The sequence below is a fragment of the Emys orbicularis genome, chromosome 11 (assembly GCF_028017835.1).
Source record: "Emys orbicularis isolate rEmyOrb1 chromosome 11, rEmyOrb1.hap1, whole genome shotgun sequence".
In the NCBI taxonomy this organism is placed as follows: Eukaryota; Metazoa; Chordata; order Testudines; family Emydidae; genus Emys; species Emys orbicularis.
The window spans coordinates 80,969,846-81,030,793 of record NC_088693.1 but is presented as its reverse complement, the minus strand read 5'-3'; the positions used below and the strand labels follow the sequence as shown (position 1 = coordinate 81,030,793).

Sequence of the window (60,948 nt, the reverse complement as noted above, 5' to 3'; positions counted from 1 at the left end):
TCAGAAACAGTCAAATAAAAAGATTCCCATTCAATTACATTGTGTAATGGCAAACAGCTAAAAGGAGACAAGTTTTTAAAGTGCTTATTTACCAATGGTAGAAGACTAAATAAAATGGGTGAACTAGAGTGCCTCATATTAAATGAGGATATTGATGTAATAGGCACCACAGAAACTTGGTGGAATGAGGATAATCAATGGGATACAGTAATACCAGGGTACAAAATATATCGGAAGGACAGAACAGGTCGTGCTGGTGGTGGAGTGGCATTATATGTGAGAGAAAGCGTAGAATCAAATGAAGTAAAAATCGTAAATGAATCAAATGGTACCATAGAGTCTTTCTGGATAATAATTCCATAAGACTATAGCAGTAGGGATATATTACTGACAACCTGACCAGGATGGTGATAGTGACTGTGAAATGTTCAGGGAGATTAGAGAGGCTATTAAAATAAAAAATTCATTGATAATGGGGGATTTTAATTATCCCCATATTGACTGGGTACATGTCGCCTCAGGACGGGATGCAGAGATAAAGTTTCTTGACCCCTTAAATGACTGCTTCTCGGAGCAGCTGGTCCTGGAACCCACACGACGAGAGGCAATTCTTGATTTAGTCCCAAGTGGAGCACAGGATCTGGTCCAAGAGGTGAATATAGCTGGACCGCTTGGTAATAGTGACCATAATATAATTAAATTTATCACTGTGGTGGGGAAAACACCACAGCAGCCCAACACGGTAGCATTTAATTTCAGAAAGGGGGACTACACAAAAATGAGGAAGTTAGTAAAACAGAAATTAAAAGGTACAGCGCCAAAAGTAAAACCCCTGCAAGCTGCATGGAAACTTTTTAAAGACACCATAATAGAGGCTCAACTTGAATGTATACCCCAAATTAAAAAAACATAGTAAGAGAACCAAAAAAGAGCCACTGTGGCTAAACAACGAAGTAAAAGAAGCAGCAGTGAGAGGCAAAAAGGCATCCTTTAAAAAGTGGTAGTTCACTCTAGTGAGGAAAATAGAAAGGAGCATAAACATTGGCAAATGAAGTATAAAAATACCATTAGGAATGCCAAAAAGAATTTGAGGAACAGTTAGCCAAAGACTCAAAAAGTAATAGCAAAAACAATTTTAAGTACACCAGAAGCAGGAAGCCTGCTAAACAACCAGTGGGGCCACTGGATGATCAAGATTGCCCTTATATAAATCCATGGTACGCCCAAATCTTGAATACTGCATACAGATGTGGTCTCCTCATCTCAAAAAAGATATACTGGCATTAGAAAAGGTTCAGAGAAGGGCAACTAAAATGATTAGGGGTTTGGAATGGGTCCCATATGAGGAGAAATTAAAAAGGCTAGGACTTTTCAGCTTGGAAAAGAGGAGACTAAGGGGGGATATGATAGAGGTATATAAAATCATGAGTGATATGGAGAAAATGAATAAGGAAAAGTTATTTACTTGTTCCCATAATACAAGAACTAGGGGTCACCAAATGAAATTAATGGGCAGCAGGTTTAAAACAAACAAAAGGAAGTTCTTCTTCACACACCGCACAGTCAACCTGTAGAACTCCTTGCCTGACGAGGTTGTGAAGGCTAGGACTATAACAGGGTTATATATTCATAGGTTAAGTCTATTAATGGCTATTAGCCAGGATGGGTAAGGAATGGTGTCCCTAGCCTCTGTTTGTCAGAGTGTGGAGATGGATGGCAGGAGAGAGATCACTTGATCGTTACCTGTTAGGTTCACTCCCTCTGGGACACCTGGCATTGGTCACTGTCGGTAGACAGGATACTGGGCTAGATGGACCTGTGGTCTGACCCAGTATGGCCGTTCTTATGTTCTTATGAGATGCTAAAGGAGCACTCAAGGACGATAAGGCCATTACAGAGAAACTAAATGAATTATTTGCATCGGTCTTCATGGCTGAGGATTTGAGGGAGATTCCCAAACCTGAGCCATTCTTTTTAGGTGACAGATCTGAGGAACTGTCCCAGATTGAGGTATCATTAGAGGAGGTTTGGGAACAAATTGATAAACTAAATAGCAATAAGTCACCATAACCAGATGGGATTCACCCAAGAGTTCTGAAGGAACTCAAATGTGAAATTGCAGAACTACTAAGTGTAGTCTGTAACCTATCATTTAAATCAGCTTCTGTACCAGATGACTGGAGGATAGCTAATGTGATGCCAATTTTTAAAAAAGGGCTCCAGAGGTAATCCTGGCAATTACAGGCCTGTAAACCTGATTCAGTACCGGGCAAACTGGTTGAAACTATAATAAAGAACAAAATTGTCAGACACATAGATGAACATAATTTATTGGAGAAGAGTCAACATGGTTTTAGTAAAGGGAAATCATGCCTCACCAATCTACTAATAAATAATAATAATAATAATTAATGGAGATATCCCATCTCCTAGAACTGGAAGGGACCTTGAAAGGTCATCGAGTCCAGCCCCCTGCCTTCACTAGCAGGACCAAGTACTGATTTTGCCCCAGATCCCCAAGTGGCCCCCTCAAGGATTGAACTCACAACCCTGGGTTTAGCAGGCCAATGCTCAAACCACTGAGCTATCCCTCCCCCCCTAGAATCCTTTGAGGGGGTAAACAAGCATTTGGACAAAGGGGATCCAATGAATATAGTGTACTTTGCTTAAGAGCCTTTGGTGAGGGACCTTGTCAAAGGCTTTCTGAAAATCTAAGTAAGCTGCAATGGGATAAGAGGGAAGGTCCTCTCATGGATTGGTAACTGGTTAAAAGAGAGGAAACAAAGGGTAGGTATAAATGATCCGTTTTCAGAATGGAGAGAGGTAAATATTGGTGCCCCCAGGGCATAGGCACCAACTTTTCCAGGCCCCGGTTGGGTGCTCGCTCCCAGCTCCGCCCCGCCCCCTCCTGCCCCGCCCCATCCCAACCCCTTCCCCAAAGTCCCTGCCCTACTCCGCCCCCTCCCTGCTCCTATTGGACCCCTTCCCCAAATCCTCACCCGGGACCCACCTCTTCCCCGAGCGTGCCGCGTTCCCCCTCCTCTCCTCTCCGTCCCAGCGCTTGCTGCCACAAATCAGCTGTTTTGTGCCGGGAAGCGCTGGGAGGGAGGAAGGAGAAGCGGAGCTGCGGCGCGCTCAGGGGAGGAGGCGGAGCGGAGGTGAGCTGGGGCGGGGCAGGACGGGGAGCTGCCGGTGGGTGCAGAGCACCCACCAATTTTTCCCCTTGTGTACTCCAGCCCCGGAGCACCCATGGAGTCGGCACCTATGTCCCAGGGGTCTCTTCTGGGACCAGTCCTATTCAACATTTTCATAAATGATCTGGAAAAAGGGGTAAACAGTGAGGTGGCAAAATTTGCAGATGATACAAAATTACTCAAGATAGTTAAGACCCAGGCAGACTGTGAAGAGTTACAAAAGGATCTCTCAAAACTGGATGACTGGACAACAAAATGGCAGATGAAGTTTAATATTGATAAATGCAAAGTAATGCACATTGGAAAACATAATCCCAACTACACATATAAAATAATTAGCTGTTACCACTCAAGAAAGAAATCCCAGAGTCATTGTGGATAGTTCTCTGAAAACATCCACTCAATGTGTAGCAGTAGTCAAAAAAGCGAACAGAATACTGGAAATAATCAAGAAAGGGATTGATAATAGGACAGTAAACATCATCTTGCCCCTATATAAATCCATGGTACGCCCACATCTTGAATGCTACGTGTAGATGTGGTCGCCCCATCTCAAAAAAGATATATTGGAATTGGAAAAGGTTCAGAAAAGGGCAACAAAAATGATTAGGGGTATGGAACGGCTTCCGTATGAGGAGAGATTAATAAGACTGGGACTTTTCAGCTTGGAAAAAAGATGGCTAAGGGGAGATATGATTGAGGTCTAAAATCATGACTGGTGTAGAGAAAGTAGATAAGGAAGTATTCTTTACTACTTCTCATAACAGAAGAACTAGGCGTCACCAAATGAAATTAGTAGGCAGCAGGTTTAAAACAAATAAAAGGAAGTATTTCTTCACACAACGCACAGTCAACCTGTGGATCTCCTTGCCAGAGGATGTTGTGAAGGCCAAGATCATAATAGGGTTCAAAAAAGAACTAGATAAGTTCATGGAAGATAGGTCCATCAATGGCTATTAGCCAGGATGGGCAGGGATGGTGCCCCTAGCCTCTGTTTGCAAGAAGCTGGGAATGAGCGACAGGGGATGGATCATTCGATGATTCCCTGTTCTGCTCATTCCCTCTGGGGCACCTGGCACTGGCCACTGTCAGAAGACAGGATACTGGGCTAGATGGACCTTTGGTCTGACCCCGTAGGGCCATTCTTATGTTCTTTAAAGAGCCTAGGGGGAATCGGGGTGTGAAATGGAATAACGCTAATTCAGAAACCTCCCCAATTGCTCTTCTCACCCTGACAGGTTGCAGAATAATGAGCCCAGATCACTCCAGATTGTCCCATCTTCCTAGGGGCTGGGGCAGGGAAATGGCTGTGGTGGATCCAACTCAGGTAGGGGATTTTGGGGGGAGCTGCTGGGGAGGGTTGAGGTAGAGGGGGGAGGGGCAAGAAATACACAAGGTGAGGCAGGGAGGGGGACAGGGTGTGATAAACCTGCTGGGACATGCTCAGCCTAGGGGCTCTTTTATGAACAGGCCCATTGTTGCGGGTGGGGGGTGAACATTCCCCCATTTCTGAAAAAGGAAACAGATCCCCCCTCAGACACGGCTGGGAAAGCAGCAAAATGCTGAAGCCTGAACCCCCTGGGCAGAGACTGCAGTGAAACACAAATGGGAGGTGCTGGGATTCCTGTCCCTGTTCCCTGCACTGAGCTCTGCCTCCCACATCACCCTGTGCCTAGTAGGTGGGTGGGAAATGAGAAGACCCTGCCCTCCTCTGTCTGCTGGGAGGACAAGGAGCTCTCCCCTTCTCTCTGTTCCCTGCAGCCTTCTGGCCACTCTGAGCAGGGTGGGGGTGGGATTCTGCTCCTCTGGCCCTCCCAGAGCTGTCCTGGTGTTGTGCTTCTTCCCCCATGAATAGTGGGGCTGTGGCTGGGGCACCAGGGTCTGAGTGGGGGGCACCTGTTGTTTCAGATGCCGGTGAGCTTCGAGGAGGTGGCTGTGTATTTCACCGCGGGGCAGGGGGCTCTGCTGGACCCTGCTCAGAGAGCCCTCTACAGGGACGTCATGCAGGAGAACTATGAGACTGTGACCTCGCTGGGTAAGGATTCCTGTCCCCTCAGCTGTTTGAAGCCATGGGGCGTGTATTTCTGCATCTGGTCAGGTTCTTCCCTGGTCAGTTAGATTAGAGGGGAATGGATCACATAGTCCACAGCTCCAGTGAGAGAGAGCCACTCACCTCCAATGGGATAGGGGAGTCATAAAATCATAGGACTGGAATGGATCTCAAGAGGTCATCTAATCCAGTCTCCTGTGTGAACGTAATGGGCATGCTAATTCACACCCATACCTCCAGCTCTCATGAGTGCAGAAGCGGTGCGTTATCCTTTCTCAGCAGTTCTCAAACTTCATTGCACCATGACCCCTTCTGACAACAAACGACTACACGGCCCCGGGAGGGCGAACTAAAGCCTGAGACTGAATCCGACCTTCAGCCCAGGGTGGAGGAGCTCGGGCTTTGGCTTGAGCCCTGGATGGGGGGAGCAGGTGGGGAGGCTCAGGTTTTCGCTTCAGCCCCGGACTGGGGGGATTCAGGCTTTGGCTTCAGCCTCGGACCCCCGCAAGTCTGATGCCAGCCCTGGGGACCCCCATTAAAATGGGGTCGCAGCCCACTTTGGGATCCTGACCCAGAATTTGAGAACCGCTGTCTTATCTGCATTAATTCTCACTCACAGACAGTATCTCTGTGCATTGCCCTTCATGGGACTAGCTCCATCTATGGGGAGGGTGTGGGCTCTGGAGGTTTAGACATGGGCAGGGGTTTGTAGTCCATAAGGCCAGTTTGCTATTTTGCTGTATTGCATAATGTGTTTTCTTCAGTGGTTTGATTGATTATATTGTTATTTTATTGGGTTTGGTTTATGCTGAATTCCAGTATGTTACCCATAATAGTTGGCTGTAACACAGGGAACCTTTCCTGTATGATTAGCTAGAGCAAGTTAGTATAAGTGTTTGTAACCTTTGACATAGATAAATGGCCTACCGGTTACCCCTTTTGACTTTGGGGGACTGATGGGGAACCAAACAAAGAACTGAACAGACCAGTAAGCACAAGGTACACCACAGAACATGGAAGTCATGATTTAGGCCAGAGGTAACGGTTTTGGGGATGAGATAATCGATACCAATGCATATGAATACATGTCATAATATGTTAGCCTAAGAGTAAGTGTACCCGAAGATTTATCTGGATGAGGAAATGATATTTGGGCATGGTAGTTTGGGCCCTGATTAGAATGGGGCCAGGACCCTATACGAGGGTAAACAACCATGCAGAGGGGTCATTTTATCCTATATTCTATCAAGCTATCAGCTCAGTATAGCAAAGCTACTTAACACTCAACCCTGATCCCTACCAAATGGGGAAGCCTGGACCATTGAATTCATCAGGCATGCCAGAGTTGAGGCTGGTCCTCTGTCTCCCACTCCCAGGTCTTCAGGGAAGGGTGTGAGTATGCTAGTTTGCGTAGTCTTTTAGAATAGAAAATGTTACCCCAAGGTGCCATAGAATTGAATTACTACTTTGTCACTCTGTGTTTAATAGCATTTATTGTAACAATCTTCATATTTTGATATTCTCCTCAGAATACGTGTCCTTGCCACACAAGTGGAGGATCCTCTCATGGTGTTGAACTCTCTGAGTTTTCTAACCCTGTAGCCTGAATTGGGACAAAACCCTAAATGTTTTCTGGTCAGACCATTGGGGAGCCATAATAAACTAGCCCATAAATTCAAGTCAACAGGTTTAACATCAGAGCTTTGTGTGCCTCAGCAAGTCCCCCAGAACACACAGATCCTGAACACTCGTAGGGAGGGTGTGACAACTCCCCCCCCCCCCCCTGAGATCTGCCTCTCCCACAGGGGCTCAGTGACTATGTTCCCATCTGTTCAGACCCCACAACCCCCCAGCACATCATGGGGTCAGTTTAAACTCAATTTGTGACAAATACTGCCCCAATCCTCAGTGCACTCTGATCATGCCTGATTTCACCCCTGAGCAGGACGCCCCATTCCCAAACCTGCCCTGGTCGCCCGGCTGGAAGCAGGGGAAGAGCCGTGGGTCCCGGATCTCCAGGACTGCAAGGAAAGGAAGATCCCAAGAGGCACCCGCAGAGGTGAGGAGTCAGTGACACTGACACAGAAACTATCTGGCAAATGGAGGAAAAAGCTGAAAATCCTTAAAATGTGGTGTGAGCCCCCTCAGTTCTGCCTCATCTCACCCAGGTCAGGCTGTGGTCAACAGGTGTCGTATCATGGCAGATATCGCTCATGGCTTCCCACCCACCCTGTTAGCTGTCAGGAGTTTTCTCCCTGACTTCACTTCCCTGGGAGCGTTTGGATGGGACGTGGAGGCAGAATCCAATTTCTCAGTCTCCCCAACAGTCATTGTGTGAGGGGGTGGACTAAGCCCAAGAGCCCCCTGCTGGAGACCTCGGGGCTCTGCCACACCCATTCCAGGAAGGGAGCAGTAGAGAGATCCTCCGAGCAGGCTAGAGTGGCTGCACAGGAAGCAAGCAATCAGGGACCAGGGGGGGCATATAAAAAGGAGCAGCAGATCAGAGAAGAGAGAGAGTTGTTGGATTGAGCGGCTACTGGGAGCTGGAGGAAAAGGACTCCGTGCCCAGCTGCCTGAAGGAACTGCAGCACAACAACAGCTAAGTGGGGGCAGGGACCGGGGGAGTGCGAGGCTCCTGGCTGGCTGCTCAGACCGAGCTAAGGACCGTTTGCAAGCAGCAACCAGAGGAGCATTGAGGGGCTCCTGTCTGGCTGAAGGGACTGGGTGTGGACTGAGCCTGGGGAGGACCCCAGGAAAATAGTGTCTCCAAGGGGGAAGCCCTGGGGATACAGCCCCCTACCAGGGCTGAGACTACTTTAGGACTGAGCCCAGGCAGGGCTAGAGAAACAGCACCAGGGGGGTACTGGGCTAGGCCCTGGTGGACTGTGTACCCCGGAAGGGGCCGGTTCTGGTTCACGCGCAGACACTGTGTGTAACTCAGCCAGAGGGCTGAGTTGTTGAAGAAACCGATTGAGAACCACTGAAAGGGGTCACCAGAGGATAAAGAACGCAGACATGCCCACGAGAGGCGGGTGCCAACCCCATCACATGTTGCATTGTGTTTTCTCTCTTGGCTATTCTTTCCTTTTTACCAGCCCAGGCAATGACTCCTGCCTGGACTCTCCCTCTCTTCCCCAGCAGGTGATGAGACAATGAGTGAGAACGAGGAGGGGAATCCACAGCAGGAAGGTCCTGACCAAGTGGAACTGCAGGGGAGGTTTTTGAGAAGAGCTGAAGGGAATTTTTCCCAGTACTGGGAACAGAGAAAAGCCTGGAGTAATCGGCACAGGTCAGAGAGGAAGTTGGGAAACCGTCAAAGGAAGAAAGTGAATGAAGTAATTGAATGTGGGGGAGGAGGCAAGGATCTCCAGGAAACCACAGCCCAGCAGACAAATCCCAAGGAAAAGAAACCATATAAATGCTTGGAATGTGGGAAGAGCTTCAGTCGGCGCTCAGATCTTATTAAACATGGTAGAATCCATTCTGGAGAGAGACCCTATAAATGCTTGGACTGTGGGAAAAGCTTCAATCAGAGTTCAAATCTTACTACCCATCGGAGAGTGCACATAGGAGAGAGACCCTATAAATGTTTCGAGTGTGGGAAAAGTTTCGGTGTACTATCAACCTTTATTATACATCAGAGAACTCACACAGGAGAGAAACCTTATGAATGTTTGGACTGTGGGAAAAGCTTCTATCGGAGCTCAAATCTTACTGCCCATCAGAGAGTGCATACAGGAGAGGGACCATATAAATGTCTTGAGTGTGGGAAAAGCTTCAGTGCACCATCAGTCCTCCTTATACACCAGAGAACCCACACGGGAGAGAAACCTTATAAATGCTTGGAGTGTGGGAAAAGCTTCAGTCAGAGCTCAGGCCTTATTAGCCATGAGAGAATCCATACAGGGGAGAGACCGTATAAATGCTTGGACTGTGGGAAAAGCTTCAGTCGCCGCTCAGACCTTAGTAACCATCGGAGAATCCACACAGGAGAGAGACCATATAAATGCTTGGACTGTGGGAAAAGCTTCAGTCAGAGCTCAGGCCTTATTAACCATAGCAGAATCCACACGGGAGAGAGACCCTATACATGCTTGGACTGTGGGAAATGCTTTTATGGGAGCTCAAATCTTACTGCCCATCAGAGAGTGCACATAGGAGAGGGACCATATAAGTGTCTTGAGTGTGGGAAAAGCTTCAGTGCACCATCAGTCCTCCTTATACACCAGAGAACCCATACGGGGGAGAAACCTTATAAATGCTTGGAGTGTGGGAAAAGCTTCAGTCAGAGCTCAGGCCTTATTAGCCATGAAAGAATCCATACAGGGGAGAGACCATATAAATGCTTGGACTGTGGGAAAAGCTTCAGTCACCGCTCAGGCCTTAGTAACCATGGGAGAATCCACACAGGAGAGAGACCATATAAATGCTTGGACTGTGGGAAAAGCTTCAGTCGCCGCTCAGACCTTAGTAACCATGGGAGAATCCACACAGGAGAGAAACCCTATAAATGTTTGATCTGTGGGAAAAGCTTCAATCGGAGCTCAAATCTTCATACCCATTGGAGAGTGCACACAGGAGAGAGTGGGAAAAGTTTCAGTGAGAGCTCAAAGCATCAGGAGAGCAATCATGTAAGTGCCTCAGCTGTGGGGTAAGTTTCATTCGAAGATCAAACCTTGCTTCATATCAGACAGTTCACATGAGAGAAACCCTATAAGTGCTTGGATGATAGGAAAAGCTTCAATAACTGCAGGAAAAAAGTCAGTCTGAGCTCACACATTATTCCACATGTGATAACTCACAGAATAAAGACCTTGAATGTGGCAGAAGCTTCATTTGGTGCTCACATCAGAGACTTCTCCACATAGGAGAGAAATTCTCTCACTGCCCTGACTAGGGCTGGCCATAGTAAAAATTCCATTTCCTAATTCCCACCCGCAGCAGTGGCATTTGGCTCCCAGGTATCCATCTGCTCATCATTGGGGGCAGGTTCCAGCAGCAGCTGACCCTGAGCTGGTCAGGAACCCTCTGGCTTTGCCTGGTCTCAGCAAACCCAAGGCAGAGGAGGAGAAGTCCCAGTCAGCCCTTCCTCCCTGCTGCAGCCCTGGCTGCTGAGCTCAGGGGCCTTCCTGCCTCCAGCTAACCTGCTGGGAGGAGGGAGAGAGAAACTCCTCCAGAAGCCCCCTCTGCCTGGATGAAGTCTCCCCCCCCCTCCTTCCCAGATGTGATGCCCCTTCCACGGAGACTAGGTGAGGGATACTTGGGCCAGGCCCCACATTCACTCTGGATACCTGCCCCTACACCCCATTTTCCAGCAATCTCTGGGCTGGGCTCCCCCAATTACCTAGAGCCTGGTCCCTGCAGGAAGACTGTCCCTGGGGATGGCAACACTTCCCCTCCCCAAATCCCCCAAGGTGCTGGGTTCTGGGGCATCAAATGTGAAGGGACCAGGAGGGCTGGGTTTTGGGGAGGAAATTGGGGGATTGGTGGATGTGGGAAGCACAGGGTCCTGGGGAAATCATAAGGGATCACAGCGGACAATACAAGGAAGAGAGGTGCTGCCTCTTATCACTTGCCTCTTTTCCCTGCCTCCTCTGCATTCAGAAAGCACCACTGAGAAGGACTGATTCCTACAGGGTCTTTTGTAGGAGGCCTAAAGGTCTTGGGATCCCATCTCTACTCTGGAGCATCAGCCTCCAAGGGTCTCTTGGGTGGGAAAAGTGGTTGGGATTCGCTAGCAAATCTCCTCTGACCCTCCCCTGTTTTTCCTAGTCTAGACTGACCCCAACCATCTTCTATATTCTGATCCACCCAATAGCAGGGGCCTTTGTGGGAGGCCTAAAGGCCTAGGGATCTTGTTACCCCAAAATTTGAACCCAAGGCCTCTCCATAACTGCAAACCGTTGTCAATTTGGTGCATCTCAATGGGTAACAGGAGGCAGCCCGGCCTAGAGGAATTGCCTACCTTTTATCCAGGAAAAAGCAACAGAGGGTCCTGTGGCACCTTTAAGACTAACAGAAGTATTGGGAGCATAAGCTTTCGTGGGTAAGAACCTCACTTCTTCAGGTTTCAGAGTAGCAGCCGTGTTAGTCTGTATCCGCAAAAATAACAGGAGTACTTGTGGCACCTTAGAGACTAAATAAATTTGTTAGTCTCTAAGGTGCCACAAGTACTCCTGTTATTTTCACTTCTTCAGATGCAAGTTACCTGCCTCTGGAGATTTCCATTACTTGCATCTGAAGAAGTGAGGTTCTTACCCACGAAAGCTTATGCTCCCAATACTTCTGTTAGTCTTAAAGGTGCCACAGGACCCTCTGTTACTTTTTACAGATTCAGACTAACACGGCTACCCCTCTGATACTTTTATCCAGGAGTTAGTCTCTAACCCTCAGAGGACTCCTCAGAACAGACTAGTTCTGTGAACTCCTGGCAAGATATGGATATAGCCCTCCCCAAGGATTGACACTCAAGCAGTAATACTTTGAAAACAAATAACATTTATTTAAACAAATAAATCAATTAAGTACACTCATTAAGGGAAAATACAATGCAACACAAGCTACACTACATGACCCATGTAGCAGATACAATGTTGCACAATACAATAGACCCCTTATACATATGTATAAAGCCTTTATAAAATGTTGCAATATTTTACCAAACCTATTACAATGTAACATACAGATCCCTTACACACACATATAAAACAGCATTGAAATATTACACATTACATGACATTAATAAGTAATAACATAGAGGCGAGTCTCATCTTACGCTGGGGTTACGTTCCGCTGTCAGTGCGTAAAGCGAAAATCACGTATAGTCAAAATTACATTGAGTGTAATGGCGGGCGGAATCGCCCGCACTACAGGTACAGTATTTAAATTGTTATTTTTTTTTGTTTGTTTTTGCCGACCGCGCAAAGCTGAATTTGCGCATGTTAAATGCGCGTAAGATGAGATTCGCCTGTACTATGAATGGTGATCAGTCATAGACTGGGTGGGGTAAAATCCATTCGGATGCAGGCATTCAGCTTTGTTAACAATTATTTCCTTATAATCAAGAGAGTTATTCCTTACTTAATCAATTCCGTACTTTCCTTCTGACTCATCTCGGTGATTTCAGCTCTAGAAGGATTCTTTCTTGCTTCTATCTGCTCGATCTTCTCTTCTCTGCTCTCTTATCTCTTCTGCTCACTACACACCCGCACTGAAGCCTGTCTGCTCTGTGCCTTATATAGGATTTTTTGACCCTTTTCTGATTCATTGCTCTCTCAATACCAGTTATTACCATAGTGCCCACCTGGTGGGGTGATACCTGTTCAGCCAATCAGCTTTACCTGTCATTTGTGCCGGACCCAGGCGGGAACCTCATTCTCACCTGACTGACCTCTGGGAGTGAATTTAATCTCACCCTGCTGAACTTTACTTCACCCCAGTTGCCTGCATGCTATTGGTCAACTCTACCTAAGTTCTCCAATTTGATTTTCTTATGTTAAATTATTGCGGCCGCCATTTCGGATTTCTAGCTCACGTTACCTTAAACTATCCCTGTGTAATACTTGTAAAAAGCCTTAAAACTACAACTAACTATATTTTTATGTGTCTAAATATTACGATACCATCACCACTTTTGTTATGCTAATTGGAGCAGGGGGCAGGTAGTGGGAGGGGGCAGATGGGGGTGGGGGCCAGGCTGTTTGGGGAGGCACAGCCTTCCTTACCCAGCCCTCCATACAGTTTCAGAACCCCGTTGTGGCCCTCAGGCCAAAAAGTTTGTCCACCCCTGCTTTAGAGACCACTGTATTCAAAAGTGTGTAAATGGTAATTGGGGCCATTCCATGTTAGATAAACTAGAGCTGTGAAATATAGATTTGTATTGTTAGAAAATTAGAAGAAGATAGTGGTTGTATTTGTGTGTGTTTACCTATATCTTGTTAGAGCAGGGGTGGCCAACCTGTGGCTCCGGAGCCGCATGCGGCTCTTCAGAGGTTAATATGCGGCTCCTTCCATAGACACCGACTCCGGGGCTGGAGCTACAGGTGCAAACTTTCCAATGCTCACTGTTCAATCGCTGCCTCTGCCACAGGCCCTGCCCCCCCTTCCCCCCTTCCCCCAAGGCCCTGCCCCTTCCCGCCCCCTTCCCCGAGCCTGCCGCGCCCTCCCTCTTCTCCTCGCACCCAGAGCGTCCTGCATGCTGCGTGAGGCACAGGGAGGGAGGGGAGGCACTGATGGGCGGGCGGCTGGCAGGTGGGGCGGGGGAGCTGATGGAGGCTGCTGACATAATACTGTGGCTCTTTGGCAATGTACATTAGCAAATTATGGCTCCTTTGCAGGCACAAGTTGGCCACCCCTGGTTTGAGGTTAACAGTGTCACCAGATGGTTCCTATCTGTCACTGTGGTCTATTGATTCAGAGATCAAAAGGGAATTTTAACATTTTGATGAAGTTTTGGTGTAACAATATCATTGTCTGTAATTCTCTTTGAAGTTTGTAGTAAACTGTCTATGAACTGCTTAATGGATAATTACCTTATGCTGATTAATGCAACTAGTTACCTGTGTATACAGGGGAAATAGGAGGTTTTACTTCAAAGCCACAATGCTGCACCCAAGGAACACCTGCTTGTCAAGAGGCTTCCAGAGAACTATAAAAGGAACTCTTGGGCCGGCATCCTGCTATCTCTGATCTGCTTCAGCTTCGTCAGGGGATGTTTGAGTCCATGACTGAGATCTCCAGCTCCAGTCTGGAGCACCCTGATATTGGACATTGGCCTAGAACCTATGGAACTAATTCTGAAAAGAACTTTTTGCAACTCTGACGCTCACCATGTCTACTATGAAACTGCCCTTAGAACTCCATATCTGTGGGTATAACGTTTTTTTAACCCATACTCTCTTTTCTTAGAGCCAGGGCTCTGGCCCTCCCCACCCTCCAAGCCAGCCGAGACTGACCCACTTCAGGTGCCTGACCCCTGCCCTGCCCTACCCGTTGCTCCTCCTCCCTGTATTTGTCTAGCTTCCCAGGCAGAGTCACCTGGTCACATCCCCCTTCTGGATCTCATGGCCACAGCATACGTGCAGGTAGCCTCACCTTCCCAATAGGCACCAACTTCCCCTCTGGCCTGTGGGTGCCCCACCCCCACCCCACCCCTTCCCCCAAGGCCCCAACCCTGCCCCGCCTCTCCCTGCCCCTGCTCCGCCCTGCACCCATTCCACCCTTTCCCCCAGTCCCTGCCCCCCTGCAAGTTCTGGGCAAGGAGGGGTGGGGGGAGAAGAGGAGCTGCCCCTGGCTCCGGGGCTCCACAGACAGTGGCATTGCCCTGGGCCCCCCCTTTCCTCCACCTATGCCTCTCGTTGAACCGTCCCCTTGTCCTGCCCAGCTGTTAGTGGGGAGCCTGCCTCATTCCATTTCACATTCTTAGGGCAGGGCTTTGGAGAGGATACGTGTGTCATAAAGGAGAACTACAGACCCATCACAGTGGACGTGTGTAACTCTCCTGGTAACCCCTGTTCCCTCTAAGCTGCCTGGCCGCGCAGCAGGCTATCAAGGACTGTGCAGACGGGGAGAGACACCTCTCCCCCAGCCCCTGGCTACTGCGATGAGAGAGGCCTGGGGAGAGTCCTCACACCCTGCCACAGCCTGCCTCCCAAACCCCTCATCCCAGGCCCCATTCCAGAGCCTGCACCACCAGCCAGACCCTCAGCCCCCCATGCCCCAACTCTCTGCCCCGGCCCTGAGCCCTCCCACACTCCAAACCCCTCAGCCCCACGCCCCAGCTTCATATTGGTGCACATAACAAAATTCATTAAACACGGATGCAAATAATGAGAGGGAACATTGCTAACAATCAGCAACTCAGTCATCTAGCTAACCCAGTGGTTCTCAAACTAGTTACCATTGTGGGCAGCTCTCTCTGTGTTATGTGGGCAGCAGCCACACAACATATAGACCAGGGGTTCTCAACCTTTTTCTCTCTGAGCCCCCCCCCCCCTCGCCATGCTATACAAATTCAGGGGCCGGGGGGCAGAGGGGCCTTGGGCATAGGTGTAGTTTGATGTCTATTTGGGAGGGCCAGGGCCAGTGGGGCTTGAACCCTGGATAGCAGGGTCCAGGGAGGCAGAGCCACCTCCACCTTCTGACTCACCTCAGCAAGCCACCCACCTGTCTGGCATGGGGGTGGGGGCAGGGGCGCAACCAAAAATTAAAACTCAAAAGTGGGGACCTTAGCTCAAAAAGTTTGAAAACAGCTCAAGATGCAGGGAGGGGGTAGCTAGGGGCTGTGTGGTGACAGGGGGTAGCTCAGGGTGCAGGGAGGGGGTAGCTAGGGGCTGTGTGGGGGCAGGGGGTAGCTAGGGGCTGTGTACGGGCAGGGGTAGCTCAGGGTGCAGGGAGGGAGTAGCTCAGGGTGCAGGGAGGGGGTAGCTAGGGGCTGTGTACGGGCAGGGAGTAGCTCAGGGTGCAGGGAGAGGGTAGCTAGGGGCTGTGTTCGGGCAGGGGGTAGCTCAGGGTGCAGGGAGGGGGTAGCTAGGGGCTGTGTACGGGCAGGGGGTTGCTCAGGGTGCAGGGAGGGGGTAGCTAGGGGCTGTGTGCAGGTAGGGGGTAGCTCAGGGTGCAGGGAGGGGGTAGCTAGGGGCTGTGTACGGGCAGGGGGTAGCTCAGGGTGCAGGGAGGGGGTAGCTAGGAGCTGTGTGGGGGCAAGGGGTAGCTAGGGGCTGTGTACGGGCAGGGGGTAGCTAGGAGCTGTGTGGGGGCAAGGGGTAGCTAGGGGCTGTGTACGGGCAGGGGGTAGCTCAGGGTGCTGGGAGGGGGTAGCTAGGAGCTGTGTGGGGGCAGGGGGTAGCTCGGTGCAGGGAGGGGGTAGCTAGGAGCTGTGTGGGGGCAAGGGGTAGCTAGGGGCTGTGTACGGGCAGGGGGTAGCTCAGGGTGCAGGGAGGGGGTAGCTAGGAGCTGTGTGGGGGCAAGGGGTAGCTAGGGGCTGTGTACGGGCAGGGGGTAGCTCAGGGTGCAGGGAGGGGGTAGCTAGGAGCTGTGTGGGGCAAGGGGTAGCTAGGGGCTGTGTACGGGCAGGGGGTAGCTCAGGGTGCAGGGAGGGGGTAGCTAGGAGCTGTGTGGGGGCAAGGGGTAGCCAGGGGCTGTGTACGGGCAGGGGGTAGCTCAGGGTGCAGGGAGGGGGTAGCTAGGAGCTGTGTGGGGGCAAGGGTTAGCTAGGGGCTGTGTACGGGCAGGGGGTAGCTCAGGGTGCAGGGAGGGGGTAGCTAGGAGCTGTGTGGGGGCAGGGGGTAGCTAGGGGCTGTGTACGGGCAGGGGGTAGCTCGGTGCCGGGAGGGGGTAGCTAGGGGCTGTGTACGGGCAGGGGGTAGCTCAGGGTGCAGGGAGGGGGTAGCTAGGGGCTGTGTGGTGAGAGGGGGTAGCTCAGGGTGCAGGGAGGGGGTAGCTAGGGGCTGTGTGCAGGTAGGGGGTAGCTCAGGGTGCAGGGAGGGGGTAGCTAGGGGCTGTGTACGGGCAGGGGGTAGCTCAGGGTGCAGGGAGGGGGTAGCTAGGGGCTGTGTGGTGACAGGGGGTAGCTCAGGGTGCAGGGAGGGGGTAGCTAGGGGCTGTGTGCAGGTAGGGGGTAGCTCAGGGTGCAGGGAGGGGGTAGCTAGGGGCTGTGTACGGGCAGGGGGTAGCTCAGGGTGCAGGGAGGGGGTAGCTAGGGGCTGTGTACGGGCAGGGGGTAGCTCAGGGTGCAGGGAGGGGGTAGCTAGGGGCTGTGTGCAGGTAGGGGGTAGCTCAGGGTGCAGGGAGAGGTTAGCTAGGGGCTGTGTATGGGCAGGGGGTAGCTCAGGGTGCAGGGAGGGGGTAGCTAGGGGCTGTGTGCAGGTAGGGGGTAGCTCAGGGTGCAGAGAGAGGGTAGCTAGGGGCTGTGTACGGACAGGGGGTAGCTCAGGGTGCAGGGAGGGGGGTAGCTAGGAGCTGTGTGGGGGCAAGGGGTAGCTAGGGGCTGTGTACGGGCAGGGGGTAGCTCGGTGCAGGGAGGGGGTAGCTAGGGGCTGTGTGCAGGCAGGGAGTAGCTCAGGGTGCAGGGAGGGGGTAGCTAGGGGCTGTGTGGTGACAGGGGGTAGCTCAGGGTGCAGGGAGGGGGTAGTTAGGGGCTGTGTACGGGCAGGGGGTAGCTCAGGGTGCAGGGAGGGGGTAGTTAGGGGCTGTGTACGGGCAGGGGGTAGCTCAGGGTGCAGGGAGGGGGTAGCTAGGGGCTGTGTACGGGCAGGGAGTAGCTCAGGGTGCAGGGAGGGGGTAGCTAGGGGCTGTGTGGGGGCAGGGGGGTGGTGCAGGGAGGGCGTAGCTCAGGGTGTAGGGAGAGGGGTATTAGGAATGGTGCTGGGAGGACTCCCCTGTGGTCCCTGTTCCCGGAGGGGTCTGCCAGCCACGGAGTTGGGCAGCTCTTTCCGGCTGCCTCTGCGGGAGTAAAGGGGGCTGGGAGCAGAGGAGCAGCTTCAATCTGGGGCACCAGCAGGAGAGGCAGGATCCTGCTGCCTGCTCCATGCACCAGCTGTCCCCCATTGCCTGGCTCCGGCTTCCCGCTTCTGACCTGGGTGGGGGAGGGGCAGGTGTGGAGCTGCCCCAGGATTGCCATGATCTTGCGCTGCAGTGGGTGGGGGGGGTATGCCCTCCATGTCCCCCACTCTGCCCATGTGCTCAGGGCTAAGCTGCCCCACAGGGAGCACTGGAGCTCGGGGATTCAGCCCCGCACCTCCCCTCTTCAGCCCCGCAGGGGGCAGCGGAGATCAGGGCTTCAACCACAGGGCCCCAGGACCCCCTTGAAAGGGCTCACAAACACCCTGTGGGCCACGGACCCCTGGTTGAGAACCGCTGATCCGGTATGGCCCTGATGGTGTCACGTGGGCTGCAGCTGTGTACTGATTGGGCTGCAGTCTGCAAGTGGCCCACAAGCTGCAGGTTGAGAACCACTGAGCTAAACCTTCTAGATCTATGAATTCATGGTAACTACAGGGAACAAACTGCAGAGCCCTGCTAGACTCTGTAATTTAAAAGAGACATGTAAAGAGACTTTCCCGGAAGTCCCATCTCACCCCATGAAGGCCCATTCTCACATTCGTCTCCTTTGCAGATGAATGGATCTGAGAAACTCAGACCCATGTTATTCCTCCGCCTGCACAGCAGGAAAGTCACAGATAAACCGTCATCCTAAGGCCAAGGTCAGGACATTGCATTTCAAACCTCCTGGAGACCGTTATTGCTCCTGAATGTATCCATTTTATTAAACAACGTACTATCAAGTAGAAATGAGAGGTCACAGAGCGGAAGATAAGATTATTTCTCTTTTGTGTGGGTGCTTCTACCGTGCTCAACCCCACAGTGTGTGAGCACCCCCACCTATCGTGGTGTAATAAGCAGCCTGTTCGTTCTCTCATCCTTTAATGGGGGAGAAGTGTGGGCAGTGCTGTGACGGGTTGAGCCCCCATTTCTGGGGTGCCACTGGATGTGCTGGGGTGCCACTGGATGTGCCTGTCCCCCCCAGCCTGGGTCCCACCCCCCGACTCTGTGCTGCTGTGTCAGGCTCTCAAACCCCCCTTTCCAGCCACACAGGTAGGGACACGCCCAGCGCTAGAATCACCCCGAGTCTGCGATCAGCTACTGTGGGAGAGCTCAGCTCAGGGAATTGCCCAGCGCTCTGGTACGGTGCCAACTCTCCTGTGGGGAATTAACTTAAATGTAGGAGTGGATCAGGGGACATTCAGAGAGTCTTGAAAAATCATAATCAAATCCCATCACAGTGTGGGAATCTTATCCCAGCCTCCTGCTCTACACAAGTCTGTTCCAGGAATGGGATTTTATTCTCTGCTTTATAACAATTGCATATCCCCATTACACGGTGTAACAATGGTGCCCTTGGTGGGACCCAACTGAGAGTGCCAATTCAGGACAAAATGCTTAAAGCAGGGCAGTTACAGCCCAGAGCTAGGGTTTTTCCACCTCTAAGGCAAACCAAACCAGCCAGACAGAGAGGACTTTGGTTTTACCCCACTGGCTAACCACACGTCACACAAGCAATTCCCTTAGACACTCCAGTTTCCCAGTACACCACCAGTGCCACTCGTTATGGGGACAAATGGTTATGAAAACCAATACCCCAGTAACCTTTTTTCTTTTCTCTTGATCCCAAAGGACCAAGCCCCAGACCCAGGTCAATATACAAATTAGATCTTACCCACAAATCACGCTGTTGCCAATCCTTTAGAATCTAAAATCTAAAGGTTTATTCATAAAAGGAAAAAGATATAGATGAGAGCTAGAATTGGTTAAATGAAATCAATTACACACACAGTAATGGCAAAGTTCTTGGTTCAGGCTTATAGCGCTGTTAGAATAAACTGCAGGTTCAAATCAAGTCTCTGGAATACATCCCCAGCTGGGATGGGTCATTCAGTCCTTTGTTTAGAGCTTCAGTTTGTAGCAAAGTCCCTCCAGAGGCAAGAAGCAGGATTGAAGACAAGATGGAGGAGATGCAGCAGTCTTTTATAGTCTCTTGTCATGTGGCCTTTCTTTCTTTGTTGCCAAGACAAGCATTCGGACACATGGCAAGAAAAAAACCTTAGAGTTCAGTCCATAGGCAGGTCCCTGCATACCTTGCTGAGTCACAAGGTGTATCTGCCTTCTCTCAATGGGTCAATTGTATAGCTGATGGTCCTTAATGGACCATCAAGCAGGCTAGTTAGTGCTGACGCCACATTGTCTGGGGTATCATCCAGAAGCATTGCACAAGTTTGAAATACAGACAGTATAGAGCCAATATTTATAACTTTAAATACTAAAATGGCACATGCATACAGATAGCATAATCATAACCAGCAAACCATAACCTTATTTTAGACACCTTATCTGACCCCCTTTATAGAAGATTTGGTGCCACTACAGGACCTTGGTTGCAACAATAATCTATATGGTCCCAGTTCATGTCAATAACGTCACTCACAGTCACTCCAGCCTGGCCTGATGCTCTGAGGTTCACAGGAACTGGCAAAGACGTTATTCACTTGGCCCTTCCCTACTCAGGGCACTTCAAGGATTTCTTGCCTGTGTGGATTCTCTGATGTTTAGTAAGGTGTGAGCTACATCGGTATGTTTTCCCACAGGTCAGGCACTTATAGGGCCTCTCTCCAGTGTGAGTTCTCTGGTGCACAATAAGTGCTGACGGTACTCTGAACCTTGTCCCACACTCCAGGCATTTATAGGGTTTCTCTCCCGTGTGTACTCTCTGATGTACAAGAAGGTCTGAGCTCTCCCCAAAGCTTTTCCCACAATCACAGCATTTGAAGGGCTTCTCTCCTGTGTGTACCCGCCGATGCCTGCTAAAGATTGAACTGTCACTGAATGTTTTTTGGCACTCGGGACATTTATAAGGTTTCTCTCCAGTGTGTTTTCTCTGATGTGTGGTAAGAGCTGAACTGTATCGGAAGCTTTTCCCACAGGTCAGACATGTATAGGGTTTTTCTCCTGTGTGGATCTTCTGGTGTTGATTGAAATGTGATTTATCACTGAAGCTTTTCCCACAGGTCAGGCATGTATAGGGCTTTTCTCCCGTGTGGATTCTCTGGTGTCTAACAACTTGTGAGAGCTGAACAAAGCTGATCCCACACGTGGGGCAAATGTAGGGCTTCTCTCCTGTGTGGAGTCTCTGATGGTTAATGAGCGTCGTACTCTGAGAGAAGCTTTTCCCACACTCAGCACATCTATAGCGTTTTTCTCCCATGTGGATTGTCTGCTGAGTAATATGGGCAGAACTCCCAGGGAAGCTGTTCCCACAGTCACCAAACATACTGGGTCTGTCTCCAGTGGGGATTCTCTGCTGGGAAGTTTCTTTGATTTTTCCAACCCCTCTGCTCCGGTGAGCTGATTCACCCTGTCTCTGCCCTGGCTCTTTTCCCGGGTGCCCGCATGGCCTGGGCTGAGTCTCCTACGATCTCCCCAAACTGTCCTGTGTGGTTCCCCCGCTCCGGACTCCCAGTTGAGGATTCTCCTCCTCGGTCTCACTCACCGTCCCAGAGACACAGAGATAATCCAGTTCACGTCACGCCCTGTGCTGCAGAAAAAAGGGGACAAACCAAAAGGGGAGTGGGAAAGGGGAAACACACCAAACAACTGCCCCCAAATCCTTCCCCAGAAAGAGAAAGGAGGGAACCAATTCTGGCACCTCATTCCCATCTGAATAGTTAGGAGAGAGTTTGTTTCTACCTGGGCACACAGGATTGGTGAAAACTCAGAACTGGCATTTGCCATGAGGGTTTAAAACACGGTTTCTGAGCCACTTTTGCCAATTCCTTACCTCTGCGGGCATCCCTCAGTATCTCTCTTTCCTCCTCTCCCTGGAGACTGGGGACCCACAGCTTCTCCCTTCACTCCAGCCAGGAGATCACGTCAGGTCTGGAAATGGGAACTCCTATTTGGGGTCAAGCAAACAAATGAGCAACATCAAGTTAGGGCCCAACAGTCAGTTATCTCAATACGTGGCCTGAGTTTCACAAATGCTGAGCCTGCAACGCCGGGGTTCGGTTCTGAGTGTCCAGAGCTATTGAGACCAGGCCACTTATTCCACTGCCTGACTATGGATTTGGAAATGTACGTTTAGTGTCCCGTAATTAAAGTTCCTGGCCTTGGTCATGTGATTCTAGCACAGACTCTGCCCCTGCCACCGGGAATAAATCTGTGAGACATTTGTAGATCTGGCTAGTAACAGAGACTTAATAAAGTCAGCGATGCCGCTCAGATGGCTGAAGACACCCATGTGTGGAAGTGTTTGGCAAAATCAGACCCTAAGTTAATAAACAAAACTTACCAAATGGAAGAAGGAATCTGTGTGTGTGCAGAACGGAGAGTTATTGACCCCTCGGAAAACACACATCACAGGTCGTTTTTAACCAGAGCTGAGCTTTTGCGAACAGGGGCTGCTAACAGGGAGTTTCGCAAGGGAGTTTGGAAGGGGCGAGGGTCCCTTGCCGGTTCTATCTGTTTTCCCTTTATTCCCCTTAAAACTTTAAACTTCTTGCTTAAACAACCCTTTCAGCGGACAGGGGGCTGCAGACGGGAGTTTGACAGAGGGAGGCTTACGATGGTTAGGAAGACCCGCAACACCTGTGCCAGCACTGCTTCTGTCTCCTCCACCTGCGCCTGTAGCCAGACAGAGCGCCTGAGCATGGATGCTTCTACCCAGATCCTGGTGTGGTTTTGCAGAGACTGTAACTTGCAATTTCCACTTACTGATATCCAGGCTGGGGGGACCATCCAATGTGAAAGGTGCCTGCTGGTGGAATCTCTCAGGCAGCAGGTGGGAGAGCTACAGGAGGAGGTGGCTAGGTTGAGAAGCATCCGAATCCACGAGCAGTTCCTGGACAGTGTCCATGTGGAGACAGCTGAGGTAGCTGTCCCAGTACACAGGACTGCTGTCACACCACTGGTGGAGGAGGAGATGGCTCAGGGTGGACACTGGCAGCTGGTTACTTCTGGCAGCAGGCAGTGCTCCACCCCTGCTCCGAACCCTCCCGCTGTGGTAATAGGTAACCGTTATGCTCTTCTTGATACAGGAAAGAAGGCATCACCCCCTACAGTAAAGGAGGAGAAGCCTCGTACCCCTAAGGCTGGGAGGTCTGCTGCCACCACTGCGAATAGGAAACGTAGGGTAGTGGTGGTCGGAGACTCTCTGCTGAGGGGGACGGAGGCGCCCATCTGTCGCCCTGACATTTCATCTCGGGAGGTATGCTGCCTGCCGGGAGCCCGTATCCGAGACGTTACGGAGGCATTGTCGAGGATTATCCAGCCCTCTGACTACTACCCCATGCTACTCATCCACGTGGGCACAAATGATACTGCGCGGTGTGACACTGAGCGGATCAAGAGTGACTACAGGGCTCTGGGAGTACGGGTGAAGGAGTTTGGAGCGCAGGTGGTATTCTCTTCGATTCTTCCTGTCAAAGGTAGGGGCCCAGGCAGAGACAGATGCATCATGGAGGTGAATGCCTGGCTGCGAAGATGGTGTCGCCAGGAGGGCTTTGGCTTCCTAGACCACGGGATGCTATTTGAGGAAGGACTGCTAGGCAGAGATGGCGTTCACCTTTCGAGGAGGGGAAAGACCCTATTTGGACACAGACTGGCTAACCTAGTGAGGAGGGCTTTAAACTAGGTTCGACGGGGACAGGTGAGCAAAGCCCGCAGGTAAGTGGGGAACATGGAGACCTGGGAGATGGGTCGGAAACGAGAGGGAGTGTGGGCTATATTGGCAGAGAGAAAGGAGGGTCAGGACAAAACTGGGAGGAAAGATCAAACCAGTATCTTAGATGCCTATATACAAATGCGAGAAGTATGGGTAATAAGCAGGAAGAACTGGAAGTGCTAATAAATAAATACAACTATGACATTGTTGGCATCACTGAAACTTGGTGGGATAATACACGATTGGAATGTTGGTGTGGATGGATACAGCTTGCTCAGGAAGGATAGACAGGGGAAAAAGGGAGGAGGTGTTGCCTTATATATTAAAAATGTACACACTTGGACTGAGGTAGAGATGGACATAGGAGATGGAAGTGTTGAGAGTCTCTGGGTTAGGCTAAAAGGGGTAAAAAACAAGGGTGATGTCATGCTAGGAGTCTACTACAGGCCACCTAACCAGGTGGAAGAGGTGGATGAGGCTTTTTTTAAACAACTAACAAAATCATCCAAAGCCCAAGATTTGGTGGTGATGGGGGACTTCAACTATCCGGATATATGTTGGGAAAATAACACAGCGGGGCACAGACTATCCAACAAATTCTTGGACTGCATTGCAGACAACTTTTTATTTCAGAAGGTTGAAAAAGCTACTAGGGGGGAAGCTGTTCTAGACTTGATTTTAACAAATAGGGAGGAACTCGTTGAGAATTTGAAAGTAGAAGGCAGCTTGGGTGAAAGTGATCATGAAATCATAGAGTTTACAATTCTAAGGAAGGGTAGAAGGGAGAACAGCAAAATAGAGACAATGGATTTCAGGAAGGCGGATTTTGGTAAGCTCAGAGAGCTGATAGGTAAGGTCCCATGGGAATCAAGACTGAGGGGAAAAACAACTGAGGAGAGTTGGCAGTTTTTCAAAGGGACACTATTAAGGGCCCAAAAGCAAGCTATTCCGCTGGTTAGGAAAGATAGAAAATGTGGCAAAAGACCACCTTGGCTTAACCACGAGATCTTGCATGATCTAAAAAATAAAAAGGAGTCATACAAAAAATGGAAACTAGGACAGATTACAAAGGATGAATATAGGCAAACAACACAGGAATGCAGGGGCAAGATTAGAAAGGCAAAGGCACAAAATGAGCTCAAACTAGCTACGGGAATAAAGGGGAACAAGAAGACTTTTTATCAATACACTAGAAGCAAGAGGAAGACCAAAGACAGGGTAGGCCCACTGCTTAGTGAAGAGGGAGAAACAGTAACAGGAAACTTGGAAATGGCAGAGATGCTTAATGACTTCTTTGTTTCGGTCTTCACCGAGAAGTCTGAAGGAATGCCTAACATAGTGAATGCTAATGGGAAGGGGGTAGGTTTAGCAGATAAAATAAAAAAAGAACAAGTTAAAAATCACTTAGAAAAGTTAGATGCCTGCAAGTCACCAGGGCCTGATGAAATGCATCCTAGAATACTCAAGGAGCTAATAGAGGAGCTATCTGAGCCTCTAGCTATTATCTTTGGAAAATCATGGGAGATGGGAGAGATTCCAGAAGACTGGAAAAGGGCAAATATAGTGCCCATCTATAAAAAGGGAAATAAAAACAACCCAGGAAACTACAGACCAGTTAGTTTAACTTCTGTGCCAGGGAAGGTAATGGAGCAAGTAATTAAGGAAATCATCTGCAAACACTTGGAAGGTGGTAAGGTGATAGGGAACAGCCAGCATGGATTTGTAAAGAACAAATCATGTCAAACCAATCTGATAGCTTTCTTTGATAGGATAACGAGGCTTGTGGATAAGGGAGAAGCTGTGGATGTGGTATACCTAGACTTTAGTAAGGCATTTGATACGGTCTCGCATGATATTCTTATCGACAAACTAGGCAAATACAATTTAGATGGGGCTACTATAAGGTGGGTGCATAACTGGCTGGATAACCGTACTCAGAGAGTTGTTATTAATGGTTCCCAATCCTGCTGGAAAGGCATAACGAGTGGGGTTCCGCAGGAGTCTGTTTTGGGACCGGCTCTGTTCAATATCTTCATTAACGACTTAGATATTGGCATAGAAAGTACGCTTATTAAGTTTGCGGATGATACCAAACTGGGAGGGATTGCAACTGCTTTGGAGGACAGGGTCATAATTCAAAATGATCTGGACAAATTGGAGAAATGGTCTGAGTTAAACAGGATGAAGTTTAACAAAGACAAATGCAAAGTGCTCCACTTAGGAAGGAACAATCAGTTTCACACATACAGAATGGGAAGAGACTGTCTAGGAAGGAGTACGGCAGAAAGGGATCTAGGGGTTATAGTGGACCACAAGCTAAATATGAGTCAACAGTGTGATGCTGTTGCAAAAAAAGCAAACATGATTCTGGGATGTATTAACAGGTGTGTTGTGAGCAAGACACGAGAAGTCATTCTTCCGCTCTACTCTGCTCTGGTTAGGCCTCAGCTGGAGTATTGTGTCCAGTTCTGGGCACCGCATTTCAAGAAAGATGTGGAGAAATTGGAAAGGGTCCAGAGAAGAGCAACAAGAATGATTAAAGGTCTTGAGAACATGACCTATGAAGGAAGGCTGAAAGAATTGGGTTTGTTTAGTTTGGAAAAGAGAAGACTGAGAGGGGACATGATAGCAGTTTTCAGGTATCTAAAAGGGTGTCATAAGGAGGAGGGAGAAAACTATTAATTAATTAATTAATTTAATTATTAATTAATGGAGATATCCTATCTCCTAGAACTGGAAGGGACCTTGAAAGGTCATCAAGTCCAGCCCCCTGCCTTCACTAGCAGGACCAAGTACTGATTTTGCCCCAGATCCCTAGGTGGCCCCCTCAAGGATTGAACTCACAACCCTGGGTTTAGCAGGCCAATGCTCAAACCCCTGAGCTATCCCTCCCCCCTGAGCTATCCCTCCCCCCAAGTTAAGGCAAACTTGTTCACCTTAGCCTCTGAGGATAGAACAAGAAGCAATGGACTTAAACTGCAGCAAGGGAGGTCTAGGTTGGACATTAGGAAAAAGTTCCTAACTGTCAGGGTGGTTAAACACTGGAATAAATTGCCTAGGGAGGTTGTGGAATCTCCATCTCTGGAGATATTTAAGAGTAGGTTAGATAAATGTCTATCAGGGATGGTCTAGACAGTATTTGGTCCTGCCATGCGGGCAGGGGACTGGACTCGATGACCTCTCGAGGTCCCTTCCAGTCCTAGAATCTATGAATCTATGAGAGACGAGACTGTCTGACCTAGGAATTCTCTCTGCGTCAAATGTAAAGTTACCAGCCTAAATCCTTCTGCTACCGAATTAGTTCAAAAGTTGATAACACTTTTTAAAAATAATGGTAAAAGGGTTGTTTCCCCCTTGCTCAAAATGAGGCTAAGTGGTGCTTTTTAATCTGTTTCCAAAACAAATTTGCTCTGGAAAGAGGCTTTCTACCCTGAAGATGAATGTAGGCACTGCGGCCAGACTGGCTCAGAGCCAAGGTCCATCCAGTGATGTTCAGCACTTTATAAACAACTGAAAAGGATAAAATTGTGCACCCAAAGAGCAGAATCAAAGGTGCCTCTTTGAGGGATCCCCGTGACCCTGTCCCCAGGGCAGCGCGTCCCCCCAGCAGCGCGGTGACCAGGCAGAGGCAGGAACTGGCTTTTCCTCTCCCTGCTCCTCCCCTCTCCCAGGAAAGTCACTGTCCCGGGGGGCTGCAGGGAATGGGGCTGGGCAGGGCTGGGAGCCGGGAACCTCCCTCCCCCCATTGCTCCTGCTGCCCCTGCCAGTCTCTGCCCCGGGTCCCTCCTGCCCCCTCGGGCCGGGAGCCTCGTGCCCTGGCCCGGCCTGGGGCGGTCACTCTCCCGGGGCAGGCTCGGCTCCTGCAGGCGCTGGGGGGGTGGGGGGGGCAGAGCCCGGGGGGGGGGCAGCAGCTCTGGGACTCGCAGCCCCCCCGGGAGCAGAGCTGGGGGGGAGGGAGGGGCCGCTGGGGCAGAATCACTTCCCTGCCTGGCCCCAGCCCTTCCCCCGGTGCCCCCTCACCTGCAGCCTCGGCCCGGGCTCGGCTCACAATGGAGGCGGCGGCAGCGTGTGACCCGGGAAGTCCAGCCCCGGATTTGCGGAGCCCGAGAGAGGGAGCCTGGGAGCTGGAAGCCCGGCCCCGGGATCGGCTAGTCGGGGGGGGGGGGAAGGCTCGGGGCATGCGCAGTAACCACTGCTGAAGCCGCTGCCCTCACTTGCCAGCCCCTCCCGCTCCCTGCAGCAGCCACAAGGAGGGGGCGGGGGGATGGGCGGGGCCCAAGCCCTGGTGGGAGGCGGATAAAACGGGGCGACCGGGTCCGAGGGGGGCTCCAGGGAACGGGGTGCGCGACTCTCGGAGCAGCCAGACTAAAAGCTGCCTGATGCGGGTACTTCATTGGGAGTGACACGTGCTGGAGGCTGCAGGTGTTCGGATCCCCTGGGGGGGTTTCTAAATATCACAGAGGACAATGTCCTGACTCAAAAGTTGCTGCATCCCACACAGGAAAATTGCATATCAGACCCTCATCCTGACAGAGAGAGAAAAACTGATCACAGAACTGAAACTCAGTGGTAGTTTGAGTAAAAGTCCTTGTGACTTGACTACATTTGTTATTTGCAAACAAACAAAGTCCAGACCAGTAATATAGATGTATACTTGGTGCTTTTGAGAGGCCAGTTACATGAAGCTGAAAATAATTTGTGCCAAATCAGCTGGGCAGAAGAATCGAAATAGAAAAATATGAACGAGAATTGGACATTGTTTAATAACACATTAGTAAATGTCCACAATTGTGATTGTGAGGTTGTGAACAAGAAGGCACGCTGGCTTAAACAAAATTGGTTGAAGGCAGCTATATAAAATCAGTCAATCAATCCATCTCTCAAATGCAAAAAGTGAAAATTGCTAGTTATACAAACAAATCAGCAGCTAAGAACTATAGAAAAGTGAAAAGGGAAGGACAGAAACATCAGGCGAACTCTATGGCAGCAGAGTTAAGGATGACACAGAGGGGTTACGAAGGGGTTTTTAAAGAATATTAAGAACAAAAGGAATTCTAAAAATGATTGTGGTCGATTATTAGATGGAAATGGTAGAATTGTCAAAAATAATGCAGAAAAAGCTGAAGTCTTCAATAAATATTTCTGTTTTGTATTTGGGAAATAGCTGGATATTGTGGTCATAGCAGATGATGTTGATGAAATGCTTTCCATTCCTAAAGGATTTCTGGGGGATGTTAAACAGCAGCTACTAAAGTGAGATTTTTTTTTAAATCAGCAAGTCAAGATAACTTGCATCAAGAGTATTAAAAGATCTGGCTTAGGAGCTCACTGTGCTGTCAGAGTTGATTTTCAATAACTCTTGGAACACGGGGGGGGGGTGATGTGGGTCATTATAAGCCATCAACCTGACGTCCATCCCAGGCAGGATGATGGAATATCTGATATGGGACTCAGTTAATAAAGAATTAAAGTATTTTGCTCCGGCAGCTGAGCTGCCATAAAGCATTATGTAAAATGAGTGGAAAACAGACGTGTCATAAGTGCACTATGCTGTCATAAGTGCGCTGAACTGAGTGTCATCAGAGCACCTGTTTGTTTTCTTTCCCCCTCCCTAGCCCCCAGCCACAAGAGTACAGAGCAGAATGCACTGGGTACTGCTGATGCTGTGCAACTTCATTCGTAATCAGACTCCCCCTCCCCCAGAGTTCAAATCAGGGTAGCTTGTCCGTGGTGCGGTGGGAGGTGTGGTCAGATGTTAGGCTGCATGTGTGTGTTCTTTCTGCAGGCTCTACTGACTCTGGCCGGACAGCCCATCAGGCTCCAATCAAACTGCCCAATAAATCCACAGACTTGGTCTGTAGCAAAGGGCGAAGGCACTTGGTCAGGTTTCTTGTCAACAGAGAGGAGAGCGCAGCCATTGGACTATATGCTGAGTAGCTGCAGATTGACAGCTCTGTGCCAGGTGCTTTGGGGAGATCCGCACTGATGGGTGGGTGGCGGACAGGGAGAGATTTTCTGGAATGTGTGGAATTGGCAGAGAAGATGCCACTGTGTAATGCCCCAAATAGTAAAGGAAATAGGGGCATGAAGGTGCAGTGATCCTAGCAAGGTGGAAGGGCGGGAAATGAATGTGCTGAAAGCAAAGAAATGACTGAAATATGTTGCAGTTTTGATTTTATTAGGAATTGCTCCTGGGAATGTTACATGTTGGTGGGAATATTCCAGACTGGTTTTTTTAGTAGAGTTGGACATTTAAAAAAATGAAGTAACTCCAATTGATTAAAACAAGTTACCCAGTAACATGGTGCAAAGGTAGGAGCAATGGAGCGGAGGCTGAGCATAGCCCAAGTGCTCAATGCACCTGTGTGTGTGCTGCTGGGTTCCGACACTCATGAAAGTTGGGTGCTAGGAGCTGGTCATAGAGGGACCATCAGCTCACGCTTTGCTTTTCCTGGGGGTGGAATAGCGGGGGCAAAGCCCTGCTACTTGGGAGGGGGTGGAGTCAATGGAGATTGCACTCTCCTGTGTTCTCGTCTGGGTGCAGGACATGGCTCGATGGGGCGGCTAGTCATGACTTTGGCAACAGAATAACAACAAGGAGTCTGGTGGCACCTTAAAGACTAACAGATTTATATGGGCATAAGCTTTTGTGGGTAAAAAAACTCACTTCTTCAGATGCTTATGCCCAAATAAATCTGTTAGTCTTTAAGGTGCCACCGGACTCCTTGTTGTTTTTGTGGATACAGACTAACACGGCTACCCCCTGATACTTGTTCTCCTGCACAGCTGTTTGCATCTGTACCAGATGCATCATCTCACTTTCCTGGGCCAGGCGCTCCCTTTCCATCTCTTTCTGTTCACTTATGAGACTTTCACATCACTTCAGGAAAACTCTTCTCCACACTTCTGCCCTACAAGGCCCTCTGCTGGGAGGAAACCACAATTCCAACAGCCACTTCTTTTCTCGTCTTCTTTCCGGGCCAGGCATTCAGTGGTTTATAAGGCCCCTCTATGCATGGACTGTGCATTGCAGGTGCTTGGGGAACTCAAAGATATCAGAAATCATTCTTGAGCCAACACAAATTTCCAAGACAGCCATGTTAACATATTGCTTCCGTTTCACTTTTAAATGCCAGCGTGAGAGTCTAGAACCTCTCTGCAGAGAAAGAGCCAGTGAGAATTGTGATGTGAAATGATCTAAAGTCTGTTCTGAAACCCCCCCCCCCAGCCCCCTGACAGGCTGCAGAACAACACCCACGTGTCACTGCGGATTCTCCCAGCCTGCCCCGGAAAGGGAAATGGCGGTAGCAGAGCTCGCTCGGGTAGGGATACTGAGGAAATGCTGGCGGGTTCCTGCAGACAGTGAATACACAAGAAGTGGGGGTGACTAGGGAGTTTGCTCTGAGGATGGGAGGGTGCAGGCAGAGCACCGGGAGGGGAAATGGAGTGGGATGAGGTGCGATGAACCTGCTGGGACTTGTTAAATCTGGGGCCTAGATTCTAGGAATAGACCCCTGGGGTTGGTGGAACAGGGAACAAACCAGCCTGGGCTGGGGAAACTTCGCAGACTCCGAGTGCTGGAGGGTGAGCCCACTAACCAGAGGTTCTTATGACATATGAAGGGGGCTCCCACCAGTGAGGCTGAGGGAAGATGCCCTATCCCCTGACATCCAGCTGCTGGCAATGAGGAGGGTGTTGGGCTTCCGGGGAGGGGGGAGGGGGGGCTTTATCTCCAGTTCAGCCTCTGGCATGTAGGTGTGTGATGAAAGGGTGGACCCTGCCCTCTCTGTCTGCTGGGAAGGACGAGGGGCTCTCTCTTATCTCCTCTCCCCCAATGCCTCCAGGATGCACTGAGCTGGTTGTGGGTTCGACTCCACTGACTGTGTCTCCATCTGATTGGCTCCTCTCCCCCATGAGTAGTGGGGCTGTGGCTGGGGCAGCAGGTTCTGAGTGGGGGGCTCTTGCTCTTTCAGGGCCCGGTGACCTTCGAGGAGGTGGCTGTGTATTTCACCAGGGCAGAGTGGGCTCTGCTGGACCCCGCTCAGAGAGCCCTCTACAGAGACGTCATGCAGGAGAACTATGAGAATATGACCTCGCTGGGTAAGGATTCCTGTCCCCTCGGTGCTTAGGAGGGGAAATGCAGAGTGAAGGTTCATGTCTCTCCCATAATGCAACTTGACTCTGCTCTGATTCAACAAAACCCCAATACACCAGTGACACACACACTAGAGCCCTGCCCTCCTCACTACAGAACACTCTGGGAACAGGGCACCTGAGCCGTGCAGCACAAAGTCGAACAACTTCTCTTGGCTAAGGTCAAAAGTGGGGTTAGATCCTGCATAGCAAACAGACGTTTGACACCTGGCTGGCACTCAGAGCTTACGCCACACAAACCATCACAGACTTGCCAAATCTTACCATGCCTTTGCCCTCCCTCTGAGGATTCCTTCTGAGGCATTGCCTTCACTTACTGCTCTGCAAACCCTGGAGACCACTAGCATATACGTCGCCAGACTGCTGACAGTGCTCATACGCAGACGCAGAATACGCAGCTGCGTAGGGTACCACGAAATTTGGGGCACCAAATTTCCCCAAATTTCATGGTGCCCTAGGCAGCTGCATGCTGCATACGCGCAGCACCAGCTCTGGTGGCCAGCCCCATCCCCTGGCTGCGCCCACTGAGAGGGGCTGGACCGTCCCTAGGGAGCTGTGGGGCCTGGGACAACTCCCTTTGCCCCTGCTCCGCCCCTGGCCCGCCCCCATTCCACCCCTTCCCCACAAGCCTCTTCCCCCAGCGATGGACACAGCCCGGAGGATTAGCAGGGGGCCTGCGCCGGCAGCAGGGGTCAGGCCCGACCCCGCACTCACTGGAAGTGGCAGGAAGTGGAGCAACCTGGTCCCAGCCTGCTCCACTCCACCAGCTCCCAGCCGCGTTGCTCCGCTTCCCGCTGCCAGTGAGTGCGGGGGGCGTCCTTTCCCCAAAGCCCTCACCCAAGCGACATGGCTGGGGTTGGTTCGCTCTGCTTCCTGCTGCCGGTGCCAGGCCCCCTGCTAATCCCCTGGGCCCCATGTGGGGCCCCCCAAAGCGGCCCCCCACAGCTCCTGCCTCCGCGGCCCTGCAGCCCTTGAGCGTGATGCCCTCCCCCCCCCCCCCACGGAGGGGCCAGATCCCCCCTGGGAGGGGCCAGACCTCCCCTCGGGAGGGGGGAGCAGGTGCTCTGGCTGTGTAGGGCACCATAATTTATAGGGACAGGTCTGGCAAACTCCCAAGGAGAAATTTGCTGAACGCAAAAAAAAAAAAAGCATAAGACCCACATTGTCAGAAAGCTCTCGGTGGGAGGGCTCACACAGATACATGGGGCATCTCTGGTGCAGTGGCCACAGCGTGTCCTCTTGAGCTACCCAATTCGCTTGAGAAGAGATTGCTGGACATGCTCCTTTTTTAAAACAGCCTTAGGGTATGGGTATCCTGCAAGGGAATCCCAGGTTTAGTGGGCCTCGAGGCTGCCAGCCCTGGGTTTCAAAGCCCACACTTGAGCATCTACACTCATTGGTGACCTTAGGCTAAGCATTTTTGAGCCACGCTGAATACCTGGGCTCCAGTGTCCACACGGCAGTTTGCAGGTCTGAGTCCAACCAACCATATCCCAGCCTGCCTGTTCCTCTCCATTTGCCGTGGAGCCTTCTCTCTTTATTGCACGTGGTTGTTGGGCTTCTCCAAAATGACAACCAGACAATCATCATGGAAACGCGTCCTCGTGGCCTGCTGGTGTGTTCACGGGCTGCTGAGGTACAACAGGCAATACGAGCGGAGCTGCCTGCAAGCAGACATAAAACAGAACATTATTGTCTCCGCGATTTAAGAAAACAATACAGCTCGGTGCATGAGCTCAGAGAAAAGGACTTGTGGAAACTCAAAGAGAAATAGGATCTTTTGTAAAACTGAACTTCTGTCTAGTGTGAGAGCGACGCTTCCGGTCCCAGGGGCTCCATGGACACAACTGGGTAATTGCAGTGGAAAGGGGGCACCGAGCATGGTAACTTGAAAAATCACAATTTTGCTCAAAATGACAGAATATTTTGAGCTCTGGGGGAAGGGAGCCCATGTAGGAGCCTTGACCTACTCCCTAGGCCTTCTCTGTCATTTCAAGCGTTCCACATTTTGTAGGACACAACAATTCTTGTTCTTCCGGAATGGCAAAGAGAGGCTTTATGGCCTTTGGTGGCAAGCCAGCTGTGTATGCCACACAAGTATTCAAATGTGTGGTGACTTAGCAGCACATCCATAAGGAAAATGGGCCGATCCGCTGCTGGGGACACCCTGGAAATTATACCCTTCCCGGAAATGTGAATCTCGATTTTCAGTTCCTGATAGGGGAAGAGTTTTCAGCACCTGGGATTAGGGCAGTATTCATGTGGGAATCAGTGTTCACATCTGCATGCCTCACAGCCTCCCCATGGCGTCGAATACAGGCATGTATGACTAAATGCAAACACATAAGCCACTAGGGACTCACAAGGAACACCCAACCCCTTGGCCATATTTCAGACAAATGATTTTGTCACCAGCAGACTCCATTTAGCTAGAATGGGCTACGTTTGTAAAGGGGCTACTTTCCAGCTCCTACCCCATACAGTTCCCTGTTTACAGGTGGCTCGCTACACAGCTGGGCTTGGGCGGAGCAGTGTCCTGACAGAGAAGGCGATATCAGGGTCTTGTTTGTAACACCCAGGGGTGGCTCTATGTTTTTAGCCGCCACAAGCACAGCAGCCAGGCGGCTTTCGGCGGCACACCTGCGGGCGGTCCGCTGGTCACACAGATTCGGCGGCATGCCTGCAGGAGGTCTGCCGGTGCCGCGCCTTCGGCGTACCCACCGCCGAATTGCCGCCAAAACCGCGGCACCGTCGGACCTCCCGTAGGCATGCCGCCGAAGGCAGCCTGACTGCCGCCCTCACGGCAACCGGCAGGCTGGCCCCCGCGGCTTGCCGCCCCAGGCACGCGCTTGGTGCACTGGTGCCTGGAGCCACCCCTGGTAACACCCCAGAACGTCATAGCAAGAAGATGAGTTCGTAGTAAAGCTTCATTTTTAACAGCTTGTTTCACTGTTTATGCTTCCCGGTCTCTGGTGTGAATTGCGCGTGGGGGTGGGGGGGGTTGCTAAGCTGTTCTGGTGGTGGTGGAAGTAAAGGGAGGGGGGTGCTCCAGGAAATGGGGGTGCTAGCAATCGGGGGCGGGGGACACTGTTAGTCAGGGGCTCCTGGGAGGCGGGAGCACGGAACGCTTGGAATTGTGGGGTGGAAGATGGTTGGGGATCATGACATTTGGGACACCTGGTAGCAAGCAGGGCTGCAAGACATGGGAAAGGAGGAGCCAATAGGAGCGAGTGTTTCTGGGGCCCCAGGACAAGGAGAGGGCTGAGAGCAGTGGGAGAAAGAGGAGTGGGTGTATTAGTGAGCGACAGGGCTAGCTCAACCTCTGTCCCCTTCCTGGTCTCTTTGAGCCCCCTGCCCCGCTGGCTATCAGGCCTAGTGCCTGTCCCTCTCCTGGAGTGGGATTCTGCAATTCTCCTCTTCCTCAACCAGAGGAACTAGAGTCAGTTGCTCCTGAATTACAGCATCTCATTCCCCAGCCTTCTCCACCCCCTGGGGATTTTCATGGACCCTCCCATTACACCTGACTCACTAGATTCCCTAATGCCACAACATGGGCTTTCCTAACACCTAATACACCTGGGTACCATGCTCCCTCCTATTGCTTCATCCTCTGACCCCCGCCAGCCCATGCTCACTGTTCCCAGCTTCCCTGGGACGCTGTGTTTTTCTCTTGATCTCCCTGTCTCAGAAAGAAGCAGGTGGTTTCCCTGGAGTTACATTCTGTGTGTTTTAGGGCCCCATTTGGGGATGATTGTCGGGCTGTATGTTTTCCCAGCAGAGAGGGGGTTAGTTAAATCCCTCCTCAAGCGGAATGTCCTACACATCTGAGCATCTGTGGCACTAGCCTCAGCCTATTGCTACTTTAAAATGGGCTGGGGCTAAAACAATAATGTTCTGGTCAGAAATCTCCCATGAACCCACCTGATTTCCTTTCCCCGTACAGAGTTTCCAGTTTTCACACTTGCTGTGATCTCTCCCCTGGAACAAGACAAAGAGCCGAGGGTCCCAGATCTCCACGATTCAGAGGAACGAGAGATCCTGAAAGGTGCCTGCATAGGTGAGGAATCATGAAATCAATTCAAAACCTGTTACTTCTGGCAGCAGGCAGTGCACCACCCCTACGCCGAACCCTCCCTCCGTGGTAATAGGTAACCGTTATGCTCTTCTTGATACAGGAGAGAAGGAATCACCCCCTACAGCAGAGGAGGAGAAGCCTCATACCCCTAAGGCTGGGAAGTCTGCTGCCATCACTGCGAATAGGAAACGTACGGTAGTGGTGGTCGGAGACTCTCTGCTGAGGGGGACGGAGGCGCCCATCTGTCGCCCAGACATTTCATCTCGAGAGGTATGCTGCCTGCCGGGGGCCTGTATCCGAGACGTTACGGAGGCATTGTCAAGGATTATCCAGCCCTCTGACTACTACCCCATGCTACTCATCCATGTGGGCACAAATGATACTGCGAGGTGTGACACTGAGCGGATCAAGAGTGACTACAGCGCTCTGGGAGTACGGGTGAAGGAGTTTGGAGCGCAGGTGGTATTCTCTTAGATTCTTCCTGTCACAGATAGGGGCCCGGGCAGAGACAGGTGCATCGTGGAGGTGAATGCCTGGATGCGAAGATAGTGTCACCAGGAGGGCTTTGGCTTCCTCGACCACGGGATGCTATTACAGGAAGGACTGCTAGGCAGAGATGGCATTCACCTTTCGAGGAGGGGAAAGACCCTATTTGAACACAGACTGGCTAACCTAGTGAGGAGGGCTTTAAACTAGGTTCGACGGGGACAGGTGAGCAAAGTCCACAGGTAAGTGGGGAACATGGAGATTTGGGAGATGGGTCGGAAATAGGAGGGAGTGTGGGCTATAATGGCAGAGAGAAAGGAGGGTCAGGGCAAAACTGGGAGGCAAGATCAAATCAGTATCTTAGATGCCTATATACAAATGCGAGAAGTATGGGTAATAAGCAGGAAGAACTGGACGTGCTAATAAATAAATACAACGATGACATTGTTGGCATCACTGAAACTTGGTGGGATAATACACATGATTGGAATGTTGGTGTGGATGGATACAGCTTGCTCAGGAAGGATAGACAGGGGGAAAAGGGAGGAGGTGTTGCCTTATATATTAAAAATGTACACACTTGGACTGAGATGGAGATGGACATAGGAGTTGGAAGTGTTGAGAGTCTCTGGGTTAGGCTAAAAGGGGTAAAAAAACAAGGGTGATGTCATGCTAGGAGTCTACTACAGGCCACCTAACCAGGTGGAAGAGGTGGATGAGGCTTTTTTAAACAACTAAGAAAATCATCCAAAACCCAAGATTTGGTGGTAATGGGGGACTTCAACTATCCAGATATATGTTGGGAAAATAACACAGCGGGGCACAGACTATCCAATAAGTTCTTGGACTGCATTGCAGACAACTTTTTATTTCAAAAGGTTGAAAAAGCTACTAGGGGGGAAGCTGTTCTAGATTTGATTTTAACAAATAGGGCAGAACTCGTTGAGAATTTGAAAATAGAAGGCAGTTTGCGTGAAAGTGATCATGAAATCATAGAGTTCACAATTCTAAGGAAGGGTAGAAGGGAGTACAGCAAAATAGAGACAATGGATTTCAGGAAGGCGGATTTTGGTAAGCTCAGAGAGCTGATAGGTAAGGTCCCATGGGAATCAAGACTGAGGGGAAAAGCAACTGAGGAGAGTTGGCAGTTTTTCAAAGGGACACTATTAAGGGCCCAAAAGCAAGCTATTCCGCTGGGTAGGAAAGATAGGAAATGTGGCAAAAAGCTCCTTGGCTTAACCACAAGATCTTGCATGATCTAAAAAATAAAAAGGAATCTTTTAAAAAATGGAAACTAGGACAGATTACAAAGGATGAATATAGGCAAACAACACAGGAATGCAGGGGCAAGATTAGAAAGGCAAAGGCACAAAATGAGCTCAAACTAGCTACAGGAATAAAGGAAAACAAGAAGACTTTTTATCAATACATTAGAAGCAAGAGAAAGACCAAGGACAGGGTAGGTCCAACTGCTCAGTGAGGAGGGAGAAACAGTAACAGGAAACTTGGAAATGGCAGAGATGCTTAATGACTTCTTTGTTTCGGTCTTCACTGAGAAGTCTGAAGGAATGCCTAACATAGTGAATGCTAATGGGAAGGGGGTAGGTTTAGAAGATAAAATAAAAAAAGACCACGTTAAAAATCACTTAGAAAAGTTAGATGCCTGCAAGTCACCAGGGCCTGATGAAATGGATCCTAGAATACTCAAGGAGCTATAGAGGAGGTATCTTTGGAAAATCATGGGAGACAGGACAGATTCCAGAAGACTGGAAAAGGGCAAATATAGTGCCCATCTATAAAAAGGGAAATAAAAACAACCCAGGAAACTACAGACCAGTTAGTTTAACTTCTGTGCCAGGAAAGATAATGGAGCAAGTAATTAAGGAAATCATCTGCAAACACTTGGAAGGTGGTAAGGTAATAGGGAATAGCCAGCATGGATTTGTAAAGAACAAATCATGTCAAACCAATCTGATAGCTTCCTTTGATAGGATAACGAGTCTTGTGGATAAGGGAGAAGTGGTGGATGTGGTATACCTAGACTTTAATAAGGCATTTGATACGGTCTTGCATGATATTCTTATCGATAAACTTGGCAAATACAACTTAGATGGGGCATAAGGTGGGTGCATAACTGGCTGGATGACTGTATTCAGAGAGTAGTTATTAATGATTCCCAATCCTGCTGGAAAGGTATAACAAGTGGGGTTCTGCAGGGGTCTGTTTTGGGACCGGCTCTGTTCAATATCTTCATCAACGACTTAGATATTGGCATAGAAAGTACGCTTATTAAGTTTGCAGATGATACCAAACTGGGAGGGATTCCAACTGCTTTGGAGGATATGGTCATAATTCAAAATGATTTGGAGAAATTGGAGAAATGGTCTGAGGGAAAACAGGATGTAGTTTAATAAAGACAAATGCAAAGTGCTCCACTTAGGAAGGAACAATCAGTTTCACACATACAGAATGGGAAGAGACTGTCTAGGAAGGAGTACGGCAGAAAGGGATCTAGGGATTATAGTGGAACACAAGCTAAATATGAGTCAACAGTGTGATGCTGTTGCAAAAAAAGCAAACATGATTCTGGGATGCATTAACAGGTGTGTTGTGAGCAAGACACGAGAAGCCATTCTTCCGCTCTACTCTGCGCTGATTAGACCTCAACTGAAGTATTGTGTCCAGTTCTGGGCACCGCATTTCAAGAAAGATGTGGAGAAATTGGAGAGGGTCCAGAGAAGAGCAACAAGAATGATTAAAGGTCTTGAGAACATGATCTATGAAGGAAGGCTGAAAGAATTGGGTTTGTTTAGTTTGGAAAAGAGAAGACTGACAGAGGGGACATGATAGCAGTTTTCAGGTATCTAAAAGGGTGTCATAAGGAGGAGGGAGAAAACTTGTTCATCTTAGCCTCTAAGGATAGAACAAGAAGCAATGGACTTAAACTGCAGCAAGGGAGGTTTAGGTTGGACATTAGGAAAAAGTTCCTAACTGTCAGGGTGGTTAAACACTGGAATAAATTGCCTATGGAGGTTGTGGAATCTCCATCTCTGGAGATATTTAAGAGTAGGTTAGATAAATGTCTATCAGGGATGGTCTAGACAGTATTTGGTCCTGCCATGCGGGCAGGGGACTGGACTTGATGACCTCTCGAGGTCCCTTCCAGTCCTAGAATCTATGAATCTATGAGAGTCTGAAGGGAACTGCTGGGATACTCGACAAAGACCTTGTGGGTTCGCCACGTTCAGGATTGTCCCCAGAGGGTTCGTAGCCTCAGCGCAGATGTCGCTCATGACGGCCTACCCATTCTGAGTGACACCTGGCAGTAGCTCCCTCCTTGTCCTTCCTTCCCCCTGAGTGTTTGGATGGGATCATAGAATAATAGTCAGCAGAAGAGGAGAATGAGGGGAGATTTGATAGTTGCTTTCAACTCCCTGAAAGGAGGTTTCAAAGAGGATGGATCTAGACTGTTCTCAGTGGTAGCAGATCACAGAACAAGGAGTAATGGTCTCAAGTTGCAGTGTGGGAGGTTTAGGTTGGACATTAGAAAAAAACTTTTTCACTAGGAGGGTGGTGAAGCACTGGAATGGGTTCCCTAGGGAGGTGGTGGAATCTCCATCCTTAGAGGTTTTTAAGGCCCGTCTAGACAAAGCCCTGGCTGGGATGATTTAGTTGGGGATTGGTCCTGCTTTGAGCAAGGGGTTGGACTAGATACCTCCTGAGGTCCCTTCCAACCCCAATATTCTATGATTCTGTGATTCTACCTGGGACGGGACCAAATCAGATAATCAAACATTCCGATAACCGGGAGAACGGGAAAGTGCGAGGGTGCAGCACCATCTAGTGGCCACAGGAGAAATTGCCGGCTTCTGGACCTGTGTGCACTGGTGGTTCGGTTAACATAGAAAGCTGCAATCCATCGGTGATCTTCCAGAAAACACCATCCTGGCCACTGTGGACGTAGAAGCCCTCTACACCAACATTCCACACAAAGATGGACTACAAGCCATCAGGAATAGTATCCCCGATAATATCACGGCAAACCTGGTGGCTGAACTTTGTGACTTTGTCCTCACCCACAACTATTTCACATTTGCGACAATATATACCTTCAAGTCAGCGGCACTGCTATGGGTACCCGCATGGCCCCACAGTATGCCAACATTTTTATGGCTGACTTAGAACAACGCTTCCTTAGCTCTCGTCCCCTAACGCCCCTACTCTACTTGCGCTACATTGATGACATCTTCATCATCTGGACCCATGGTAAAGAAGCCCTCGAGGAATTCCACCATGATTTTAACAATTTCCATCCCACCATCAACCTCAGCCTAGACCAATCCACACAAGCGGTCCATTTCCTAGACACTACTGTGCTAATAAGTGATGGTCACATAAACACCACCCTATATCGGAAACCTACTGACCGCTATACTTACCTATATGCCTCCAGCTTCCATCCAGGACACACCACACGATCCATTGTCTACAGCCAAGCTCTAAGATACAACCGCATTTGCTCCGATCCCTCAGACAGAGACAAACACCTACAAGATCTCTATCAAGCATTCTTAAAACTACAATACCCACCTGCTGAAGTGAAAAAACAGATTGGCAGAGCCAGAAGAGTACCCAGAAGTCACCTACTACAGGACAGGCCCAACAAAGAAAATAACAGAACACCACTAGCCGTCACCTTCAGCCCCCAACTAAAACCTCTCCAGCGCATCATCAAAGATCTACAACCTATCCTGAAAAATGATCCCTCACTCTCACAGATCTTGGGAGACACCCAGACCTCGCTTACAGACAGCCCCCCAACCTGAAGCAAATACTCACCAGCAACCGCACACCATACAACATAAACACTAACCCAGGAACCTATCCTTGCAACAAAGCCCGATGCCAACTCTGTCCACATATCTATTCAAGTGACACCATCATAGGACCTAATCACATCAGCCACGCCATCAGGGGCTCGTTCACCTGCACATCTACCAACGTGATATATGCCATCATGTGCCAGCAATGCCCCCACCATATACATTGGCCAAACCAGACAGTCTCTACGCAAAAGAATAAATGGACACAAATCTGACATCAGGAATCATAACATTCAAAAACCAGTGGGAGAACAGTTCAACCTCTCTAACCACTCAGTGACAGACTTGAAGGTGGCAATTTTGCAACAAAAAAACTTCAAAAACAGACTTCAAAGAGAGACTGCTGAACTTGAATTAATATGCAAATTAGATACAATTAACTTAGGTTTAAACAGAGACTGGGAATGGTTGGGTCATTACACTAATTGAATCTATTTCCCCATGTTAAGTTACCCTCACACCTTCTATGGGTCATCTCGATTATCACTTCAAAAGTTTTTTTTCTCCTGCTGGTGATAGCTCATCTCAATTGATTGGCCTCTTACAGTTGGTATGGCTACTTCCACCTTTTCATGTTCTCTGTATGTATAAATATCTTCTTTCTGTGTGTTCCATTCTATGCATCCGATGAAGTAGGCTGTAGCCCATGAAAGCTTATGCTCAAATAAATGTGTTAGTCTCTAAGGTGCCACAAGTACTCCTGTTCTTTTTATAGGAAGCTGCATAAGGCAAGGTTGGGAAAACGGGGTTCTGCTCCACTACATCATAATCTGTACAGTGGAGTCGCATCTTACGTGGGGGTTAGGTTCTAAAGTCAGCGTGTAAGGCGAAAATCGCGTATAGTCAAATTACCCTTGAAAATCCCTTAAATCATCCATAAAGTACAGTATACTGTACATGGTTTTGTGTATACAGTAATATGTATAAATGTATAATGTATACAGTAATGTACAGTATATAATAAAGAGTACATATGCAAAATATAATTTTACAGTACTGTATTTTTAATTACAGGGGGTAATTACAGGGGGTCGTCAGGGCTTGATAGGAGACGGAGGTGACAGAGAGCTTGGGTGATGGAAAGCGAGTCGTAGACGAAGTGGTTGGCTCTGGTTCAGCTTGAGAAGTTGATTGCATAGGCTCATCTGCTGCTGGTTGTTTTTCCTTGAAAAACATGGTGACTGTCAACTGTCGCTGTTGTCTCTTGAGCTGCTCAAACATTTCTTGATATGGTCTCAAATCGTCCGTAATACTATGTGTGATTTTGAGGCTTCGTTCCATAGAGGGATCATACTCAGAAATTAAATCATTCAAGTGTTTCGCTGCTTGGAACACTTCAGCAAATTTATGAAGATTCCAACTTGCTGGCTCTTCCTGTTCATCGTCATCATCTTCGTCTTCCGTAGACGATTTTATCAGTTCCTCTAACTCTTCGTTAGTCAATGTTTCTCTATGGCTCTCAATTAATTCTTCAATTTCTTCCTCAAGGATGTCGACGAAGCCATCACCACCCACTTGCCTGGCCTCCTGAACAATGCGTTTCACTTCTTTGTCAATGGTCGGGAAACCCTTAAAATCATTCACACATTCTTTCCATAGGTTTTGCCAACATGCATTGACTGTTTCAGGCTTGATTGCATCCATTGCCTGTTTAATATAAGTGATGCAATCGGCAATGTTGAAGGACTTCCAACACTCCATCACATTAAGATTGGGATCGGCTTCCATAGCGCTACGTATCCGTGAGAACGTAAGCCTCGTGTACGTGGCCTTGAAACAGCGAAGCACGCCTTGGGTCGAGAGGTTGGAGGATGGAGGTGGTATTGGGGGGGAGAAAGACGACTTCAATGTCGTTATGTGCAAACTGGAGTGCCGCAGGGTGGCCAAGAGCATTGTCTACGATCAGCAACACTTTAAAGTCAAGTCCTTTCTCTTTGAGGTACCGCTTGACCTCCGGAATGAAACACTTGTGGAACCAATCCAGAAATAATACTGCCGTCACCCAAGCATTTGATTGCCAGAACACAGGCAGGAGATTTTTGTTCTTGCCTTTTAGGGCATGGGGATTTGCAGCCCAGTAGAGCAAGCCCGGCTTTATTAAATGCTCAGCCGCATTGCCACAAAACAACACAGTCACATAGTCTTTAGCTGCTTTGAAACCAGGGGCTTGTCTTTCTGATTTCAAAATGTAAGTGTGGTTGGGCATTTTTTTCCAGAAGAGCCTAGTCTCGTCAGCATTAAAAACTTGTTCCGGATGATAGCTCTTTTCTTCTATGATTTTCTTTAATTGTTCGGGGTAGGCTTTTGCTGCCTCTTCATTGGCAGATGCAGCTTCACCAGTAGTCTGCACGTTTTTGAGGTTGAAGCGGTTCCTAAAACTGTTAAGCCAACCTTGGCTGGCTTTGAATTCTTTCTCATCAGAAGGCTGTCCCTCTTTGGCGGGAGGTTTGAACAGCGCATAGAAGCTAAGAGCCTTTTCTAGCAACGTGTTGCCATCGATAGGCACACATTTATGGTTCATGTCTTCCAGCCATAAGTTTAATGCCTTTTCAGTCTTCACTGAAGTCTTATCACGCACCTGGCTCGTCACCTTAGCAGTTATTGGAGCACTTGATTCCACGGCTTGACAAATTTCTCTCTCTCGAATCTTGATGGCACGGATGCTAGATTAGTTGAGGCCATATTTACGCGCCACATTGGAGACTGACATACTGTCTCTCAGTAAATCCAACACAGCAAGTTTTTCCTCCAGCGTTGGAACAGATCGCTGTTTCTTCAGTTGAGCACCAGATGAAGTAGTTGGCTTGCGTTTAGGGGCCATGTTGTACAAAAAATACGTATCTTTAAACACTAGAATCACACTCAGCGCGGCGAGATGCTTACACTATGAGAGTCATGCGGGAACTGAGACCGACTGAGGGAACAGCAGATTCACGTCTCCCATCTCACGCTCACTCCGGGGCATATGCTCATTGGGTGGAATGGTGGGTGGAATCGCCTGCACTATTTACAGCTATCTTGTTGTTTTTCTTTTTTTTTGCTGAGCGCGTATAGTTGAATTCGCGTAAGTTAAATGCACGTATGATGCGACTCACCTGTAATGACTCAACCCGATAGGACACCTCCTGTGCTACACTGCTACTGGTGACCCTCTCAAACAGGTCCCCGCAGTTCCCCAGCCTCCCCCTACCAGGAGGCAGGTATGAGAGGCTTGTTATCCCTAACCGACAGAGGGAGAACCGAAGGCTGAGAAAGGCGAAGGGCCTTGTCTTACATCACACAGCCTGTCAGGGCAGAGTTGGGAACAGGACCCGGGTGTCCTGACTTTCAAACTAACCATCAGTCTGGAGTTTCACACACTGAATGATCAGAACAAAGTGACCTCGAACGAGCTACAGACCAACCACCATTCACAGTGATTATTCAGCAAGTGTTGTAGAAGCACTAGCACGTCAGAGAGAACCAGGACCGGCTCAGAGGCAATCCATGGTGAGAAGGAAGGAGAACAATTCACCAGGCAGATGATTGGTTCTGGCTTATTTGCTGGGCCTTAAAAGAGAACAACAAAGTCCTGAGTCTCCTCCCTGTCACTAGATCCCCTGCTCAGCCAATCAGCATTGAGACTCTGGTGGGAGGCTGAGGGTTCCCCAGACGGCCCAGGGATGGCTCAGGTCACCAGTGAGGATCGCTCTCAGAGCAGTCTTCCTGTCCCATCTCTTTGGGAGGGCCTCCCTCCACGAGGGCTAGAGAGCAGCCCCCTCCTCGCCAGTGGAAGGAGGGAAGTAGGAAAAAGGGAAACCAAAAAAGACAAACCCCAATGTCCCCATGACTCTAAGGGACAAAGGCCTAGGTGGGGGGAAAATTCTCCCACCTTAACCTAGAGTTTTCCGTGCCTTGAATTTGGCCAGCACCAGGTGGATCAGGCTGCCTAGGTACCAAACCTCTCTGGGGCTCTTACCTGCTCTACAGGGACGTCTGTCTTCTCGCTAAATTAGCAGTGGGAAAGGGGAACACTGAAAAGAGGCTCCTCGCGCTCACATACATGACCCAGAATTCTCTCTCAGTCCTCGAGGAGAGACCTCCAGAAGGAGACTCCCTGCAGCAAAGCCACGGGGGTCTCTGAGATCGCCCCAGCCCTGCAGCCTGTCCTACCTGGCCATTGTCATGGTCTCTCTGTGAGATCACCGCCTCCCGACCTCCTTTAACCAATCAGCAGAGGTGCTGCAAAAGGCCCTTGTGATGTCACTGCCACACCCACCCCTGCTCTGCAGGGCTAATGTCCTGCCCCTGGCCAGCCCCTTTGCGTGTTTGAGCTGCTCCCCCTGTGTCACCCCCACGCACTCAATGTTAGTGCTGGGGATTGAGCAGGCGACACATGGACACATCAGAGGCTGCTCAATGTGGCACACTCAGTTTTGCAGAGATTTGGAGACTTTAAGGCCAGAAGAGATGGTTAGATCATCTCATCTGACCCCTCTGCACACCACAGGCCTCCTGTATGGCGCAGTAGCGAGTTTTGGACCAAAGCAGACTCTGGAAAGGCACCTCATCAAGGGATGGAGAAAGCACCACTTCCCTTGGTAGTCTGGAGGAAATTGATGCTGTGGGGGGCAGGGAATTGACCCCAAGGCCACACTTGTGAGTCTGTATCATAACACACACGCACAACAGCACTCCGCAAAGTTTGTACACGTCACCTTAACTCTGATGTTTCCTAACGTTTAAAGGCCTGGTCTCCATGGTGTTCTTTGTGCTTAGAGAACTATTTTGGGGAGAGAAGCACTAGTTTATTTGTTATTGCGAGGGGGCCCCCCAGGGTGCAACCTGGAGGTGGGGTACCGCCGAGCCCTCTGTCTCACCAGCCTGGGCTCCCTCTCACAATGTGCTGCTGTGAGAAGATGCAGATCGCTCCCGGCCCTGCACTCACACAAACCTTTACACAGGCAGGGACACACCCAGCTGCAGGTACTATGAAGTTTCTCCCCAGCTCCACAGCCTAGGTCCCCAGCGCTGCACCGTCTTGCCCTGGTCAAAAGCCTGATCGGTATCAGTTTATTACCCAGTCTGCCCCTCCCTCCAAGGGCTGGGGCTGGGCAGGAAAGTGACTCTGGAGCTTCAGTTCTCACAGCCCCGGGAGAGGGGAAGCACCTGCCCTCAGCTCTGGGCCAGATCTGCCGCTGGGGCCAAAGCAGAGGGTTCTTTTGGTTTAGTTCTTGAGTAATCTGCGTTGAGCTGTACGCTCACTACTTATAATCACTTCAAGCCTACCTTTGCGTAGTTAATAAATATGTGTTATATTCCCCCCTAAAACAGTGTGTTGGATGAGACTGGCTGTAAAGACCCACTCATCTCTGAACCCAGTGTTTCTGGTGGGGATATAGAAACTGGAAGGCCTGAGGAAACTGCTTTGATGACTTCTTGTAGCCAGTGGGGTGAAGCAGAAGTTGCTTTTGTTGCTGGTTTGGAATATCCTAGGGAGGATTAGCCACCGGCCTTGGGGCATCTGCCCTATTTCTCAGCAGTTCGTCCTGAATTTGGCACCCTCAGTTGTGTCCCACAAAGCCACCACGGTTACACCATGAAAGACATATCAAGGACTGGTGACATCACCATTCTCACCTGACTCTGCACAGACTGACCTGGTGGCTGGGGGAAGGGTCAGAAACATTCTGTGCACGTTTGTCCATCTGTCCCCTTCTCCTCCCGTCCCAGGTTCTGGCTGCAGATTTCCCCAGACACTTTACCCCAAAGCACACTGGCTCAGATTAAAACATGAAACAAGATTACTAACTACAGAAAAATAGAAGTGAAGTGATAAGTGATATCAAACTGATCAAAGCAGATTACCTAGTAAATAAACAAAACTGCAAACGAAGCCTAAAAGACTAGGAAGATTGGGTATGATTTAGCAATTGCTCACCCTGACTGATGACACAAGCAGGCTTGCAGATGCTGAAGGCACAAGCTGCACTTGCTTTCCAGCTTGGGCTCCCCACCCCGCTCCAAGTCATTTTCTTTCGGAGCATCTCTCAGGTGTTCAGCAACGGGAGAGTAAAGAACAACTGATGATGTCACTTCCTGCCTTAGAGAGCTGTTCCATGTGGCAGAACATAGGCATGCGCAGCACATTTCAATAGGGTGTGCACCCAGGGAGCCCTGCCCTAGTCCAGCCCTGCCCCCATCCACTCCCTCCTACTTCCTGCTCCCTGACTGCCCCCCTCAGAATCCCCAACCCCCCCGCTCCTTGTCCCCTGACTACCCCCTCCTGGGACCCCTGCCGCTAACTGCCTCACAGGACCCCACCCCCTATCTAAGCCTCCCTGCTCCTTGTCCCCTGACTGCCCCCCTAGGACCCTACCCCCTACCTGTCCCCTGACTGCCCCGACCCTTATCCACACCCCCACCCCCAGACAGACCCCCCGGGACTCCCACGCCACATCCAACCACTCCCCGCCCCCTGACAGGACCCCCAGAACTCCCGACCCAAACAACCCCCCCTGCTCCCTGCCTGCCCCAACCCCTCTCCACACCCCTGCCTCCTGACAGCCCCCCCAACTCCTGACTCATCCAACCCTCCCCTCAGCAACTTGTCCCCGATCACCCTTCTCCAGAGACCCCCACCCTAACTGCCCCCCCAGGACCCTCCTTGCTCCCTTTCCTAGTGGGTGTCACCCAGGTGTAACTACATTTGAAATAAAGATACATAGTCAATATTCATAACTTCAGCTACCAAATTGATACATGCATGCAAATAGGATACTCATATTCAGCAAGTCATAACTTTTCCAATGATACCTTATACGACCCATCTTGTACAAAATGCATCCTAATGACGACGAATCTGGGGTGTAGTGTCAAAAGCAGTTTCTCTCTCCCTTCCCCCAGCAGGCTGGCAGGAAGGCCCAGAAGTTCAGCAGCCCGGGCTGCAGCAGGGAGGAGGGGCTGACCAGGACTTCTCCTCTGCCTGGGCTTTGCTGAGACCAGGCAAAACCAGAGGGTCACTGATCAGCTCCGGGCCAGCTGCTGCTGGAACCTGCTCCCAGACATGGGCAACTGGATACTTGGGAACCAAATGCCACTGCTGGGTGTGGAAAATAGGAAATGGAGTTTTTACTATGGCCAGCCCAAGTCAGGGCACTGAGAGAATTTCCCTCCTATGTGGAGGAGTCTCTGATGGCCAATGTGGTGTTAGCTCCAACTGAAGCGTTTTCCATGCTAAGGACATCTGAGGGACTCTTCCCTGTGTGGGTTCTCCCATGCTTAATAAGGCTTGAGCACTGACTGAAACTGTTCCCACAGTCCAAGCATTTAAAGGGTTTCTACTCCATGTGTGTTTGCTAATGTAACGGGCTGATGGTGCACTGAAACTTTTCCCTCAATAAAATAACTTATATGGCCTCTCTCCTGTGCGGATTCTCCCATGATTTATAAAGCCAGACTGCCAACTGAAGCTTTTCCCACAGTCCAAGCATTTCTCGGGTTTCTTTTCTTTGTGATTTGTCTGCTGGGCTGTGGTTTTCTTGGGACCATTGTCTCCTCTCCCACATTCAATGGATTCATCCACTTTCTTCCATGGGCTGTTTCCCAGCTTCCTCTCTGACCTGTGCCGATTACGCCAGGCTTTTCTCTGTTCCAAGCACTGGGAAAAAATAGTGTCCAGCTCTTCAAGGTCCCCTGCAGTTCCACTTGGTCAGGACCTTTCTACTGTGGATTCCTGTCCTCATTGTCTCGTCACCTGCTGGGGGAGAGAGAGAATCCAGGCAGGAGTCAGTGCCTGGGCTGGTAGAAAGGACACAAAGGGGAGTAGCAAAGAGGGAAAACACAACACAATAACTGTTGGGAGACTGAGCAATTGGATTCTGTCTCCACGCCCCATCCAAACACTCCCAGGGAAGTGAAGTCAGGGAGAAAACTCCTGACAGGGAACAGGGTGGGTGGGAAGCCATGAGCGATATCTGCCATGATGATACGACACCTGCTGACCAGCGCCTGACCTGGGTGAGACGAGGCAGAACTGAGAGGGGCTCACACCACATTTTGGGGATTTTCAGATTTTTCCTTCATTTGCCAGATAGTTTCTGTGTCAGTGTCACTGACTCCTCACCTGTGCAGGTGCCTCTTGGGATCTTCCTTTCCTCAGAGGCCTGGAGATCCGGGACCCACCGCTCTTCTCCTGCTTCCAGCCGGGCGATCAGGGCAGGTTTGGGAATGGGGCGTCCTGCTCAGGGGGTGAAATCAGGTATGAGCAGAGTGCACTGAGGATTGGTGTGTATTTGTCACAAACGGCACATCTTGAGTTTCACCTGAGCCCATGATTTGCTGGTGGGTTGTGGGATGTGAACAGATGGGAACATGGTCACTGAGCCCCCGTGGGAGAGGCCGATGTCTGGAGGGAACGGGAAGTTCTCACAGCGTTACTGGGAGTGTTCAGGGTCTGCGGGCTCTGGGGGACTTGCTGAGGCACACACAGCTCTGGTGTTAAACCCCTGCCTGTGTCTGAACCCCCAGAGCCCTCCCCACACACGGAGCCAGTCCCAGGAAGGGAGGTGCACAGAGATCCTGTGTGTGAGTGAGAATTAATGCAGAGAATAAGACACTGCTTCTGCCTCCGGGAAAGCTGGAGGGATGGGGATGAATTAGCATGTCCATTAGGTCCATGACTCCCCTATCGCATTGGAGGGGGGTTGGACGTGAACGCCTCTCTCACACTGGCGCTGTGGACTATGCGACCCATTCCCCTCTAATGTAGCTGACCAGAGGCAGAAATACAGGCCCTGTGGCTTCACATAGCTGAGGGGACAGGAATCCTTACCCAGCGAGGTCACAGTCTCCTAATTCTCCTGCATGACGTCCCTGTAGAGGGCTCTCTGAGCGGGGTCCAGCAGAGCCCCCTGCCCCGCGGTGAAATACACAGCCACCTCCTCGAAGCTCACCGGCCCCTGAAACAACAGATGCCCCCCCACTCAGTGTCTGCTGCCCCAGCCACAGCCCCACTATTCATGGGGGAAGAAGCACAACAATAGGATGGCTGTGGGAGGGCCAGAGGAGCAGAATCCCACCCCAGCCTGCCCAGAGTGGCCAGGAGGCTGCAGGGAACAGAGAGAAGGTGAGAGATCCTTGTCCTCCCAGCAGACAGAGGAGTGTGGGGTCTTCTCATTTCCCACCCACCTACTAGGCACAGGGTGATGTGGGAGGCAGAGCTCTGGGCAGGGGACAGGAATCCCAGCACCTTCCCTTTGTATTTCACCGAAGTCTCTGCCTAGGGGGTTCAGGCTCCAGTGCACTGGTCTGTTTTCCCAGCCCTGTCCAGGGGGTTGTTTCCAGTTTCAGAAATGTGGGAATGTTCACACACTCCTAATGGGTCTGTTCATAAACCAGGCCCTAGGCTGAGCATGTCCCAGCAGGTTTATCAGTCCCTGCCCCCCCCCACCTCAGCCTGAGTGTTTCCTGACCCTCCCCCTCTACAACAACCCTCCCCAGCATTTCCCCCAAAATCCCCTACCTGAGCTGGATCCACCACAGCCATTTCCCTGCCCCGGCCCCTAGGAAGATGGGATGATCTGTAGCAAAACTGGGTCATTATTCTGCAGCCTGTCAGGGTGAGAAGGGAAGTTCGGGAGGTTTCTGAATTAGTGTTAGTCCATTTCACACCCCGATTCCCCCCAGGCTCTGTCCCTGCAGACAGACACTCTAGACTCTGCCATGCTGGGAGAAACCTCAGTGACGTTATTACAGCACAGACCCGACCTCTCCCCCAGGACTAAACCCACCAGACGCTATTACACTCTCCCAGGAACAGAGTCTCTGAGCCAAACGCCAGAAAAGAGCAGAATCAAAGGAGCCCCTTTGGGGGATCCCCCGACACTGTCCCCAGAACAGCCCATTCCCTCAGCAGTGCAGGGACCAGGCAGAGGCAGGAACTGGCTTTTCCTCTCTCTGCCCTTCCCCTCTCCCAGGAAAGTCACTGCCCCGGGGGGCTGCAGGGAATGGAGCTGGGCAAGGCTGGGTGCCCGGAACCTCCCTCCCCACTGATTGCTCCAGCTGCCCCTTCCAGTCTCTCCTCTCTCCCTCCTGCACGAAGAGCCGGTCACTGTCCTGCATTCCCGTGGGCGTTTCCTCGCCAATAGCTACAGCCACTGCTAACGGGGTGAGCCTGGGTGTGTTGGGCAGCAGTTCTGAGCCGCGCAGACACTCGGGGCAGAGATGGGGCGAGCAGGAGCCATTTCTGCAGAGTCACTTTCCTGCCTGGGCCCAGCACTTACCCCAGATCTCTCGTATCACCTGCAGTCTCTGGCTCAGGAGCTGATACCAGCAGAGCCCAGGGCTGCCCCAGGGGGATAGTTCCAGACCCAGGAGAAAGTCCCCCCTTGGCTGGGCACAGCTGGTCTGGGATCATAGTGATGGTCTGTCCCAGCACAGACCCCGCAGGGCAGCAGCAGCTCCTCAGCCCAGGCCCCCAGATCCCAGCAGAGGCAGCAGCATCTGCCCCAGGAAGCCCTGCGAGCTCCAGGGCTCCAGTATCCTGAGCTCAGAGAGAGACGGACACCGACTCCTCGGCCTGAGCAATGACCAGAGCCTCTGCTGGGGGCAGCTAACGACCGAGCCTCCCTGCGCTGCCCCCGCAGCCCCCAGGGACAGTCAGGCCGATGCTGATCTCATTTGCCCCTCTGGACCCATAGCGGAACCGGAGACCCAGTTCAACCCAGGATTTAGTACATGAACCAGAACCGAATCTCACCCATGCATTTGTTTTACCGACTGAACCAGAACGGAACTGAACAAAAAAAGGAGGGTGGAGGGGCTGTTACCAGTTAAAATAAAGATTCAGCATTTTTAAAGCTCATTATTTTTTTAAAAGAACCTATGGAGATCTTATTTTCATTGTAAGAGAAGACAACAGACTAGCCAGCGGGCTGGTGATGGCCCCAGAACGGCCTGCCCCAGGACAGTGAGACGAGAAGGGGGCCAGCCCACAAGAGCAGGGAGGGAGCGGGGAAGCTTGGGAGCTGCCTGCACACCATGGGAGGCAGAAGGGGGCCCAGAGGTAGATGACGCATCTCTGAGATGCCCCTGGGGAGAGAAGTGGTTGGATGCTCCCTGGGCCCTGAAGTTCATAATAACTCTTCAAGTCCAAGGGCAAAGGTAACAGCTCCCCAAACCTCTCCCCTTGACGTGCCTCCTCCCACCATCCCCACCCCTGGGGCAACTCCTCCCTCCAGTTGCCCCACTTGAGGCAGGGTTCATGCTCCAAACTCCCTTCCCCACTGAAGCCACCTCCCAGCCCCCTCCGGGGCACTGTCTGATACCCACGTCCACCCCTCCCCCTTCCCCTCCCCCTCCCCCAGACAGCTCTGTTTCTCTCACACATATATCTTAATCCTAGACATCAACCCCCCACTGTCAGCAGAGGACAAAGTCAAGGCAAAATTTCATGACACCAAAACATGGATGAAGATGGAAATGTCTGAGTCAGAAATAATGATGTCAGAGAGTCAGTCAGACACGTCTGAAATTGAAAGATGAATTGGAATTTCTTCTGAACGCTTGTGAAATCTCTAAAAAGGAAGCAATATCTGGATGATGGAGAGCCCAAAAAACGAATAGGCCAATTCCTGATTCATTCGCAGATGGGCTACGCCTCCATAAGAAAGAAAACATACTGAACTACTGGGAACATCTGAAAAATGTCATGCCCACGCTAAATCAACTAGCAAAATTCATACTGGCACTAACAGCAACACAAGTGAGCATCAAAAGAAAACTTCTAGGCCTCAAATGTATCCTTTCTCTGCAGAGATCCCAAAAGCAAATGCTTAAATATGTTTTTTTAGGTTTCTCAAACAGATTGTTTAGGGAAAAAAATAATCATGTATATTTGACAACACAAAAACACTAGGAAAACTCACGTAAAGTTTAAGTTACGAAATAAATAAATAATCAAAAATCAAAACAGTTTCCATTTTAAGTTGCAGCTGGATTTACCTCCACTGAGATTGATATAGGATTTAAACCAGTAACTGAACTTCTATTTTTGTTTCTTTGGGTGGCTTGAACCGGAAATGAAACTGAACGTATTCAATGGAACTGAACCTGAACATGATTCAAACTAAAAAAAAAAAAGGCCAGTTGGGCTCCCTGCCTGCTGTTGCTAGCAACGACTGGTTGACACAGAAATTGGAGCAGGGCCCTGTTCAGTTCTGTCAGCCCCAAACATTTATCATTCAGCAGTCAGACCCCCAAATAATGAGATTGTCTTAATAAAACAAAGACTAAATTAGGAGCCGGGGGTGCGCATGGCGGGTGGGAGGGTATTTGCCTTGTAAACTCTGAGCCCTTAGGGGGAAGTCTGATGGCGCCCCCCATGCTTGTTTGACCTAGGGATGTAAATATCAATTACAACAGGTAACCGATTGTGACGCAGCAGGGAGTGGGGAGTATTGACCTGGGAATGTTGCAGGGGAGTTTTACTGGGACTGTGTGTGGGATGGCAACCAAGTCCCAATAAGAATCTTGCTGCCTGTTCCTGACAGGGATTTCCAGCCCACAGTGTCTGGCAAAGCAGCCCCAGCTGTCACACCACACACCCACTATGTCTCTTCCGCAAGTCTCCATTGTTGTGAAACCAGGGCATCTGTCTGCATTTGAAAGCAGTGTTGTCAAGGCTGGTAGCTGTGAGAGTTAACTCAGTGGGCCAGATACATGCTGGGGGAGGTTTAGGTTGGATATTAGGAAAAACTATTTCACTAGGAGGGTGGTGAAGCACTGGAATGGGTTACCTAGGGAGGTGGTGGAATCTCCTTAGCGGTTTTTAAGGTCAGGCTGACAAAGCCATGGCTGGGATGATTTAGTTGGGGATTGGTCCTGCTTTGAGCAGGGGGTTGGACTAGATGACCTCCTGAGAGGTCCCTTCCAACCCTGATATTCTATGATTCTATGGGAGACATGAGAACCCAGGAGGGGGGTTAGGGCTAGGTGACACCTTCTGTCCGGGGAAACTGGACAAAGGCTGGAGGAGGAGCCGGGGCGGGGGGGGAGGGGGAGACTGGGTGAGACGGCTGGAGGGGGTTTCAGTTTGGAGCTGGCTGGGGAAACGGAGGGAGCCCCAGGACTGGGGTCTAAGCTCCCTGCCCCCCAGAAGGACTTGACTGAGGGGTCCTGGTTGTACCTACAACCTCTGTTTGGGACTGTGTTCCTGTTGTACAATAAACCTTCCATGTTACTGGCTGGCTGAGAGTCCCGGTGAATCGCAGGAAGTAGGGGTGCAGGGGCCTGACACCCCCACACTCCATGACACCGATTAAAATTATATCATATAACCGGTTAACCCTTCGAGGTCTGTCCAGTGGGCTGGCGCAGGGCAGCCGGGGCTGGGGTCCCGCCGACCAGGTATGGCAGGGTCTGCTCCAGGCCGGCTTGCCCGCCGCAGACAGGCCTGGAGCCACTCCAGCGCGGCTCTGTCCAGGATCCTGCCTGACCACCAGGGCTGGGGCTGCTCCACACCCCCCAGCCCACTGCGGCCGGGTCTCAGGTACGGCCAGCCCGCTGCGGCCGGGACTCCTCCAGCCCAGGGGGGCTGGCCAGCTGGCGGGGTTAACTGGCAAGGTCCGGTTAACCGGTAAGCAAACCGGTAAACCCAGTACTTACCAGTTAACCTTTTATATCCCTGGTTTGACCATGTCTAGGGAAAAAGATTCCCAGTGGCTGCTGGCCGGGGCAGCCCCTCCCCTCTCCTACCCCATGGGCTGGGGGAGCTGCCATTGTATCTCTCCCCATCCCCCTTCCGCCTCCTGCCCTCTGGCTCTGCCCTCCCCAGCCAGCCTCCGCTTGCTCCATATTCTCCCTCCAGCCCCCCCACAGCCCCTCCCCCACATCCCCCCTTTCCTTCCCTTTATCCGACACTCAAAGTTTCCCTCTAGTCCAGCTCTGCTCCCCTGAGCCCCAGAATTCTCCCCCTGCCCCAATACCTGTGTGTTCCCCCAGCCTCCCTCCAGCAGCCCCACATCCCCATGGCCCCCTCCCACCCTCAGTATCCCTGTTCTTCCCTCCTGCCCCCTTCCACATCCCCCTTCCCCCTCCTGCCCCCTTCCACATCCCTGTTCCCCCCTCAATGCCCTCTGGCTCTCACATCCCCTGCCCCTCTTCAACCCCCTACAGGTGTAGTGTATTAAACTGCTCCCCGTAGGAATGTGCCATTACCTGGCGGCGGCGCTCAGACATTGGTCCCCCTGCCTGGGGTCATGTAGTAATTTTGTTGTCAGAAGGGGGTCAAGGTTTGAGAACCGCTGCTCTAGTCTAACCCCCTGCCAAGATGCAGGGTTTGTTGTGTCCAAGACAGATGGCTGCCCAGCCCCCCTTTTGAAAACCTCCACGAAGAAGCCTCCATGACCTCCTGAGGCCTCTGTTCCATCGTCCTACTGCTCTTACGGTGAGGCAGTTTCTCCTGGGATTGACTCGAGATCTGTGGTGCTGCAGTTTGAACCCACGGCCTCTTGTCAATGCTGCTTGGAGCAGATACAGGCCTTGGCTGTGCAGTGCCGGGCCCTGGATTGGAACCCGGAGCTGATGTGGGTAGGTTGATTTTATAGAAATGCTGTCAGTTCCCCTCTAAGTCAGGTTTGTGGGGTTTTTATCAGTGTGCTGCCACCTTCAATTGTCAACTTCTGGGCATTGACTAAAGTGTTCTTAAACATCACTCAATTCTCAGTCACCTTTGTTCGATTTAGATCCTTCTTCTGAGCTCATTGGCTCAATTCATTTCCAGTTTTATGAAACTGCCCTTTTAAAAGCACAAAATATACATGTATGTTACTGGTCTGGTCTCTGTTCGGTGTTCGTATATAACAATGTGCTCAAGTCACAAGGACTTTTACTCAAACTACCTGTGATGTTTAGTTCTGTGATCAATTCTTTCTCGGTCAGGACGAGGTCTCATATGGCATTTGTGTGGGATGCAGCAACTTTTGAGTCAGGACATTGTCCTCTGTGATATTTAGAAACCCCCCAGGGCAGTGGTCCCCAACCTTTTTGTGGCCAGTAGCACATTCATGTTTTCAGAAGAGTGTGGCGGGCACCAACAATTTTTCAAGGCTTATTTTGTATTTGTACATTAAATAATACGAAAAACATCATATTTAATATTACATAATATATGAATCCAGAGAGAAGACAGAAGCCGGAGAGAAGCCATGAGAACAGAGAACACCGGCGCCCGCAGCCCCATAGTACTCTGTCCCCAGCAGGTGCGGGGCCCCGGCTTCTCTCCCCTGCTGGGCACTAGGCGGGCCCCGCGCCTGCCGGAGACAGAGAACACCGGCGCCCGCAGCCTGCAGCCCCAGAGTTCTCTGTCCCCAGCAGGCGCAGGGCCGCGGCTTCTCTTAGGTTTAACCCACGGCTTCTCTCCGGCTTAAGCCGCGGCTCCGCGCCTGCCTGGGACCGAGAACACCGGCGCCCGCAGCCTGTAGCCCTGGAGTTCTCTGTCCCCGTCAGGCGCGGGGCCGCAGCTTCTCTCCCCTGCTGGGCACTAGATGGGTGCACATAAATGCCCCGGCGGGTGCCAGGGCGCCCGCGGGCACCACATTGGGGACCACTGGAATACAGGTTTCTTAATGGCACTATAATAGCACCGATGTGCAGGAATTAATCTAGGGAAATCATGAGTTAGTCTCACTTTCCATAACATTTAATACAGCTCTGTCCTTGTCACATTCCCCTTTTCCTCCCTTTTCTTTCATTCTGTCCTTTTCTACTCACAATTTTCCTAGCCCTCCCTTCCCTTCCCTGTGTGTCTCCCCCGCTCCTCTCCTCTCCTCTCCGTCACAGATCTTCCTCCTTGGCTGCTCCATTCTTTTCTCCTGATTTTATCCCTTCTGCTCTTGCTGCCCCCTGGCCGGTTCCCCTGTCAGGGATACTTTCCTTTCACTCTTTTCATTTCTATTGTTCACTATTTCTCCAGGATTCTCTATTTGTTCTTGTTTTATTTTAATTCACATTTTCTTCTTGATTCTCTTCCCTCTGGTTAAACCCGCCCTGTCCCGGCCTCTCCCATATTCCCAATCTCAGGAGTTGTTTGATCACCTTTGCTGTGTGTGTGTGTGTGGAACAGATACAGTGGTACCCACTCTCCCATCGTTATAGGGGAAGGTGGCTTTGGCCCCTGTGGCCGGAGACCCCAGTGAGATCTAATGACACAGATTGGTACAAAACGCTCCCTGCTACTGCAGAGCTTCCAGCTTCTCCCCAGCCCCCAAACCCTGATTGATTAATCCGGTGTCCCTGCCATCCCCACATCTGCCTATCCCCAGCCAGCTGTAAGTTCTGCCCCTTCAGGGCACCTCTGCTACTCCTGGCGCTGCACAGAGGGATGGGGGAGGAGCTTCCAGGGGTCATAGAGATGAGGAGCCAGCATATGTGCTGGAACGAGGGGTGCACCCCTGGCAGAAAGTGGTTTCCATCATATACAGGATTTATAGTTTGGTTCAATGCGGCTCTCAGCTCCAGGGCCGGCTTTAGCAAGAGCGGGGCCCGATTCCTGGGGGTGGGGCTTGCCGCAAGCCCCGCCCCCAGGAATCGAGCCGCACTCTGGCCGGGTTTGCCGGGCTTGGGTCCGGCCCAGAGCCCCTCAGCGGCCGGACCCGAGCCGCGCCGCGGGGGCCGGGCCGGGGGGCACGAGCCGAGCCGCGGGGGCCGGGCCGGGGGGCCCGAGCCGAGCCACGCCATGGGGGCCGGGCCCAAGCCGGGCCGGAGCCGCGGGGGCCGGCGCGCTCGGCCGGAACCGGGGCCAGACTAGGCCGTGCCTCCCCGGAGCCCTTCTCGCGCCCCCCGCCACCCCAGCTTACCTGGTGCTGCCTGCCCGCCCCTGCTTCTTTTCAGACTTCCCGCGAACCTCTGATTCGCGGGAAGCAGGGGAGGGGGAGGAGCAGGGGGCGGAGCGTTCAGGGGAGGGGAGGAGGGGGAAGTGAGCTGGGGGCAGGGTGGAGAGCTGCAGCGCGGTGCCCTCTTAGCGTGGGGCCCAATTCAGCCGAATCGGCCTAAAGCCGGCCCTGCTCAGCTCCCCCACTATAAAAATGATTCCAGCCCCCCTGGGAGCCAGCTGCTGGGGAGGGAGGTACTCCAGGGTCACAGAGACTGAGATGATAGTAGCTAGAGCAGAGGTGGATTTACAGTGAAACACAGGGTGCCCTGGCACGGGGCCCCCCAATGACAGGGCGCACCAGGGCCGGGCAGCTGTGGGGGCAGAAGTCTTGGTCCTGCCGTCTCCTGGGGCTCCTGCTGCAGGGTAGGCTCCGCTCGCCCCCACCGGTAGCCAAGCTCCCCCCTCTCCCCCTCTTCCCCCGAGCGCGCCACATTCCCACCCCTCTCCCCCCCATCCCAGCGCTTCCCCTGCCGCCGAACAGCTGTTTGCCACGCTCCAGGTGCTCTGGGAGGGAGAGGGAGGAGCAGGGCCGCAGCCCACTCGGGGGAGGAGGCAGAGAAGAGATGGGGGCAGGGCCTTGGGGAAGGGGGTGGAATCGGGGCAGGGTGGAGCAAAGGCAGGGCCCCTGCACTCCCTCTACACATACCCTCCCCCCAGCGGTGAGCCGTTCAGGGCAGGGTGCTGGGAGCACCCCCCATGAACCCAGCCCCCACCCCCAGCCCTCTGCCCTGACTCCTGCACCCCCCACACATCCCCACCTGCACCCCTCGCACCGAATGGGAGCTGCCCCAGGTAAGCGCTCCACACCCCAACCTCCTACCCCAACCCTGAGCCCCCTCCCTCACCCTAACTCCTGGCCAGACCCTGCACCCCAACCCCCAGCCTGCTCCTACACCCTAACTCCCTCCCAGACCCTGCCCCCCCACCCTGACTCCTGCACTCCCCTCTCACCCCTCAGCCCTCCCTGAGTCCTGTACCCCCCTCACACACACCCAGACATGACTCCTGCACCCCCTTCACAGCCCCAGCCCACTGCCCTCCCTGACTCCTGCAACCCCCACACCGCCTGCCCCCCACACCCTCAGCTCCCTGCCCTCCTGCACCCCCCCCCACATCCCCACCTGCACCCCTCGCATCAAATGGGAGCTGCCCCAGGTAAGCGTTCCACACCCCAACCTCCTGCCCCAACCCTGAGCCCTCTCCTGCACCCTAACTCCTGGCCAGACCCTTCACCCCAACATGTTTTTTTACTTTTTTTTTTATAAAGCGCTCTTATCCAAAGCGCTTTACAATAGTTAGCTAACGGTACAAACAATATTTGGAAAGATCATTACGTGGTCCACTGAGACCCCCAGCGATTTTCAAGTGGTCTGTGGAAAAATAAGTTAGACTAAAAAAACAATCAAGGTACCTCACTTTATTTTCATTTACTTGCTATTACTTATAGGAGGAGGTTGAAGAAAAAAAGAATGAAAAACGGGGACGGGGGAGATAAGAGAGAATGTTCTTTTTCTTGGCTGGGTCCCAAGGAAGGACCCTAAAAATGAACCTGAGCACAGGGCCCCCCTAACTCTAAATCCACCGCTGAGCTAGAGAAGCCCCCCACAATTAACCAGTGACACTGTCTGAGTCTGGATGCTCAGAATCATCCTGGATCACAGAGAACAGTGACAAACCGGCTACAAAATCCTTGGGGCACTGAGATTGGCTTCTCTACCTCCATCCCTCCCTACCCTGTTCTCTATGGTTTGACAGTCCAGAGGCTCTATGGGGCCTGCAGGGTCACAGTGACTGCATGAAGACAGCAGTCCTCTGGCGTCAGATTGATGAGGGTGCATGGGGCTAGAGAGGCTGATTTCAGGGTTCCCCGGTGTCTCAGGGACACAGTCTGAGACGGGTTCTGGCCTCTACCCGGAGCCAGGGGTAGATTCTCTCCCCAGGGGGACAGGCGAGTGGCAAAGCGAAGATCAGAGTCTCATCACCAGAATCAAAAAACGTTACCTGCCCCCGTTCACAGTCCAGACAAACACGGAGCTTCCTGGGGACCCAGCGCAGGGGCAGGCGGATCCCCAGGGAGGTGAGAGCCTCAAACTTACCCTGCCACCACTGCCCCACAGCTGCGATTTCCCCCTCAGTGTTATGACTGATCCAGCCCTTCCTCCTCACAGATTCTCTGGCCGCCCCGACAGCCCAGCGTTCCTCACCCTCCACCTCCACCTCCCAGCAATGTCTCCCCGAGGTGAATCCCTCACAGCCCAGCACACATTGCGCAGTGTCAAATCTCTCAGGGTTGTCGGGCAGATCCTGCCGGGTGTCTCCCTGGCTCACACTTTTCTGATCCTCAGACAGGACGAGTTTGGGATGAGCCGTGTCTGGATCCAGAGTCACAGTCACTGGGGACAGAGAGAATCACAGCGTTAGGGGCAGAGCTCGGCCCTGGGGGAGGCTGGGACCATTTCTAACACTCCCCAGCAGCCCTGGTCTGGCTGGGACAGGCCTGGATCCCAGGGCGCTGCCTCTGTCCTGGGCACCTGACACTGAGCAGAGATGTCACAGCAGCTCCTCAGTTTGTTTAATTGGAGGCAATTAATTGGTTTCTCATTTGTTTGCAGAGGCTTCAGCTCCTGGCTCCCGCTGCTGGGGCTGCTCCATTCCCAGTGGCACAGACACAGCGAGGAAGGTTTCCGATGCTTTTAGTGAGGAGGGAGCAGAGGAGGCAGGTACCAGCTTTAAACCACTGAGGGAAACTCCCTCCCCAAACTGCATCCTCCATTCCCCGGCTGGAAAACAGAGAGGTGCAGCCTGGGGGAAGAGCATAGGAGGCGGCATTGGGTGGGGTAGCGCCAGCCCAGAGAGAAGGGGGGGGGAGCAGTGTCAGAGGGAGAGCATCTCCCTAGTCAATTAAAGAGTGAGATGCTCCAATGGGAGAGCCCCTCCGCCCCCTTTGCCAAGGTAAAGGAGAGGCTCAGCCCTCAGGGGAGAGGGC

General features: G+C 51.2%; 1 protein-coding gene and 1 pseudogene across 1 annotated transcript; one reads left to right on the top strand and one right to left on the bottom strand.

The window, feature by feature from the left end:
- Positions 1-4,497: 4,497 nt before the first annotated feature.
- LOC135885375 (zinc finger protein 436-like) lies at positions 4,498-43,040 on the top strand. Its single transcript, XM_065413044.1, is given in 10 exon segments — positions 4,498-4,521; positions 5,103-5,229; positions 7,187-7,303; positions 8,345-8,364; positions 8,367-9,875; positions 34,206-34,368; positions 35,550-35,663; positions 35,782-35,951; positions 42,539-42,608; positions 42,781-43,040. Coding segments are annotated over 10 exon segments (2,574 nt in total).
- A 16,797-nt stretch (positions 43,041-59,837) lies between these two features.
- The window catches only part of LOC135885405 (zinc finger protein RFP-like), a 12,048-nt pseudogene continuing 10,937 nt past the window's right edge, over positions 59,838-60,948 (bottom strand).